Here is a 63,780-nt window from a genome sequence, read left to right on the forward strand (position 1 = left end):
GGAATCACCCTTACTACCAATACAGGCGATAGCATGTATGCAAAGGAAATTATCGATACGCCAATAGTTACAAGTACATGTTCTATTCATCAAATCAATTGAATGAATAACATCGTGAGTGAAAGAAATATCAAAGCATATATGCAAAGGTGTTAGAATTGGATCCAAATGGACTCGAACCATCACTCTCTCATTTAATGAGTGCTCTTCCATTTTTAGCTTATGGATCCTTTGTAAAACTACGGTTTGTCGAAAAAAAGAACAACAACAACTCGACCCAATGCTCGGAAAGAATCACAAATACAAACAATGTCTCGGTGTAATACCCCTTTGAAACTTGATGCGACCTGAGGGAGGCAAAGATGGTGTTATTCATGTCATTGCACAAAGTGGCATTAGACAAGGTAAAGATATCCTCATAACATCATATGATTTCTCTTGAATATGGCGGCTTCTTGTTTGTAGGAGAAGCATTGTGTCTTCTATTAATCCAAGATAGCAACAAGCTTCACCCAATACCAAATACATGCATTGCATACGGATAGTGAGATACCATTTATTCTAATAATCCTCCAAATCAATCCACATAAATCACAATTACTAAAGAAATTGAGATGAATAATTTTCCCACATTGACCTTATTTATCATATTGTTTACAAAGCCCAACCATAACTTTTTCTTCACATCAGAAACAAAAAAGCATTTGAGTGGAGACTGTCTATCAGATGAATTGGTTGACGAAGAATTTTCAGAAAGAAGCTTCACTCTTTCTCTCGAAATCTCTTGTTAACTACTATTGTCTAAAGAAGTAAATTCTTCATCATACACCATTTTAAAGCTAATAACGTATTCATGGAGCATATTAGCCACTTCCTTAAATCAAAAGAAGTGTTCTAGAATTGAGTTCCAATGCTATTTCATATATAGCTTAAAGTGCAAGTCTTTGCATCAATAAGATTAGGTAATCAGAACCATCTCTAATTGATCTTGTGTTGCAATAAGAGCTCTTGCATCTTTGACATTTCTATCTAGATCTGTTTCACATCAAAACAAACAAGAAAATTTTCATTTCTTTAAGTATTTGAAGCTTAACAAAGCCAAATGTACACTATACCTTAACAAAACCAAGCTTAAAACTCAAAAAATGAAGAACACCAATTCTCATTTACACATTAAATCAAAAGCCCAACATCATAAAAATCTAACCTTTTTTTCTTGCTAAGCCACTAGTGATTCCTTTCTCCATTACCTAAACATGGATAACAAATTTATGTTATCCAAACATTTTCAATTGATCTAAATCACATATCACGATCTCAAACTCAATAAAAAAGCGATTTTTCGAAAACAAGCTACAATAAGAACTAAATAGAGAAGAAAAGGGTAAATTTGGTATTAGAAGAAATTAAAGGAGGTGATCTAATTGGATCAATGACCTTATTCCATAATTTTAACGTGCGGAAACTTTTAATTCACAACTAAAAAAAAGGGGTGGGCTTTAGCCGTAATTCAAAAAGTCAATGGGTTTTAAGCTAATAAAGACTGGAATCAGGGTTTTTACCCCAGTTTTATGAAAAAAAAATGTGTAGTGTATGTTAGTTGTAGCAGCCCCCTTTGAGTGGTAATCTTGGATCCGCTCTTCATGTATAAGATTCCGAAAACTAGATAAATGGTAAGAACTATCGATGTCATAAACTATGACGAATAATGTATCCCTTTTCTTTGGCTATTTACTCAGCAAAATGAAGATGACAAAGGGGAGTGATAAAGGGCAACTAAAAGACTATAAAATTGCTTAATCAAGTGAGCCGAGCAAACATTTTTAGGAGTGGAGATACGTTGCCCAATGTAGTTTAGTAGGTTTATATCTATCTATCCTCAATCTCTCGCCTTCCCTCTCTCTCTCTCCATACAGTATACTAGATTACTAGTTAGTAGATGTATTCAGTCCTTGCATTCAATTACTCAAAAGCATGGACCAAAATATCGCCGATATATCCGATATATCGCCGATATATATCGGTATTTTGGTACACCGACATTGATATTTCCGACATATATCCACCGAATATAGAACTATTTTTTTTCCGAGATATATCGTAATTTCCGATATGAAACTTTTTATCGCCGATATAATCGATATTTCCGATATAATCGATATATATCGGTTGACTTTTTGACCCTTTTAAAATATAAATCCGATATTTCAAATATATTTCCGATATTATATTTCCAATATATCCGATATTTCTGATATTTTAAATAGTTTGGACTGGTTACCAAAAAAATGGATATATCCGAAATATCCGAAATATCCGATATATATCGGTTTTTGAGTACACCGATATATTCATCGATATCGATATTTTGGGCCTTGCTCAAAAGTGCATTGGACATTGAGTGTTGTATAAGAACTCAAGCCAATTCGAAATTGTGGTTTTTATGGGCCCGATAGAAGTAGTCCAAAAGACAAAAAGTTTTACATCGCGGACATCACGCCACGTTAAACTCATTCTCCACCAACTAAAACATTTCCCTCACTCTCAAGTCTCAAGTCTCAACTCAGCTCCTTCCATTTTTCTCAAAAATGGAAGCAGCAGCAACATCACAACTCATAAACTGCACATCATACTTCCCATCTTACCCTCATCATCACCACCACTCTAACAAGAAGAAAAATACTCACCACCTTCCACACTTCCCTTCCAGACAACAACAAAAAAGAAGCCTAGTTGTCTCCGTCGCAACCGAACCAAAACCAGTCGATACCGGCCCCACTCCTTCTAGAACATCATCATCATCAAAACCAGTCAATGGAGTCTCCCTGGTAATTAATATAATCATTTTATTTTTAGTACTCATGTAGTGGACATGAATTATTTTTGTTAAATTATGCAGAAAATTGGGAATGTTTCGCAAGAGATAAAAAGAGTTAGAGCTCAAATGGAAGAGAATGAGGAGCTGGCTATACTTATGAGAGGTCTACGTGGTTCTAATTTAAGAGATGAACAGTTTGCTGATAATAATGTTCAAATGCGTTTAGTTGAGGTTTGTTCTTTCGATTTCTAGTGATATTCTAGTTAGTTCTAAATTTTTACTGAGTTTATTTTGTTTGTGATATAGGTGGAGGAAAGTAGTGAAACTTTGCCATTGGTATATGACCCTGCTATTATTGCTGCCTATTGGGGAAAACGCCCTCGTGCTGTAGCCACACGTGTTGTTCAGTTAACGTCTGTTGCTGGTGGTTTTCTTTCTCGTATTGCTATGGATTTGATAAACAAGAAGGTCAAAGAGGTGAGATTTAATACCATATAAGATACTGCGGGCATTTTCATTTAGTGTCGAGGTGAAATGTGTTGGTCCCAGTTAGTCCATTTGGTAGACTGATTTGTGGTGTTCTTGTATTGTTGTGATCCTTTACTTCATCATTGTCTGTATAAACTATTTATGATGCATCTCGTTACATATTTATATATAATCAGAATGAAGTTGCGCGGGCAATTGAGTTGCGTGAAATTGTGACATCTTTGGGTCCGGCTTACATCAAACTCGGGCAAGCGTTGAGCATTCGGCCAGATATTCTCTCTCATGCAGCAATGAATGAACTGCAAAAGCTCTGTGACAAGGTACAACTTTAATTCTTCGGGTTTTTTAATTACGATAGTTTCATGGGTAATAGTCAGCTGGGGTTCAGTTGTCGGGTGACTTTGCTCTTATGAAGTGTTATTGTTTGGTGGGTTTTCTTTGCTGAAAGTAATTCCTTTAACTGTTTGAAAAGTATTTTTTAAGCTTGCTAGAGGGTTGTTTTCTATTTCATGCTCCTAGATGATAATCTTTGGCTCTTACCAGGGCTGCCATGGAATGATTCAGAAAAAGTGTTACTTGTTTTCCTGACCTTCACCTGGCAAAAAGGGGGATATAAGGGAACTAATGTTCTAACTATTGGAAAATATATATATGTATAAATAAAAGAAAAAGAAACTGGGGATGTGCACACAGCCCTTGTAATTGGAAAATTAGGTCCAGCGGATGCAAGTGAATCACACTTTACGATGATCACAACCAGCCAGTGCAAGTTAATGAAAAAAAATTCTCCACAGTCCATATGCTGATTTCAACCTGTGAACTTCACGACGAAAACCATAACTCCTTTGGTACCATTCTTAAGAATGTGTACAAACAGTAACATGTTCACGTAAAGCACCAAGATAGGCAAATGGGAACAAATATAGGGTAGGACAACCAGGCCTGTTTGACCATTAACAAAGTCATTGATCAAGATTGATGACTAATTAATGGATTTAAAAGAACCAAGTGGATTGTTTTCTTTGGTTGTGGTACCATTCTTTTTAAAAAAAATGCTGAAAATGCTGCAAAAACGTTGAAGGTGTCGAGTGCCAGACTACAAACATATAACTGGAATGCATTCCATTCTTTTTTAATACAGGGGCCCCAAGGTCTTGGGATGAATTCCCACCTTCACTTTTAAAGAAAGGGTTCAAGGATTTAGTTGTTATGATGAATAAAGGTTGTGCCTATCAGAAAATAATATATGTCAGCTCGGAGACCAAACTATACTATTTACTGAGTAATTTTTATTGGAAACTATCATGTTACACTACTACACTAGTGACCACAGCTTGTGCACTCTGCGTTGTGATTTACTCTGTTCATCCCTTTATCATCTAATTGAATTCTATTTGATATATGAAGGTTCCTTCATTTCCAGATGATGTGGCTATGTCGCTTATTAATGAGGAACTTGGTCAGCCTTGGCAGAATATCTATTCTGAACTTACTTCATCTCCCATTGCAGCTGGTATTACTGCACTTTTACTTTCTTTTTTTTTTTTTTGGTACTTAATTTTTATGCTCATCAAGTTGTTCTGATGATGCATGGTTATCGATTTAACAGTCGCCTATTTTAAACTTATCCACAAGTGAACTGAGCTTTTACTATAGGGAGGCTTAAAAGTTAAAACAAGTCTCTGCCCGTTTTACCCCTTCCTCCTCCTGCGCCCACATTCTTCTCCACTCTCTTGAGAGCAACAAATCCTGTGCGAGCGAGTGGTCCCTTTATCAGTCATGGGATGTCGGCATAGTAGTTTGTAAATTCCAGCCGGGTCTGTTCCGGCATGCGACTACCAGCTTATAAATAGTGGCAATTTTACAACCTAGCCAGGTGAGGATGTAACGAGCCTTATTCCTTGACAGCAAAAAATTGAAACAGCCAATAAATATCTTAAAATCACTAAATGCATGAAAAATTCTACTGGAATCACCTCTAATTGTTGGGTTACCCGACTTGCACTATCTTAACAAAACAGTAGATGTCCCCGGTTTTGAGAGAGGGAAAGGGTGCCTTTACGATTTACTCAATTAAGTGCTATTTTTTGTTTATTTTACATTTTTATTCTTAAAAGAAGCCTCTGTTTGTTTAAAGCATGTTGTCTTTGATAAGTATGCAAACAATTCCTGAAAATAATTATCGTGTAATTTATTATGACGACATGTCCTATGCAGCATCTCTAGGCCAGGTGTATAAGGGCCGACTAAAAGAGAACGGGATTTAGTAGCTGTTAAAAGTACAGCCGCCTTATGTGCTTGAAACTGTAACAGTTGATCTATTTATCATTAGGAACCTGGGATTGGTTCTTCGAAAATTTCCTCAGGTAATAACTGATGTTTATTCGCATTCAATTTTCTGTGGAGCTTAGGCATAATCATAGTTTTCTTATATTATTTATTTTTTCCATTTATCAGGTTTCAATTGATGTCGTCGGATTGGTAGATGAATGGGCTGCTCGTTTCTTTGAGGAACTTGATTATATTAATGAGGGTGAAAATGGGACAATATTTGCCGACATGATGAGAGAGGACCTTCCTCAGGTGAACTTAATTATCTTTAAATGCAATACTGGCATTGTGCCTAAGGCGATTTAAAATGCGAACAGCTAGTCAAGTTTGTATAATATATAGGTATTGCTCACATTCATTTGGTTTTGTGTAGATAATGCCAATAAATACTCTCATAGTCATATGTACCATGTCTACATCTTTCATGTTTGATTGCTCTGATTCATTTTGGAAAAATTCAGGTTGTTGTACCAAAAACGTATGGAAAATATACTTCAAGGAAGGTTCTCACAACAGGATGGATAGATGGTGAGAAGCTGTCACAAAGTACTGAAAGTGATGTTGGGGAACTGGTAAATGTTGGAATCATATGTTACCTTAAACAGGTAATCAGAATGTTTCACTCCCTCAAGTCTGGCTATAAATGTTTTTCATTTATTTACTGTTACTTGGCAATAGATTGTTTTTGGATACATCACACGAATTCTTGTATAGTTTTCACTGTTTTGATGTGATCATTGGTGGAGCATCTACTTTTCTACTAGATTCGAGTCACAGATAAATACGGAGAAAAATCATTTATTTAACCCAAATCACATATTATTTAACAAATTGGCTCTCTTTAGGTATATGAATGAAATACATTTTAGATTTTATGAAAAGGGCCCTTTAGTTGGAATTGGTGATGGCTAAGGGTCCGAAGGATCGAGTTGGCAAGTCATATTTGCAAACTGATCCTTTTCTTTTGAATGCAATTCAATGGAATCATGGATTTATATCAGTTCTACACTTTTCATTTAATTGAGTTTCCTTTATTGGACATATCAAATTATCAACATACTCCCTGCTTGCTTGAGTTTTTTATATTTTTGCTTTTGGGTGTACAGTTACTGGACACTGGATTTTTCCATGCTGATCCACATCCTGGAAATTTAATTCGCACTCCAGATGGGAAGCTAGCAATACTTGACTTTGGTAACGTTCCGTTCATTAAGAGTACACGACTACGTAATATGGCAACATCATGTGTGTAAAATCATGTTAAATAACACTATTAGTTAGGCCCCATATGCATTTTGACTTTCAGTCATATTACTGCATACTCAGATATGTATGTTCGATATTTTATTAGTGAATAAGAATGCTGCATGTATCCAGTCCCCATTTGTAAATGACCATGTTAAATGTAATTAATACGTAGTGTGAAGCTTGAGATTTTCGATACATGACATTGTTGCTACAGGTCTTGTGACAAAGTTAACTGATGATCAGAAGTACGGAATGATTGAAGCAATTTCTCACTTAATTCATCGTGACTATGGAGCTATAGTCAAAGACTTTGTCAAGCTTGGTTTCATTCCGGACGGGGTTAATTTAGAGCCAATCTTGCCAGTTCTTGCCAAAGTTTTTGACCAAGCACTTGAAGGTGGTGGAGCAAAGAATTTTAACTTTCAGGAACTCGCAGCAGATTTAGCTCAAATTACATTTGATTATCCGTTTAGAATACCCCCGTATTTTGCTCTGATAATTAGAGCTATTGGTGTACTGGAAGGCATAGCTTTAGTGGGGGATTCCGACTTCGCTCTTGTAGATGAAGCTTATCCAGATATTGCATGTGTGCGGGTTGTTACTAGTACTTCCAAGTTTCAAAGCATCTCTTAAATATTTATGTGGCTCTTATCAGAAGTATTATATTTTTCCTTCCTCGGGCTTCAGTTGTGATTAAACAAATATTGAACTACTTCAAAAAAAAAACAAAAACAAATAAATGAACAAAAATCGAAAGAAGAAACTTCGGATGCATCATGCAGCGCGCCATAACCAGGAATTAACTGACCTCGGATGTGTCTTTAATTATCATTGACTATAAAGAGGTTGGTGTCAGGGAGCCTCTTTTCAGATTACTTGGTAAGACGTTTTCACTGTGCTTGGCGATATAACTCACATGACTACTAATTATCGTCCGCTTATTAAGGGAATGTTGAAGCCTAGAATTGATCAAAAGTGAGGGGGGAAATGTGTACAATATGAGTGCACATTAATGGTATAACTTCTGTGCGTTAGGGTTCGAGGATTTATTGTCACAAATTTTCAATTGGATCGCAACTTTGATACAAAAAAAGATGAAGAAAGAAAATGGAAGTCTACATTGCGGCCATAAAACCTAGCCATCAAGCCCATCATGCATTATAGATTCCATGGTGGATGCTTTTATTCTTTTAATCAGTAACTTTTGAATAATTTTTATAACACTCGTAAAGTTTGTATAATTTATTAGTAAAGCCATTTCTTCTTCATGATAATGCTAGTTTATTCGTGCTAAACATGAAAACTTACCATCCCTTTGAAATTGAATCTTTTCATGCTTGGTGTATTCTGTTCACTGGACGGAACTAGATACTGTGTTTTTTTTTTAAATTTATGATTTTCTCTTGATTGGCGTGCTTTAATTGTCAACCTCTGTTAAAGTTTTTCTTCAAAAGATGCAGAAGTTTATCTCATCTGAAACATGTGAATTGTCTGGATATAAAAAGTTGTATCCTTTTGTTATCCTTAACAGAAAAGCTTGTGTCCAGCTCTTCTTTTGGTTCTCATTGTCTTCTTATATCTACATACCAATATCGATTATCTTCTTATTGGTTACAGAGACTCCTAACGGATGAATCCCCACGTCTGAGGAGTGCCTTGCGTTACACAATATATGGAAGATCTGGGGTTTTTGATGCTGAAAGATTCATCGATGTCATGCAAGCCTTTGAGAATTTCATAACTGCAGCTAGAAGTGGAGGTGGGGAGGACATGAATGGGAATATGGCAGATCTTGGTGCTTTGGACAGTCAAACAGGTTACTCTCTTCCAGGATTTTCATCACCCTTCTCTCAGCCAGACCAGCCAGTCAAAATGAGAGCTGCCTTAGCATTTTTTTGCTGTCGGACAAGGGAATTTTTTCGAGAATTTCTTCTGGATGAGGTACTTCTACAAAAAATTACATGTCCTATCCGAATATCTGTTTAGCATAAAAAAAATAGTGTGGCTATTTTCTTTTGCAGATCTAATACCGTATAGATATTCTGTGCTTTGTCGTTTTCAATAATTATTCTTCAGGTTTACTGTTCATATGTTACCTTAGTACATGCTCATTTTTCTGTTCTATTAATAACTATTTAAAATAATTTGGTCTACTCAAACAGTCTTTTGGACAAAATCTTGTTCTACACGACACTTATATCATGCTCTTCTGAATATCTTTTGGTGTATAGTTGAAAACAAAAATCCTGGTTATTCATTGTTAAATTCTTTGCTTGTTGGGAAGCCTTGCGCTTATCACTTATCTTTCTACTTGTTCTCTGTTCTGGAAGGAGTTCAATCAAATTTAGTATTTACTGTATTGAAATCATGTGGTTATTAAAACGATTAAATTTTGTCTATAGCTTAATTATGGATTAATATTTCAAGGTATTTAGTTTTCACGTCCGAATTAATGAAAATCTCCCTTTTGTTCTGTAAGTTTTACTGTTAGATCCCTATATGAGGGGGGGGGGGGGGGGGGGGTGGGGGGAGCGGTATTTACACCCCAGTTAATGGGATTAGCACCCCTTTTAAAGATTCTCTCGTAATGGCACCGCTCCATTAACAAATAATTCTGCAGTACACACCTTCATTTATAGATACACAAGCACTCAATTTTAAAATGCTAGACAACTACCGTGAATACTTAGATTTCACGGTGGTGATTGGCCGCAAGGTTTCAGTTCTCGCAGGATATGGCTACCGTGGGTAAGCAAAACAATTTTAAAAAATCTCAAAATTTCTCGCGGCAGAGAGTTACTGTGAGGGTTTGGTTCTCGTGGCAGGGAGTTATTGTGAAAATTTGGTTGTCGCGGCAGAGAGTTATTATTGAGAATTTGGTTCTTCGCGGCACTTTGTTGCCGTAACTCTTTACACGGGGTGCTTAAGCTGGGACATACTTGGAGTAACCATTATTCCTCTATGCTTTTGCCAAAGGGGTGCCGATCCCATTAAATGGGGTGTAAATACCGCGGCCCGAAATAGAACTGCTCTCTATAGCTTTAATTCATAGTGGGTTTAGCTGAAGCTCACTCTCTATATATTCATTCACAATTTTCATACTTGCATGAGCTGCATATCTGGACAAGAGACGATTTATTTATATATTTAGTTTTTGATGTGTATGGATAAACGGACAGCACAAAATCACATGGATTGTTTCAGAAAACGAGAAGTAGTTATTAATTCATATATTGTTTATAGCTGGAATTTCCATGCGAAATCTAGTAATCCAGGATAATATGCTTGATGACTGAGAACTTGATATTTCTCATCATGTCATATTTATTTCTTTGTTGTCGCAGCTGGAAAGTACATATGGGATCTGTTTGGCCATTTTCTTCTAAATTAACTTGTGTGTTTAAAATGCTTTTAACTGTTGGCTTTGGCATGTAAATCAGATTGTTAAGGGCATTGACGCAGTTTCCAGAGAGCAGATGGTACAGTTAATGGCAGCTTTGGGGATCAGAAATCCGGTTCCGATTTTTAGTATGGTTCCTTCCTTTGGGCCTCTGAAGCCTGCAGCATTCTTACCCACAGTAACAGAGGAGGACAGGATTATACTGAATAATGTTCAAAAAGTTGTTGAGTTTCTAACCACAGGGACTTCAAATTTAAGATCACCAAGTCAGGTAATTTTGCCAAGAAGTTATGCATAGTATTGACATGAGAAGATTAATCTATGAGCAATTAATGACGCGCATGATGCATTTGTGAGTACCGAGTAGTATGAGAATAAATGTATAGTAGTATGAGAATAAATGTATTGAAGGTAAAATGTCCATACTTAGAAAGTTATTATTAGTTCACAAAATGGTCAACAATCTTCCCTGCATGCATTTTCCTTGTTGAGAGATCCTTCAGTCATGGTACAATATAACAAAATGTCAATTGGGGTAGAATATCGGAATTTTGAAAAACCGGTAGTTTTGAAACTATCAACACACAGGCCCTTAAAAATTGATATATTGTGATATTCGGAATACACTGGAGTTTTGGTATCCTGAAAAACATGTACATATTGCAATATTTGGGAATGCTTAAACTTATTACACATCTCTTTTCAGCATGGGAACCAGAAGTTATCTCACTCTCGATTTTATCGAATTCTTACAGGATAGGAATATTGCTCAGATTATCCAAGAGCTTCTTCCTTTAATGCCAAGCATCTCAGTACGAGTACTTCCTGAAGTGCTCAGTCGGTTATCCTCTAGGGTGGCAGCACGTTTGATTCGGGACACATTTTTGTAAATTTTGCCTTGTTACTGAATAGAGGCAAAGGTTTAGTGCAGATTCTGCTAATCTGAAAGCGTAGTATACATTCAGTACAGCATACGTTCCACATTTTCCCATGTAAGGTTGTGCTATTAGATATTTGCAAGCTGTAAATTCTACTTGTACAGGGTTATATCATTTTTTATATATATATATCTTTAGAATAATTGTGTAGCACTGAAGCCTTTTTAAGTAGGTGTTACTGTGTTAGTGTGTTAGCAGAAAGAAATCGTTCTAAGCAATTGTCTTCATGATTAAATCCAGATTTTTGTTTGCACCAGGAAGGGAAACGTAAGCTAACTAGAAAAATGTGCATGGGGTTCGTATGCTGTACACGATTCTTGCATATATAATGGCTTCCGTTTTAATGGCTTTCACTGAAGTTTTCAATTGCGAACAGAGAAGCCTGATTAAGATTTTACCAAAAGGAAAAGAAGAAGAGAAAGATAAAAATAAACGCTCTGGAAAAGAAAAAAAAGAAAAACATGCGCAAACTTCACAGTACAGCAAGCATTTGTTTCCACCAGCCACACTTCCTCATGTCATATAAAGCAATCTAAGCATAGGCATCAGGATTTGCAAGGACATAGGATTCAACAGCCTTGAACGTTCCAGCCATTCCATTCTTGGCGAACTGAATTTCTTCATCAGTGTATTCGACCCCAGGAAGGGTCTTGTACTCGCAGGACACCTTGTACACACATCCTCCATCGCTAGCAGACTCCACCGTAATGTGGTTGCTGGCCCATTCCACTTTCTTACCAAGTTGACCACCTTCTATCAATGTATACTTCAAATTCCTTAGTATATTTGAAGGGCACAACTGCAAAATTGAAATCAGGATCAGTTCTCATTAATCAATGTTATTCGATACCAATTCAATGAAATGGCTTGTGACAGAGTATAGTATAATGTTTCTGGCTTACCATCCGTGAAGTTAGCTTGTTTGATGGTTCCAACTCCTCCATCCCCTTCAAGAATAGCGATACTCTCTATAACTTGTGGCATGAGCTTAGGACCTAAGTTGTGTCCATCAATGATGCCAGCATTGAACAATTTGGTTGCAGAAACTGGGGATGTGAACTCCACGGTAAAGCCAGAGAGAGCCATTTGTTTCTTTGGCTAGAGGATAGTATTATTAGTATATAACAACGGATATGCAGGAAGTGTGAAATGGCTATGTTAAGTTAGTTTGCAAATTGCAAGTGAGTAGAGATAATAAGTATGGTGCTTATTTATAGAGAAATTTGGGCTATAATATTACTTTTGCAAGTTCTAAATAATTAGTTTTTGGTGACCATTATTAATAAATATAATGCATGATCTCTGGACTTCAAAGCAACTACTGTTGTTGAATGTTCATTAGATAATATTATTTCATTTTTTTTTCGATAATAAATTAATTTCATGTTTCACATGTAATCATCGGAATCATACTAGCTTTTTGATACTATATATTTAGGATGGGAGACTCCACATAGGAATTGTTGGGTTGGTGGAACCGTCGAGCTTTGCTCCGGTTGTCCGTATACCACACTCACCACCGAATGCATCGATGAAGAGGGCGATTCGTCCATGTGGCCCTGCCTTCGCTCGGGCAACAGCTACCGATGCCTAAAGAAGAAGCGCTTCAGCGCTCACCTTTGCCGCACTCGGCCCGCCTTTTATTGAAGAGGGCGCCAGGCTCACTCACCTGCCGCGACTTCAGCTCCAGCCTTTAATGAAGGGCGCCAGCCACACCTAAGCGCCCAAGCCTCAAGCTCTCGAATTGCGGCCCCAAGCCCATTTTACTTCCCTTTGTCTATGTACACCTATATAAAGGAAATAGATTAGGGTTTTGAAGGACAACTTTGAGAGATTCATTTCTAGGGTATTGTGGGAGCTCTGTTGAGCTAGGGTTTGAGTGAGGCCTCTTCTTATTGATTCTTGATCTCTTGTAAACTCTCCAATCTTTGTTATAAAGGAAACTCGGCTCTTGTGTGTGGATGTAGGTAACATTTACCGAACCACCTAAATCTTTGTGTCTCTTTGCATTGTTACTTCCATTATTATTGTTTGCTATGAATGTGATGATATTGTAGTGGTTTTGCTTGGTTGAGGTTGTTGTGATAACTACCAAAGTCTTGGGTGAGTGATTTCCTTGGTGTGATCTCCAAGTTGAAATCATTTGGGATAGAAAGTAGCTAGATTGAGGTGTGACCTTCTAGTGAAATCTCCCAACAAGTGGTATCGGAGCATAGGTGACTGTGTCAGAGCTACATTAGGGTGTTTGAGGAAATTCCTCTGAGAGGTTCTCCACCGTAGGTTTTTGATTCAGTAAAGTTATGACGACCGAAAAGGAAAGCTACAAGATAGAGAAGTTTGTGGAACAAACTTCGCTATTGAAGATGCAAATCAAATTGAGGATGTTCTCTATCGGAAAGGATTTGATGGAAACATTGATAAGTGAAGCCTCGAGGAGATTCCACAAGATAAATGGGATTTGCAAGATAGAAAGGCCTTGGCCACAATCCGATTGAAGTCTTTCGAAGTCGGTAGCCTTCAATATTAAAAACGAGAAGGCGAAGTCTCTCATGGAGGCACTTACTACGATGTATGAACAACCCTCGCATGAAACAAAGTCTATTTGATCACCAAGTCGTTTTAGTATGAAAATGTTGGAGGGACCTCCTTCAGGATCACCTAAATGAATTCAACCAAACTAAGGACCAATTGGAGTCGGTTGAGATTACATTTAGTGATGAGGTGCTAGCTTTGGCGATACTTGGACAATTGCCTCCAAGTTGGAGTGCGACTATGGCGGCTATTAGTGGCTCTGCGGGAATGACCAAGTTGAAGTTTGAGCACGTTGTTAGTATGGTACTGACTGAGGAAATCCGGAGACAGGATTGTCCGTCATCTTGGGGGATCAACTTCGTGGTCGGCATCGAAAGTTAATCGAAAGTAGGGAAGAAAGTCAAACAGGAGTCGTAGTAAGAAAAAGTGGAGGGGGAGATCGAAATCTCAAGCCTCCCAATTGCAAAGCGTTGAACACAAACCTCGAGACATAAGTGAAGTGGTGTGCTATAATTGTGGTAGGCCCGGCCCACTATAGCCCCAATTGCCCGGCACCAAGAAACAACAACAACATTAATAAGAACAAGAAAAAGAATCAAGAAGCTAATGTTGTTGAGATGGTAGATGACGCTTTGATATGTTCGATGGAGCACAAGAAGGAGTCTTGGGTACTTGATTCCGCGATCTTTCCATGCTACCTCACATCGAGTTCCTTGAGAACTACACGAAGGTGACCTTGGAACGGTCTTTTCGGTGATGACCAACCTTGTGACATTGTCGGCAAGGGTGATGTGCATATCAAGATGAATGGCTCGTCATGGTTATTGAGGGACGCCGGACATGTTCGGATTCGAGGAAGAATTTGATTTTACGTGGGGCAATTGGCAAGTGAAGGATTTGTTACGCTTTACTTGGTGATACTTGGAAAGTCTCGGCGGTTCATTGATTGTTGCAAATGGTAAGAAAGATGGTACTCTCTACATGACGCGCATGGTTGTGAGTCGATTGTCGCGGGTACATGGCAAAGAGGATCCAATGTTTGGCACCGCAGACTTGGTCACATGAGTGAGAAAGGAATGAAAATCCTTCACTCTTACCGTAAACTCCCAAAGTTCTGATCGACCTGAAATTGACTTCGCGGAGAACCGTGGTATTTGGAAAGCGTGTCGGGTGAGTTTTCGTGAGAATGGGTCGACTCAAAGCTAGAAGGCTTGAGTTGATACATAGAGATGTCCGGGGCGGCTAATGTCTCTTCACTTGGCGGAAAGTCATATTTTGTGACTTTCATTGATGACCATACTAGGAAAGTGTGGGTCTATTTCTTGAGACACAAGTCGAAGTATTTGAAGTGTTCAAGACTTGGAAGGCCATGGTTGAGAATGAGACAAGCTTGAAAGTAAAGAAGTCGAGATCCGACAACGCGGGAGTATGAGGATTCGGGGTTTAAGAAATCGCGGTCTTCGACAATGGCATCAAGATGGAAAAGACTTTGCCGGGGACACCTCGCCAGAATGGGGTTGCAGAGCGGATGAATAGAACATCGACGAGAGAGAGCTAGGTGTATCGTATTACATCAGCAAGCTTGCCCAAGCAGTTCTGGGCAGAAAGTGTTAGCACAGCAGCTTACCTGATCAATAGAGGACCATCAGTGCCTTTGGATTTTAAGATTCCAGAGGAAGTGTGGAGCGGGAAGGATGTGAACCTTTCCCATTTGAAGGTGTTTGGTTGTGTGTCCTATGTTCACATTAGTGACCAAGCTAGAAGCAAGCTTGATGCTAAGTCACTAAAGTGCACCTTCATCGGCTATGGCGGTGATGATTTTGGGTATCGCTTTTGGGATGATCAAAATCGGAAAATCATTCGTAGTAGAGATGTTGTGTTTAATGAAAAGGTGATGTACAAGGACAGAGATGAAGCACAAACCAAGGAATCGGTACGCAGAGCGCCCGCAGTATGTTGAGTTGGAAGACTTTGATGTAAGTCGTGGTATAGTGGGAGCCCCACCCGAGGATGACGGTAGTAGTGACTCGAGAGAATAATGAGGATACTACACCACGAGTCCATCTCCACCTCGCGGCCCCAAAGGAAGACATCCAGCCACATGTACCGAAGTTCTAGATATCCGCCTCCACCTATGTGAATTACTTGCTACTTCATCGATGGTGGCGAGCCCCAATGCTATGATGAAGCATTGGAGGTGAGTGATGCAAGCAAGTGGGAGCTTGCTATGCAAGATGAGATGAAGTCCCTCATCTCCGTGGCACGTGGGAGTTAGCCAAACTACCCATGGGCAAGAAGGCTCTACAGAACAAATGGGTGTATAGAGTCAAAGAGGAACATGATGGTTCCCAGAGATACAAGGCAAGGCTAGTAGTCAAGGGTTTTCAGCAGAAAAGCGTGCATTGACTTCACGAGATATTCTCCCGGTGGTGAAACCGAATACTATTCGGTCGGTGTGTTGAGTATTATTGCGAAAGAAGATTCAGATCTTGAAAGCGGTTGGATGTTAAAACCGCCTTCCTCCATGGTGACCTAGTTGAGGAAATTTATATGCAAAGAACCGGAGGGTTTCATCAAGAAGCGGTAAAGAGAATATGGTATGCAGGGCTCGAAAAGAGCTTGTATGGTTTGAAACAAGCCCCTAGGCAAAGGGTACAGGAAGTTTGATAACTTCATGCAAGGAAATGGCTACTATAAGTGCAACGCCGACCATTGTTGCTACTTCAAGAGGTTCGACTCGCCTACATCATCCCGTTGCTATATGTTGATGATATGTTAGTATGAAGTTCGATATGTCGAAATTGGGAGATTGAAAGAGAAGTTAGCAAGTGAGTTCTCTATGAAGGATTTGGGTGCGTGAAACAGATTCTAGGGATGAGGATCGAAGAGATAGGCGTAAAGGTATTCGGAGTTGTCTCAGTCGAGTATATTGAGAAGGTATTGAAGAGGTTCAAGATGGGTAGTGCGAAACCGGTTTGCACACCTTTGGCGATCCACTTCAAGTTGTCCAAGGAACACTCTCCCAAGATCGTTGAGGAAAGAAACTTCATGGCTAAGGTACCATACCGCCATTGGAAGTCTTATGTATGCCATGGTTTGCACACGTCCGGATATAGCCCAAGCAAATTGGGAGCCGCCGGAGATTTATGTCTAATCTCGGCAAGCAACATTGGGAAGCCGTGAAGTGGATATTGAGATATCCGAGAGGTACTACAGAGAAATGCCTATGTTATGGAAGGGTGTTGTGAACCCGCAAGGGTATGTGGATGCCGACTTTGCAGGTGAGGTAGATCGCAAGAAGCACCATCGGGTTATGTCTTTACAAGAGGTGGTGCTACCGCAGATGAAGTTGGATTTCGCCATTAAGATTGTTGCTTTGTCTACCACGTAAGGCAGTATGGGGCGCTTCTGAGAGGCAAGCAAAGAGATGATCCGGGTTCTGTGGATTGATGGAAGAGCTTGGGATGAAGCAAGAGAGAAGTGTGTTACACGGTGATAGTCGAGTGCTATACATCTTGCCAAGAATTCGCTTTTCATTCTAGGACCAAGCACATTGGTCTCCGGTATCATTTTATCCGATCCGGTTGGAGGATGAGGTTTCGCACTTGAGAAGATCCAAGGGGAGTGAGAATCCGGCGGATATGTTGACCAAGGCCGCGCTCATCGAAGTTGAAGTTGTGTTCAACCCGAGCGGGTCTTCTTGCTTGAAGACCATGATGAATGAGCCGAAAGTGTTTCTTTAGTTTTGGATTTGGATTGAGTTGTTACAATTGAGATGTGATGTGCATGAAGAATCTCGGAAGGTTCCAAGTGGGAGATTGTTGGGTTGGTGGAACCGCCGAGCTTTGCTCGGTTGTCCGTGATACCACACTCACCCCGGCATCGATGAAGAGGCGCGACCGCTGGGCCGTCCATGGGGCGCCTTCCGGGCAACAAATACTGATGCCTAAATGCCTAAAGAAGAAGCCGCCACCTAAGCGCCGCGACTCAGGGCTCCAAGCTTTATTGAAGAGGGCCGCCAGCTCACCTAAAGCGCCGACTCGCTCCGGCCTCCAAATTTTAATGAATACGCACACCTACACCCGCCGGCCAAGCTCCGTAATTGCGGCCCAAGCCCATTTTACTTCCCCTTTGTCTATGTACACCTATATAAAGGAAATAGATTAGGGTTTTGAAGGACAACTTTGAGAGATTCATTTCTAGGGTATTGTGGGAGCTCTGTTGAGCTAGGGTTTGAGTGAGGCCTCTTCTTATTGATTCTTGATCTCTTGTAAACTCTCCAATCTTTGTTATAAAGGAAACTCGGCTCTTGTGTGTGGATGTAGGTAACATTTACCGAACCACCTAAATCTTTGTGTCTCTTTGCATTGTTACTTCCATTATTATTGTTGCTATGAATTGTGATGATATTGTAGTGGTTTTGCTTGGTTGAGGTTGTTGTGATAACTACCAAAGTCTTGGGTGGGTGATTTCCTTGGTGTGATCTCCAAGTTGAAATCATTTGGGATAGAAAGTAGCTAGATTGAGGTGTGACCTTCTAGTGAAATCTCCCAACAGGAATGACTTTGTCAATAGTTTACATTAATTAATGTGTCTTATATGCCTCGGAAATCAGGTAGCTTATTTCTCATCCAATATATTATAGAAGTTAAGCTGCGAAATTCTTAGACAGTGTTTCATAATATTATGCTAAATATTCATCGGATCTCCCATTTTTGAATGATCTTTCAATTTAGTGAGTATACTATACAAACATATTCGATCAAGTCTTTCACATAGCGAAAAAAAAAAACAGAGATGATGCAGGCATATATACAGACATGCGTGGATCAAGACATTTGATTATTTAAGGTAATCTCAAGTGATTCGGTTATTATTTGAACCGGCTTAATTAATATAGTAGTTACAGACTAATTCTTAATCCATCTTTTGTAAGTTGTCCGATCTTTCATATCTCGCTGCTTCCAGGTAACACCTTGATGAGTGCTTGGCCACAACTATATGTGCCATGCAGTATTACTCAAGAAACGAGATACAAATCTGCCAACTCAAACAACTAGTAGGCAGTGGACGAGGGAAATCGAGGACAGGGGATCCATATGGGCCAAGTAAGATTGCAAGCACACTTGGTAAGCAAGTAAGCAATTGATCTTTATGGAAAAATAATACTGAAGAAATGCTGATGCTAGTTAGGGTACGTGTGTGCGTGGAGATTGAAGCAATGAAGGAGCTTCCTTATACTCCGCAAATAGATGTTTAATTAGCCATGCTACCGCATAAAATGTAAACACATATCACAGTACAATCCTACAATCGAGGGTGATAAAGGTGAGTGGTGAGCCTAAAAGCAAATGGTAGAGGAAGTGATCTGATTGGACAGTTTAAAGAAAAGGAGCACAAAGAAGGCAACATTCAACGTGAATGTAATTCCCTACCTCGCAACACTCACAGAAATATTAAACAGATTTCTACTACAAGTGTTTCATGTACTAGACTGCAAAAAGCCCTAAATCAGCTAACGATAGATATGCTATCTTATCAACTGTTGGAGGGCAATGGCTTCGCCACCATCAACACCAAAGGCTTCCAAGCAAACTAGCCTATTATAGCATTGATGGAAAACATAATGCAAGGTGCAAATGAGATTAAACTCTCAAATAAAACAGAGGGAACCATGGCTTGCTATCTATTGCATTTATGAAAGTTTGAACAAGAGTGACAATACAATGACAAGGGGAACCTTGGAGATAGTGTTGGATTATATTTAATTTAACTCTCTTTATGAATTTGATGAGATTGTAGACGTTATCAGTGCTTATCGAATTTAATTTAACTCTCTTTACAGGCCAAGGTTAATTGAACAAAGTATTCCCCGCCAACAACAAGGAGCCACAACAAAGGTGAGGGCCTTGTCTAAGTGCGTGGATTAAAGCTTATGCAAAGAATGATGGACCATGCATTTCTAGCATATAAGCATAGATGCAAGGTGCAATTCATTGCTTGATCATTATGTGAAGGAAGTTTGCTCCATTGTGGCCCTTCCAAGGACTATTTTTCGTTTAAATGCATGTGACATTATATATTACTAAATCATTGCATAGAAAATTATTTAATCTGTATCTAAAGTTACCAAGAAGTTGTAGTCTTATCATGCTTTTCTACAAAATAAGGGAATGAGGACGTCGTTTAGATGAGATTGTGAGCTCAAGAGTTCAGCTCAATCATCCGTTACTTATGATGTTGTGAATGAAACCCTAGTAGTATTAAATAGTTCAATCCATCAGTGAGGTCCTGTTTTTATAATTGATCTCATTTAGTCCCTTCACGGAAATTTCGGAGCCGGTATTATATATAGATATATGAATACAGATGTTGAGATTTGAGTTACTAAAAGTGTTTGGTTAACATTAAAAGAAGCTGCAGCTAAGGCTATCGAGGAATGGGGACAGCCAAAATCCAAGATCACTCACGTTGTCTTTTGCAGCTTAAATGGTGTTGACATGCCCGGGGCAGATTACCAGCTTACAAAACTACTTGGCCTTGAGCCAACTGTCAAGCGATTCATGTTTTATGCACAAGGTTGCTTCAGAGGAGCCATGCTGCTACCTGGCTGAAAATAATAGGGGTGCACGTGTGCTCGTTGTTTCCTCTGAAATCACTTCAATATCTAACTTTACATGTCCAAGTGAGCATACCCGTATGGATAGTCTTGTAGGGCAAGCAATTCTAGGGGATGGTGCAGCAGGGGTCATATATAGTTGGAGCAGACCCTATTAGTGGGCATCGAACATCCCTTATCCGAGCTTGTCTCAGCTTCCCAAACCATTCTCCCAGGTAGCGATGATGCTATTCTTGGACAAATGAGAGAAGAAGAGGGCATGACTCTTTACCTCCAAAAAGATACAGTGCCGGAGATGATTGGAGATAATATCAAGAAGAGCGTTGAAGAGGCATTTGGGCCTCTGGGCATTTCTGATTGGAACTCGTTATTTTGGATGGTTCATCCCGGTGGGAGTGCAGTTGTAGAACAGGTCAAGGATAAGTTAAACCTTAAACCTGGAAAATTAACAGCAAGCCGACAAGTTATGTATGATTATGGCAATATGTCAAGCGCAACTGTACTATTTGTAATTGATTAAATGAGGCAAGGCCAAAAATTTCGATATCGGTTAATATATCAGTGTATCCAAAAACCGAGATATATCGGATATATTGGATATATCGGTTTTTTTGTGACCAGTCCAAACTATTTAAAATATCGGAAATATCGGATATATAATATCGGAAATATATTGGAAATATCGGATTTATATTTAAAAATGGTCAAAAAGTCAACTGATATATATCGATTATATCGGAAATATCGATTATATCGGCAATATAAAGTTTCATATCGGAAATTCCGATATATCTTGGAAAAAAAGGGGTTCAATATTCAGTGGATATATGTCGGAAATATCGATATCGGTGTACCAATTTATTGAGATATATCAGTGAGATATCGGATATCTCGGCGATATTTTGGGCCATGAAATGAGGAAGAAATCAGCAGAAGAGAGACACAAAACTGCAGGGGAGGGACTAGAATGGGGTGCGCTCATTGGGTTTGGACCTGGCATTACAGTTGAGACTTTGGTGCTCCACAACTGCGTGCAGTGAGTGCGTCAATACTCAATAGTATCACTTCCTCTCATTTTTAAGGACTATATCATTAGTCGAGTTAAGGACTTCATCATACGTCCAGTACAAAAGTACTTATACATATGCCGATATGCGAGTCAATAGTACTCAATAACTTGAGTGCTCAACCTCACTAGTCTTGTTTTGACTAATGGGACCTGTATATAAATGTATAATCTGGATAGGTATTTCGTCTTCATAATATATAAATAGCCATATTTGTAATATTATTTGTGGCGCACATTTTTGTAAGTTTGGCCGTGCTGCAGAACTACAGTACTTAATACAGAGGCAAAAGGAACTGTGCATATATATATATTGTAAAGGTGCGTTCTGGTTTTCCTTTACACACAAGATTAAGAGAAGAAGGAGATTGGATATTGATAAGACCGAGTTCGTTGATAAGCGAACTGCCTACGTATCTTCTCTCGATCCTAGGGGGAGAGAAGAATTAGGTTTGACGTAGTTCATGTAGATGGTATTTATAGTCGTTGAGTATGAAGATATGTGAGACACGTGTGCTGACATGTACAGATGTATGGTTGAGATCAAGGATGAGTGTTGGGTTGGCTTTGGTAGGAATTCTGTAATGATAGAGATAAGTAGCTGTGGTTAGTAGCTTGCGGCAGTGGTTTGTAAAAGTACACCTTTGGTAATAATTGCATATGGATAAGAGATGATGTCATAAGTCGAGGCGTTCTGCGTGAGATCGTCTCTTTGACCTGCGTTATCCTAGAGCGAGTTGAAGTAGACCACCTATATGAAGCGAGCTGCTTATGAAGCGAGCTTTGAGAACGATGATATGAGCTCGATGTGGTATTTCTGTTTATGCTGGACACGTGTCTAATATTCATTAGATGTGAATATTACTCCCTATATATATATATATATATATATATATATGTGGCTCATCAAATTCCAGATTTGGCCATGTAAGGAAGTGCTATAAGAGAAACGGAATGTGTAAATTCCACGGTCTAATGTGCAAGATTGTAAGCACAAGGTGTTTGTGTTTAATTTGAGATTTTCGTCAGCACCAAAAAGAAATAATTAAGCTAACTAGGAAAAAGTGTGTACTGTGCAGTGAGCTTAGAGAAGTTTGAATCAATAAACATATCGCGGACAATAATCCTTTCTCTCTACTCGGTACAAACAAAAGATCACCGAACAATTCTTGAACAAATCCAATAATATTGGCCTTTGAGGGGGTAAACCATTAAACTGTGGTCCACTACCTGGTAATTTAACTCCAAAATCATGCTAAAGATGATTAATCCACTTTAACTTTTAAGTTTACTAGTGGAGGAGCAGTGTTTTAGCTCCATTATTCCATCTTAAACGCGCACAACAGAAATTACCGCATCATATCCATAGGATTTTTGCTTCCAGTTCGGATGGCATTCACAGTTTTAATTAAAAAGAGCAGTCTTATTAAATTACAAATTCACACAATAATTTTGCCGAATGGAAAAGAAGAAAAGGATAAAAAGGAAAACAAAACAAGCATAACAGCATGCTGCATTCATTTCCACCAGCCACACTTCCTCATGTCATATGCAGCATCATTATAGTGAGCAACTGTGGACGAAGTTGGATCTAAGCATAAGCATCAGGATTTGCAAGGACATAGGATTCAACAGCCTTGAACATTCCAGCAATTCCGTTCTTGGCGAACTGAATTTCTTCATCAGTGAATTCGACCCCAGGAAGGGTCTTGTACTCGGAAGACACCTTGTACACACATCCTCCATCGCTAGCAGACTCCACCGTAATGTGGTTGCTGGCCCATTCCACTTTCTTGCCAAGTTGACCACCTTCTATCAATGTAGATTTGTATTCCAAATTCTCTTTGTCTAGGATGTCAACGCGCTCCTTAGTATATTTGAAGGGCACAACTGCAAAATTGAACTCAAGATCAGTTCGCATTAATCAATGTTATTCGATACCAATTCAAAAAATGCTCGTGAAGAGCCAATTGTAAAAATCTTATTAATGAATTGGCTTGTGACAGAGTATAGTATAATGTTTCTGGCTTACCATCCGTGAAGTTGGCTTGTTTGATGGTTCCAACTCCTCCATCCCCTTCAAGGATAGCGATACTCTCTATAACTTGTGGCATGAGCTTAGGACCTAAGTTGTGTCCATCAATGATGCCAGCATTGAACAATTTGGTTGCAGAAACTGGGGATGTGAACTCCACGGTAAAGCCAGAGAGAGCCATTTGTTTCTTTGGCTAGAGGATAGTATATAACAACGGATACGCAGGAAGTGTGAAATGGCTATGTTAAGTTAGTTTGCAAATTTCAAGTGAGTAGAGATAATAAGTATGGTGCTTATTTATAGAGAAATTTGGGCTATAATATTACTTTTGCAAGTTCTAAATAATTAGTTTTGGGTGAGCATTCTTAATAAATATAATGCATGATCTCTGGACTTCAAAGCAACTACTGTTGTTGAATGTTCATTAGATAATATTATTTCATGTTTCGCATGTAATCATCGGAATCATACTTTGATACTATATATTTAGGATGGAGACTCGACATAGGAATGACTTTGTCAATAGTTTACATTAATTAATGTGTCTTATATGCCTCGGAAATCAGGTAGCTTATTTCTCATCCAATATATTATAGAAGTTAAGCTGCGAAATTCTTAGACAGTGTTTCATAATATTATGCTAAATATTCATCGGATCTCCCATTTTTGAATGATCTTTCAATTTAGTGAGTATACTATACAAACATATTCGATCAAGTCTTTCACATAGCGAAAAAAAAAACAGAGATGATGCAGGCATATATACAGACATGCGTGGATCATGACATTTGATTATTTAAGGTAATCTCATGTGATTCGGTTATTATTTGAACCGGCTTAATTAGTATAATAGTTACAGACTAATTCTTAATCCATCTTTTGTAAGTTGTCCGATCTTTCATATCTACCTTCCAGGTAACACCTTGAGTGCTTGGCCACAACTACATGTGCCATGCAGTATTATTCTAGAAACGAGATACCAATCTGTCAACTCAAATTAACAACTAGTAGCAGTGGACGAGGGAAATCGAGGACAGGGGATCCATATGGGCCGAGTAAGATTGCAAGCACACTTGGTAAGCAAGTAAGCAACTTGATCTTTGTGGAAAAACATGCAATACTGAAGAAATGCTGATGCTAGTTAGGGTACATGTGCGTGGAGATTGAAGCAATGAAGGAGCTTCCATATACTCCGCAAATAGATGTTTAATTAGCCATGCTACGGCAAAATGTAAACACATATCACATTACAATCCTACAATCGAGGGTGATAAATGCGAGTGGTGAGCACCTAAAAGCAAATGGCAGATTGGCAAAGGAATAGGGATAGAGTCAGGATTCTAAACGAGGGAGTGAGAGATTATGTGCACACCCACCCCACCAAAAAAAATATAAAGTATGCAATTTATTTTTATTTTTATTTATTTATTTATTTTTTGTCAGAAGGTCTAAACAAACAATAAATATCAACAAAATTATGCATTTATTTCATCAATTTACAAAACTAGAGTCCGTTAACTACTAAGAATTTAATATTGACTGACAAAGTTAACTACTTACGCACTTAAGCCATTAATTGATACTACTATGTTTATATATATCTACATAATCTAGTCCACAAGTTAACTTCTTATAATACTATAAATCTATATAACCTTATTATCATGTAGAGAAAACTATAAAAGATTAACATTAAAAGTAAAAAATTACATTGTTTTGTTTTGTTTTTTGTTTTTTTTAAATGGAAATTTTATTGATAATGATAACGAGTTTTACAAATAATTACCACTACAATCAAATATCTTCCAACTCTTATATCATAGCCGAATATGATCAAATCACATAAAATCATAGGTTTACCACCAAATAGAACAAAACAACCAAACTTGTCTCTCTTATGATAAAAAAGAATCTTTCAGCTCCTCTACCGCGCGATCAGCAAAGCAATCGAAATATGAAAACTGGTCAAATTCTTCTTCAAATTCATCACAAAACGTCTTTAAACAGCGGAACAAACATTTAGACATTTCAACTCAACCAGATCTCATAATATGACAATTTAAAAATAATTTATTGACTTTTACTGAATCATCATTAAACGAACCATATGGCCGTGAACATCTAGAATCACAACCAGCCACAATCGTCAGAACAATAGACGGTGCACATAATTGTGCACTCCTGAGATTAGAAAAACTTCACTACCACATATTGTTAACTTCCTATAATATTATAAGTCTATATAACCCTACTATTATGTGGAAAAAACTATAAAAGATTAACATTGAAAGTAAATAATTATTTTTTATTATTTTTTTTTGTAAGTGAATTTTTTTTATTGATAATGATAATGAGTTTTACAAATAATTAGGACAAACGCGCAATAAACTACGCTGCAAGTCCATTATGAATTTGTTTTTTGTTTTTTGTGTTTTTTGTTTTTTGTGTTTTTTTTTTTGTTTAAAAATTGAGAGTAAAAGAAAAGAAGAAGAGCTTATAGGTTTGTTATGGGTGATTAGAATTATAAAGACTGACCGGTTGGGCTATTTGTTTTAGTCTCATTAACCTATCAAAACTTCAAAGACACATTTGTACATTTTTAATGGTTTTGGACTCAAAATAAATGAGAAATGATAATTTTGTAAGGGCAAAAAGAGAAGTAAAAAAACGTTTGTTTATTGAAATGTTTTTTATTAGTTTTTTTTTTCATAATATTTTTTTTTGTTGATTATATTCTCATTGTGAAAATTTTGGGAGTGTGGAAGTTTGCTAAAAAAAATTGGAGGTGCAAGTCTTTATAATTTGAAGATTTTTTTAGACAATTAGTTATGTGGTAGTAGAGATTTTTTAATATTACGGGTGCGATTGCCCCACACTCACCCCAAATATTCTATCTATGTAGAGGAAAGCGATCTAATTGGACAGTTTAAAGAAAAGGAACACAAAGAAGGCAACATTGAACGTGAATGTAATTCCCTATCTCGCAACACTCACAGAAATATTAAAGAGACCGAGATTTCTACTACAAATGCTTCACTAGTATGCAAAAAATCCTAAATCAACTAACAATAGATATGCTATCTTTATCAACGGTTGGAGTGGGGTTGGGCAATGGTTTCGCCAGTCGCCACCATCAACGACACCAAAAGCTTCCAAGCAAACTAGCCTATTATAGCATTGATGGAAAACATAATGCAAGGTGCAAATGAGATTAGCTCTCAAATAAAACAGAGGGAACCATAACTTGCTATAACTTGCTATAACTTGCTATCTATTGCATTTATGAAAGTTTGAACAAGAGTGACAATACAATGACAAGGGGAACCTTGGAAATAGTGTTGGATTATCTTCAATTGAACTCTCTTAATGAATTTGATGAGATTGTAGACTATATCAGTGTTGATCGAAAAGAGTTTACAGGCCAAGGTTAATTGAACAAAGTATTCTCCGCAACGACAAGGAGCCAAAACAAAGGTGAGGGCCTTGTCTAAGTGCGTGGATTAAAGCTTATGCAAAGAATGATGGACCATGCATCTCTACACTATATGATAGCCGGTTTTTCCGGAACTAACTTTCAAACAGGCAAATTTTAATCTCTCTATTTATCTAATTGAGAAGTAGAACCCCTTTTTAATTAGCCCCCACTGTTTTTATTCCACACAATTGAAGACTGAACAACTGATGTGTAGCTCAGTTTGCATACTTGTATAAGCATAGATGCAAGGTGCAATTCATTGCTTGATCATTATGTAAAGGAAGTTTGCTCCATCGTGGCCCTTCCGAGGACTATTTTTCGTTTAAATGCATATGTGATCTAGCGTCTACATTATATATTACTAAATCATTGCATAGAAAATTATTTAATCTGTATCTAAAGTTACCAAGAAGTTGTAGTCTTATCATGCTTTTCTACAAAATAAGGGAGTGAGGACGTCGTTTAGATGAGATTGTGCTCAAGAGTTCAGCTCAATCATCCGTTACTTATGACGTAGTGAATGAAACCCTATCTAGTAGTATTGAATAGTTCAATCTATCAGTGACCTGTTATATATAGATTTATGAATACAGATGTTGAGATTTGAGTTACTAAAAGTGTTTGGTTCTCATTATAACTTAGAAAAGTAAAAAAAATTGAAAATCCCTAATTTAAGAAGGTTGAATTGAGGAAAATCTAGTACTGAAGATTCTTGCTAGTTTGCTAATTGCAGGTAAAGGTTAGGCAATAAGGCTATCGAGGAATGGGGACAGCCAAAATCCAAGATCAGTCACGTTGTCTTTTGCAGCTTAAATGGTGTTGACGTTGACATGGCCGGGGCAGATTACGAGCTTACAAAACTACTTGGCCTTGAGCCAACTGTCAAGTGATTCATGTTTTATGCACTAGGTTGCTTCGGAGGAGCCATGCTGCTACCTGGCTGAAAATAATTGGGGTGCAGGTGTGCTCCTTGTTTCTTCTGAAATCACTTCAATATCTAACTGTACATGTCCAAGTGAGCATACCCGTATGGATAGTCTTGTAGAGTTGTAGGGCAAGCAATTCAAGGGGATGGTGCAGCAGCGGTCATAGTTGGAGCAGACCCTATTAGTGGCATCGAACATCCCTTATTCGAGCTTGTCTCAGCTTCCCAAACCATTCTCCCAGGTAGCGATGGTGCTATTCTTGGACACATGAGAGAAGAAGAGGGCATGACTCTTTACCTCCAAAAAGATACAGTGCTGGAGATGATTGGAGATAATATCAAGAAGAGCGTTGAAGAGGCATTTGGGCCTCTGGACATTTCTGATTGGAACTCGTTATTTTGGATCAGTTCATCCCGGTGGGCGTGCAGTTGTAGAACAGGTCGAGGATAAGTTAAACCTTAAACCTGGAAAATTAACAGCAAGCCGACAAGTTATGTATGATTATGGCAATATGTCAAGCGCAACTGTACTATATGTAATTGATGAAATGAGGAAGAAATCAGCAGAAGAGAGACACAAAACTACAGGGGAGGGACTAGAATGGGGTGCGCTCATTGGATTTGAACTTTGGATCTGGCATTACAGTTGAGACTTTGGTGCTCCACAGCTGCGTGCTGTGAGTGCGTTAATAGTATCACTTCCTCTCATTTTTAAGGACTATATATATCATTAGTCGAGTTAAGGACTTCATCGTACGTCCAGTACAAAAGTACTTATACATATGCGAGTCAATATTATTCAATAACTTGAGTGCTCAACGTAACCTCACTAGTCTTGTTTTGACTAATGGGGCCTGTGTAGAGAAAAATGTGTTTTCTCTTTCACGTAAGGCACGCCCCGCACTCACTTTTGCTTGGACAAGGGCGCATCCCACGCTCATGCCTTGGTCGACCTCCAGACAATAATTGGCCAGCGCATCCACCAGATTGCAAAGAAGGATTTATTTGTTTTGGAAGTTTTTGGAAACAGTATAAAAACAAGTTTTTTCTGTAAAAACTTAACCTAACCAAAACCAAGAAAGAGAGAGATTGTAAGAGAGCAATTCTTTGTGAGTTGAGTATTCATTCTGTGTGAGTGAATTGAGAGTTCTTATAATTTGTTACTCTGAACATCTAGTAAAGCTTGGAACTTGTAGTGTGGACGTAGGCAAGTTGCCGAACCACGATATATCTTTGTCTTGTGATGTCTTCTTCTTTTGCATTATTATCTTTATTTTATATACTTGTTATTTGATATTGAGAAGTGTTGGGATATTGCTTGAAGGGTGTTGAAGTCAGGGGCACGTCTCAACAGAATGGAATGGCAGAGAGGATGAATAGAACATTGCTTGAAAGAGCGAGATGTTTGTTGTCTAATGCTAGTCTAGGCAAAGCGTATTGGGCAGATGCAGTGTCCATGGCGTGTTACCTGTACAATAAGTCACCAGTTCCAGCTATAGATTGCAAGACACCTTATGAGGTGTGGTAAGGTAATCCTGCTGATTATAGTATTTTGCGAGTGTTTGGATTGACTGCTTATTACTATGTAAGGGAAAGCAAGCTAGATCCTAGAGCTAAAACTGCCATATTCTTAGGCTTTGCAAATGGGGTCAAGGGATACAGATTGTGGTGTCTGGAAGACCACAAGTTCCTGGTCAACAGAGATGTTACCTTTGATGAGACTTCCGTGTTATCTTTCAGTAAGCCGAAAAAAGCTGGGCAGAATGGTGAGTCTATAGAAGTTCAAGCTACTGAGTTTGAGTTGTCTGATGCAGCAGATGACTGGTTAGTTCCTGATGAGGTACCAAATCATGGAACCACGCAACAACAGGAAGAAGAGCATGAGCATCCTTAACTTGTATTGGCTGACCCTAGGCCAAAGAGATAAGTTAAAGAAGTGCACAAGTATGAGCACGATAAGCAGGTGAAACACTATGGTCAGGTGGATTTAGTGACATATGCATTGAACATTGAAGATGATGAGCCAGATAGTTTCAAGGAAGCTGTTAGAAATGCTTATTACAGAGAATGATTGGTTGTTATGCAAGAAGAGATGGAATCTCTTGATAAAAATCACACATGAGACCTAGTTATTTTGTCAAAGGGCAAAAAGGACTATCGTGATATAAATGGGTGTTGAGGAAAGAAAGAGGTCCTTCCGAGTCCGGACTGATCTCGGGTACAAGGTAAGAGTGGTAGCAAAAGAGTTTCTCACGAGGAAGGAAAGAGTCGAACTTCTGATGAGGTATTTTCCTCGGTGGTCAAACATACTTCCATTCGTGTGTTATTGAGTTTAGTTGCTCACCGACTTGGAGTTAGAGCAACTTGATGTTAAAACCGCTTTCTTGCATGGGGACTTGGAGGAAGATATCTTTATGGGGACAACCCGAGGGTTTTGTTGTTGCTAAGAAAAAGATCATCATGTGTGCAAATTGAATCGGTCCATCAGATGCTGACATGAGTACACCAGTAAGTATGATTCTTTGTGTCTACTTTAAGTAAGCTTCATGGTAATGATTTCATCTATCTCCTGCTTTATGTGGATGACATGCTTATTGCTTCCAAAAGTATGGTGGAGATAGACAAGTTGAAATCTCTCAACTTAGCTCGAGTTTGAGATGAAAGACTTAGGTGGAGCGAAGATAATCTTGGGTATGGAGATTGTGAGAGATAGGAAGAAGTGACGGATAGTTGTATCTGGAAGAAATACCTTCGAGAAAGTAATTTTCGTTTTGGTATGGAGAATGCAAAGTTGGTTTCTACACCTTTGGTGGGCATTTTAGGCTTTCACTAAGTTCTCTCCTAGTTAGATGGAGGAACAAAACATATAACTCATGTTCCTTATGCTAGTCGCGCAGCCGGGCGGTTTGATGTATGCTATGGTGTGCACACGCCCGGACATTTCCTGAGGCCGATTAGTGTTTGTAGCGGTATATGGCTAATCCTGGAAAGTAGCATTGGGAGGCAGGGAAATGGGTTTTGAGGTAATTGAAGGGTACTTTGGATGTAGAATTAGCTTATGGTAGAGGCACTTGCTATGTTAGTGGGTATGTGGATTCAGATTATGCAGATGATTTAGATAGACGACGATCGACTATTGGTTATAGGCTATGTTATAGGCTACAGTTGTTCTATCTACTATTGAGACAGAGTATATGGCAGTGGCAGAGGCAGAGAAAGAGGTAGTATGGCTTCGAGGTCTTCTGGATGATATGGGTATTGAGCAGAATAGTGTTGATTTGTATTGTGATAGTCAGAGTGCTATTCATTTGGCGAAGAACCAGGTTCATCATGCTCGGACCAAGTATATTGATGTTCGTTATCCCTTTGTACGGGATGTCGTTGAGGATGGTGATGTAGCACTTGAGAAAGTGGACACCCATGACAATCCTGCTGATATGCTGACAAAGGTTGTCACCGGAGTTAAGTTCCAACACTGTTTGGACTTGCTCCAAATCCTACATGTTTGAAGGAGCCTTTTGTGGGCATGGCCGCCCGGGGCTTGGGATCGCAAGTCTTCCGGGTGGATATGTTCCTTTGGATGTGTTCTTCTTTGGATGTGTTTAGCTTCGGTTTTATGTGTTAAAACCTCACCGAGGTGGAGAATATAGAGAAAAATGTGTTTTTCTCTTTCACGATATCAAGGCGCCCGCCCTCACTTTTGCTCGAACAAGGCTCCCATGCCATGCCTTGGTCGACCTCTGGCGATTAGCGGCGCCCGCCCTCTCCGGCCGCCCATCATGATTATTAAAAGAGGATTTTTGTTTTGAAGTTTTTGGAAACAATATAAAAACAATTTTTTTCTGTAAAAACTTAATCTAACCAAAACTAAGAAAGAGAGAGATTGTAAGAGAGCAATTCTTTGTGAGTTGAGTGTTCATTCTATGTGAGTGAATTGAGAGCTCTTGTAATCTGTTACTCCGGACATCTAGCAAAGCTTGGAACTCACAGTGTGGACGTAGGTAAGTTGCCGAACTACGATATATCTTTGTCTTGTGGTGTGTTCTTCTTTTGCATTATTATGTTTACTTTATATGTTTGTTATTTGATATTGAGAAGTGTTGGGATATTGCTTGGAGGGTGTTGAAGTCTTGTCTAGTGAGAATGATCAATCCTTATGTAAAATTGGTCTATTTGTTATGGATAATGTTGTTTCCGCATTGTACTATTCACAATATCCTGTATATAAATGTATAATCTGGATAGGTAAGTCCGTCTTCATAATATATAAATAGCGATATGTTTGTAATATTATTTGTGGTGCACATTTTTGTAAGTTTGGCCTTCCTGCAGAACTACAGTACATAATATATACAGAGGCAAAAGGAACTGTGCATATATATATATATATATGTGTGGCTCATCAATTTCCAGATTTGGCCATGTAAGGAAGTGCTATAAGAGAAACGGAATGTGTAAATTCCAAGGTTTAATGTGCAAGATTGTAAGCACAAGGCGTTTGTGTTTAATTAAAGATTTTCGTCAGCCCCATAAAGAAATAATTAAGCTAACTAGGAAAAAGTGTGTACTGTGCAGTGAGCTTAGAGAAGTTTGAATCAATAAACATAGAATTTCATAAACATATCGCGGACAATAATCCTTTCTCTCTACTCGGTACAAACAAAAGATCACCGAACAATTCTTGATCAAATCCAATAATATTGGCCTTTGAGGGGTTAAACCATTAAACTGTGGTCCACTACCTGGTAATTTAACTCCAAGATCATGCTAAAGATGATTTATCCACTTTAACTTAAGTTTAGTAGTGGAGGCAGCAGTGTTTTAGTTCCATTATTCCATCTTAAACGCGCACATACAGAAATTACCGCATCATATCCGTAGGATTTTTGCTTCCAGTTCGGATGGCATTCACAGTTTTAATTAAACGGAGAAGTCTTATTAAATTACAAATTCACACAAGGATTTTGTCGAATGGAAAAGAAGAAGAAAAAGATAAAAAGGAAAACAAAACAAGCATAACAGCATGCTGCATTCATTTCCACCAGCCACACTTCCTCATGTCATATGCAACATCATTATAGTGAGCAACTGTGGACGAAGTTGTATCTAAGCATAAGCATCAGGATTTGCAAGGACATAGGATTCAACAGCCTTGAACATTCCAGCCATTCAGTTCTTGGCGAACTGAATTTCTTCATCAGTGATTTCGACCCCAGGAAGGGTCTTGTACTCGGAAGACACCTTGTACACACATCCTCCATCGCTAGCGGACTCCAACGTAATGTGGTTGCTGGCCCATTCCACTTTCTTGCCAAGTTGACCACCTTTCTATCAATGTATATTTGTATTCCAAATTCTCTTTGTCTAGGATGTCAACGCGCTCCTTAGCATATTTGATGGGCATTGCTGCAAAATTGAAATCAAGATCAGTTCGCATTAATGAATGTTATTCGATACCAATTCAAAATGCTCGTGAAGAGCCTATTGTAAAAATCTTATTAATGAAATGGCTTGTGACAGAGTACAGTATAATGTTTCTGCTTACCATCCGTGAAGTTAAATTGCTGGATGGTTCCAACTCCTCCATCCCCTTCAAGAATAACGAAACTCTCTATAACTTGTGGCATGAACTTAGGACCTAAGTTGCGTCCATCAATGATGCCAGCATTGAACAACTTGGTTGCAGAAACTGGGGATGTGAACTCCACGGTAAAGCCAGAGAGAGCCATTTGTTTCTTTGGCTAGAGGACAGTTAAATGAGAATGAATATGGGAATGGTGAAATAAATGGCTTAGTTAAGTTGGTTTGCGAATTGCAAGTGAGTAGAGATGATACGAATGGTGCCTATTTATAGAGAAATTTGGGCTATAATATTACTTTTTGTAAGTTCTAAAAAATTAGTTTTGTGATCATTCTTGATGGATAAATATACTCCATGATCTATGGACTTCAAAGCAACTAGTGTTGAATATTCATTAAATAATACTTAGTAAATGGGCACATCCGTTGCATGTGCTAGACAAAATCTCTGCAAACAATACTGTCCGAAGTACTTCACACTTTCAGTCACAAATTATCGAAAAATACTAAAATAGGGGAAGAAGATTGCTAGTAATTCTATGGTTTTGGTTGAAATTTATTTATTTATTTTTCCTTTAAATTGTACAATCATAACAAACAAAGTCAGATAAATGTGGTCAGAGTTTGTGATGTAATGACAATTTATAATTAAACTTGGAAGGAATTTCAAAGAAAACAGAAATAATGAAATTAAGAAATTTGACTTCGAAAGGTAACATAATATTTTTGAACCAAATCAAAACTTGTTACAAAGTGGAATTTATAGGCTGAAGAATATAAAAATGTTATTAAATATAAACTTAGTAGGAAAATATATAGACATTAATGAGTGTTTATGCTGCAACGAAAGATAGAGCTTTACCGACAACAACCTCCTCACCAACAAATACATCCTCAAATTGCATTTGTAACTCAGTTTCTGTCATAGATATGTTCTATATCCTTGGACGTTAAAGTATCACATCAGTCTAGTATTCCCTACAAAAAAAACAAAAGAAAGAAATCAACCCCGACACTAATGTGATGTTTACAATTAGATGACCTGTAAGTAGAGGCCGAATTTATGACACAATGACTTGAATTGAAAAAAAATATTACATGTTCTCCCTGTTCTCCCAAATGATGAATATAAACTTCCACACTATGATGCGGCTCACCCAACAATTTGGGATGCTTCTAAGCAATATCCTCCCACTCGAAGATGTCAAACGGGCAATGTAAGAAGTAGCAAGTGTCTTGTGCTTCAATTCAAATGCAACACCTTCCACCAAACATTTTTGGTGTGTTCACTGCAAAGAGAAAATGTGAATAAGGTCATACTGTAAAACAGGAAAATCTCATTCCGCTCTTAGTATGTATTTTTTAAGCCACATTTCTGATCTTCATGTTGCGCATGCACATCTGGTTTAAGTTGTATCTTTATCACCTTTCTAACGGAAAAAAAAAACTCAATCACTCGTTTCCATCTTAAATTTAAACCTGAAAATGCATAGCTATTTTGACAATCATATCCTATGAACTTATTTACTCTACAACACTTTTTGTATAGTTTAACTACTTAATTTAATAAATCCTTACATCGGAACTTGAATATATGTCCAACTGTTGAATTCCGAGACAACAACAACAATGGTTGGACCAACTTTTTTGCCGCGTGACTGCGGCTTTGAAAAAAAAGCAGTTTAGAACCGCGGGGTTAAAGAGACGAAAATTATTATACTAAGTTACTAACAATCACACCACCTCTAAGAAAATTGATACTTAACATGGTAAATTTCTTTCAATCTTTCATCACTGCAAACAAATGTCAAGTGGTACGACCTGCACATAGATAGGACTAAAAAACATTAAAAATTCTCAATAGACAGATAGGAAATATAATATTGTGCCCAACCTCATCTTGTTCATAAGTGAAAGCAACAGGCTGTCCAAAGTATATTGTCACACTTTCAATTCAAGAATTATCGAAAAATACTAAAAACCGGGGGAGGAAGATTGCTAGTATTTCTATGATTTTGGCTGAAATTAACATAGCTAAAATTGTGTACACCACATCATATCAATTTGTGATGTGTAGACCACCACTCGTTCCAATTGATTGGCGTACAAACGCTATCATTGGATTTATAGATAAAATCAAATAAAATAATCGATAAACAATCAAAATCAATATCAACATATTAAAAATTTGAAAGTCCTGTTCAATTCAAGTCTTCTTGTGCAATTTACTTGCGCAACTTTTTCTAAGTATGGGGGTACAAATATGGAACTCCTTACCATCACCATTTTTTATAAGTTGACACCTTATTCATATTGTTGCCCTTGGCTTTCCCAAGTAATCAAACTCAACATATGATAGTAGTTGAGTGGGCCTAAGTGCACAGAATGCCAAGTACACTATTTGAGTTAAGTTCATAGACTTCACAAAAATTGAGAAGACTAGTTTTCTACCAACATCATCCACCTACTCATGTCTTTTAGAAATGCATGCTTCTTCCAGCAATGTTGGTTCTGCTATGAACCTATGAAGCTGTATATAATTCGAAGGCAAATGTAGGATTATGACCAAGTCTAAACACATATACTTCCCTCTTAACAGTCTTAGCTAATAAGAAATTTGTTGATGCAGCTGACTATAATGCAAATCCAGTTAAATGAGTGTTGAAAATATGTACCTAGCTATTTAAGCTCTTAGAAGTTCCACACTACTTGAACTATACATACCATTCTTTTGAAGCCACCATACATTTAATTTCCATACATACCATTCTTTTGAAGCCACTATCTGCATCTGTTTTATTCTAAAGTAGTACTTCTAACTGATAGTAGTAACAGTAGGTAATCTCTCATTTTCCTACTTTCTCTATAGATCCATACTGGACATATATAGTATAGGTATTTTACTAAAGTGGCATGATAGCAATCGCAAATGTTTCAAGAGTGCCTTGGCTCAAAATAAAAAGAGATCTATTAACATTTCAAGGTTTGTATGGATAGAGTTTTTTGTTTTGCTAAACAGTAATGATTGATATAGCAAAAGAATAAGTGTTGCAATGAGTGGGACATGGAAAATGCTCAAGGAAGCAGGGGATGCATTATATCAGGTCATTCCCTGTTGCATTCTAAAGAAATAAAGTTTGACACATTCAACTCAATTTGAAAGAGTACTATGCTAGTTCAGGAGAACCTATAGAATGTGCAGTACGTCTTGGTTTTCGAGTCTTGTTAGGAATGTAGGCCTGCTGCTCCACCTTTGTGTTTTTCTGTTGTTCAACATCACACCCTTCCTATGGATATAGAGAGGCGAGCATGCATACTCCTCACCTGCAAAGGTAAATGCAAATCAAGAAAGATGCGAATCTAAGCGGGTAAAACAAAGCGAGAGACTCAATCTGAGATGGAACATTATCGGGAATAACCCGGTGCGGTTATGGTCATATGGAGGGAGCTGTTAGAAACTCGAAGGTGAATTATGCGTAAGCCTACTACGGGTTAAGAGGGTATAAAGTCCGTGTTGTACCGGGAGATTCAAGCTATACTTCAAGTTCTTAAAGGGGTATTATGCAAAATGAAAAAGAAATTAAAGCGATTGTGGCCTTTGTTAAGAGGGTATAAAGTATGTGTTGTACCAGGAGATTGAAGCTACACTTCAAGTTCTTAAAGGGTATTATGCAACAAAGAAAAGAAATTAAAGCGATTGTGGCCACCGACTTCTTATAAGTACTCAAATTCTAACAGAACTACGCAAAACCACCTTGGTATCGCTGAATCTCACCAAGGCGGTGTAAGTTCCATTCTGTTCTTGTTCTAGAGCTGAAAACATTTGAAATGGTTTGGAATCGCAATCTAAATCAGAAAGCAATCACCCCTATTGTTCCTAAAAAGAGATGTCCATATGCCTATATATGTGGCAAATATTCAGTTCCAAAGACGTCAATTTTTCGTCTAGTAACTATAACATAATGCCAAGCTATGGCTTAACTTATATATTCTTTTATTTAAAGAAAGACCATCAGCCCTTTTTTGATAAGTTGGCCTTATTCATGTTGCTGCCTTGGCTTTCCCAAGTAATCAAACTCAACATATGATAGTAGATGAGTGGGCCTAAGTGCACAAAATGCCAAGTACACTATTTGAGTTAAGTTCATAGACTTCACAAAAATGGAGAAGACTGGTTTTCTACCAACATCATCCACCTACTCATGTCTTTTAGAAATGCATGCTTCTTTCGGCAATGTTGGTTCAGCTATGAACCTATGAAGTTGTATATAATTCAAAGGCAAATGCAGGTTTATGACCAAGTCTAAACACACATACTTCCCTCTTAACAGGTTTAAGTGGGAACTCTTAATAAGAAATTTGTTGATGCAGCTGCCAAATTTTTACTTGAGATGAAGTCTAGAGGTTATATTTGTGATGTCAGTGCCAGCGATGTCGTAATGATCAATAATACCAGGTTTAATTTAACATGCATGTTCATCAAACCATTGTTGACACCCTATGAAAACGAAAACTTGAAGCTGCAGAAAGGCAAAAAAGAAAGTAAAAAATCAAATCTCTCGATGAATTTGTTGCTAAAAACTAAACAATATGTAGTGAAAGCTATCAAACTGGGATGCTTATCGATGCAACTGGAAAAAACAACTCACACTCATAATTGCACATGCATTGAGAGATGAGTTATTCTTTACCAAAAACTAAAAAATACTTGAAACCAGGGCTCTCCTTATGTCACTCATTACGACACTCAATCAAATAATGAGCGACACTTCTTCACAAAGAAAAAATTTCCAACCTATAAATAGAAAACTGACAAAATCTATTAATACGTAACAACGTAGAGTATAACACGATGAAAATGATCACGACTGTTACATGTTTGCACTACCACTCAATTCAAAAGTAGGAACAACCAACCATAAATATGAAACTGGAAGGAATTATTCCAAGAGAAGAGATTGGAGACAGATTGGAAATAGCAAATAACAAATAACAATACTTCAGAAGATCAAACTTAAATTTTGAAGGTGATTAAATGAAAGGATTGGTAATAGAAACACGTACCTATGATTGTTGTTCTCATTTTCACCGTTGGCTCCAAAATCTTGGCCCTGTTTTCCACATAACGCGTCCACAAATCTTGGCAGGAAAATCAGTTTAAAAGAAATACGAATGACTTCATGTGCTAGTAAACAAAATGAAAGTATGATAGTAGTATATAATGATTTCTTGCACCATAGTGCTATACTCCATTGTTCTTCACCACGTTTTGCTTCACACACTTTAGGAGAAAAGTTGCATCCAATGATAGATAATGGAAAACCCAAAAAGAGATTAATGGCGAAAGTTCAGAGTGTTGTTGTATAACTTTTTTTTTGAGAAGAAGAGGAACGGGTTTTAATTGGGAATATCGGCCAAACAAAGTGCGACTGTTCCGTGAAGTTCATTTTTTTAAGTCTATCCAAAATTTAGGAACAGTCAGAACAAAAATTCTGAAAGCATATCCAAAATTTGTAGCATAAATAAAAACTCGTTGAACTAACCTTATTCAACCTCTTCCATTGAAGTTGCACAATAGTGATTCCGTTGAACATAATAATAAAGGTAGATTAAATGAACCAACATAAATAATTGGAGCCTTGATTAAAGCAAAGAATAAAATAGAAAGAAAGGGAAGTTCGATTATGATAAGTGATTAAGGGCATTAAAAATAAAACGAAAATAAAATCCCACCCGAATTTGAAACAAAAGTGCCTTAAACCAATTTCACATGTTATAATGGGTGGTGGAGATTCATTATTTTGGTACCTAAGAAGATGAACAATTAGAAGAATAAGGCGAACAAATTTGGTTAAGCATTTGTTTTTTATTTGTGGTAAAGTGCCTGAAGTGGTGTGTCTGTTTTAAATTACCAATTTCCCCTTCGAATGTAAAGTGTAGAAAATTTCGTGGGTGAAAATTTTGGGCACCCTTTCGAACCAAAAGATTGGATTAAAACCAAAAATACGGGAACTAATAAACGGCGGCAAGTTTTCCCATTATATATAAGATAAGATTATTTCATGCTTCACATGTATGGTATCATCGGAATCATGCTTTGATACTATATGCTATATATTCCGAATTGAATGATTTCACAGTCGAATGACTTGGTCAGTAGTTTACATTAACATAACTTATATATGCCTATTTCTAGTGTATTAGACTAGTGTTTCATAAGATTATTCATTGGATCTTCCATTTTTCAGAAATTAGAATGATCTTTTAATTTATAAATAAGCATAAACATATGTGCTATTTTGCTTTTGGGCCACTTTTTAATTGGATAATTTGCAGTTGGTCACCAATTGATCGTTTATTTGCGTTTGGGCCAAAATTAACGGTTACCCATCCATATTTTATATATTGACATATTTACCCTTAGGACTAAACTCTAATTTACAGTTAAACTTTAGGGCCAAACCCTAATTTTGAGACAAGACTTGGGCATTTAATAAAATGCCTAAATTTGTTCTAATTTCGATTGTATGCTCTAATTATGATGCATCTTTCATGTAATTGATAATTGACCCTAAATACAATAACCAACTCTAAATTGACATAAAATTAGCTACTAATTGGGGTACAATTTTATGTTTTTGGTACCATTAAACAATAATTTTAGAGTGTTAATATTCTCCTTGTTACGTCTATAAACTCACCCTTAAAAAATTATATTATCTATTATACCCCTCTATTCTTTCACCTCTCCCATTAGCATAAGTTCACCACAGCCTCCTTGAAAGTTAAAACTCTCTAATTGGATAAACTGGCCACTCAAATATCCACTCAATCTCTTTTACAAACATTTATTATATTCTAATTTATACCTAATGATAGTAATCGAATCAGCAATAGATTGTTCAACCCCATGACTAACACTGGTAATAAATCGTACGAGGTGTTATGCAATCGGTCATCTTTATATAGATATAAGAATCTTGTTCAAATTTAGGCTTGAGATAGTCCAATTTGAACAATATCTTACAATTATTTTAGTATAAAAGCTAATAAAAAGCAAACACCTTCTAACCTCTAAGTATAGCAATTGAATTATGACAATCTCAAATGTGTTCATAATAATATTCATGAAGTTTCGTTTTGCTCCTACTACAAAAAAAATTTGTATAATGATCGAGACTATTTAATTCGTACAATTATGCAAAAATTAATAATATGTATTTTGTTTTTCTTCTACCCTTCACTTTTGGGTCGTATTTGCGTGTGTATGTTAATTAACTTTTTTTTTTTTCGATAATTTTTTTAATTAACTTGGCTTAGATGCATGATGTAAGTTGGTTAAGTTGTGGTCACAAAAAGATTCTTATATATATGGCCATTAAATCAAATCTTAGATTTTGTGTGTTTGACTATTACTTAGAATTTTTAGTATTTGGTCATACTATTAATAGTAATATTTGCGTTTGGTCCACAAGTAAGTCACATGTATGGCATGCGCAAGGCATTTTATCCATTTTTAGGAAATTATAGATGGAACAAGACGGTCAACCCAAAGTCAACTGTCAATTTTAGCCCAAACGCAAATAAATTATCAATTGGTAACCAACTGCAAATTATTCAATTAAAAAGTGGCCCAAAAGCTAAATAGCCCTAAACATATTCAATTTTTTCCCATAGTTTTACAACTAGATCAATGATGGCAATATGGCATACGTATTTACTAAGATACTGTGCACATGCATGACTCATGACAATTGATTATTTAAGGTAATCTCATGCGATTCCGTTATTTAAAATCCACTTACTAAAATAGTTACAGACTAATTAATTCTTACTCCATCTTTTGTAAGTTATCAGATCTATCGTATCTTGCTTCCACTAACAGCTTGAATGTTTGCCCACAACTATATGTGCCATGCAGTATTATTCTAGAAACAAGCTACGAATCTGCCAACTCAAACAACTAGTAGGCAGTGGACGAGGGAAATCGAGGACATACAGGGGATCCATATGAGCCAAGTAAGATTGCAATCATACATGGTAAGCAAGTAAGCAATTGATCTTTATGGAAAAATAGTACTGAAGAAATGCTGATGCTAGTTAGTGTACGTGTGCGTGGAGATTGAAGCAATGAAGGAGCTTCCTTATACTCCGCAAATAGATGTTTAATTAGCCATGCTACCGCAAAATGTAAACACATATCACAGTACAATCCTGCAATCGAGGGTGATAAAGGTGAGTGGTGAGCACCTAAAAGCAAATGGCAGAGGAAGTGATCTGATTGGACAGTTTAAAGAAAAGGAGCACAAAGAAGGCAACATTCAACGTGAATGTAATTCCCTAACTCGCAACACTCACAGAAATATTAAACAGATTTCTACTACAAGTGTTTCATGTACTAGTCTGCAAAAAGCCCTAAATCAGCTAACGATAGATATGCTATCTTATTAACTGTTGGAGGGCAATGGCTTCGCCACCATCAACACCAAAGGCTTCCAAGCAAACTAGCCTATTATAGCATTGATGGAAAACATAATGCAAGGTGCAAATGAGATTAAACTCTCAAATAAAACAGAGGAACCATGGCTTGCTATCTATTGCATTTATGAAAGTTTGAACAAGAGTGACAATACAATGACAAGGGGAACCTTGGAGATAGTGTTGGATTATATTTAATTTAACTCTCTTTATGAATTTGATGAGATTGTAGACGTAATCAGTGCTGATCGAAAAGAGTTTACAGGCCAAGGTTAATTGAACAAAGTATTCCCCGCCAACAACAAGGAGCCACAACAAAGGTGAGGGCCTTGTCTAAGTGCGTGGATTAAAGCTTATGCAAAGAATGATGGGCCATGCATTTCTAGCATATAAGCATAGATGCAAGGTGCAATTCATTGCTTGATCATTATGTAAAGGAAGTTTGCTCCATCGTGACCCTTCCAAGGACTTTTTTTCGTTTAAATGCATGTGACATTATATATTACTAAATCATTGCATAGAAAATTATTTAATCTGTATCTAAAGTTACCAAGAAGTTGTAGTCTTATCATGCTTTTCTGCAAAATAAGGGAATGAGGACGTCGTTTAGATGAGATTGTGAGCTCAAGAGTTGAGCTCAATCATCCGTTACTTATGATGTAGTGAATGAAACCCTAGTAGTATTAAATAGTTCAATCCATCAGTGAGGTCCTGTTTTTATAATTGATCTCATTTAGTCCCCTTCACGGAAATTTCGTTTGGAGCCGGTATCCTTAGATATATATTATAGCTATATTTTTTTGTTCTATTTTTCAAGGCAATATTTTGTAAATTCTAATACTAATTACGAAAAAAAAAAAAAAATCCAAAAGTTTCCATTTAGATCCTGGTGCCGATATTTAAAAATATCAAGATATTTCGGCTGGGGTTTAGGGTTTTTACTTGATAGAAATTATGAGTGAAGGAACCGAAGAAGATTAGAGGTCGACCTTGATCATTTCACTTTCTCCACATTGGGTAAGTTTCTACAAAAAAAACTAAACTACTCTTTACATTTAATCAGTTCTGTTAAAATGTTGCAACGTTTAGTTGTACTTGATAGTAGAATTAACACTACGAATGTTGTTTTAGATTTAAGACCCACCCTGATAACAACAACCCAACTGACTAGATTCATTTCTAGTATCGTCTCAAGACTGAATTTCACAGAAGAGTACCTCATCAACTCGTGTGGGTTATCCCCAGAATCAGCTCTCAAAGCTTCCAAAAAATTTGTTCTCAACGAATCCAAAACAGCTAAACCTGACTCAGTTATCTCTCTCTTCAAATCCTACGGTTTCACTGATAGCCACATTTCAAAAGTCATCGCTTACCACACTCAATTTCTCCTAGCCTCTCCCGAGAAAACCTTGAAGCCTAAGCTTGAATATTTCAAAAGCATTGGCATTTCAGGACCCAATCTTGGTAAACTACTCTCCAAGGACGTATATTTCTTGAGAAGAAGCTTAGAGAATTCTATCATCCCTTCCATCAATTTCCTTAGAAGCCTTGCCCCGACAGATGATGGCATCGCCATTATTCTTCAACGGTTAAAGTGGTTCACTAATTTAAAGGACAGAATGGGAGAAAACGTAGCCCTCCTGCAAGATCATGGTATGCCGAAATCTTTGATCTCAAAATTGATTATCAAGAACCCTCGAGCTCTATTTCTTTCACCCAACAAGCTTAACACAATTATATTAGAACTCAAGAACATGGGGTTTAGTCCTTCAAGTAATGTATTCGTTAGTGGATTACATGTGCTTGTGGCGATGAAGAAGTCTATATGGGACTCGAAATTGGAGGCTTATAAGAGTTTTGGTTGGTCAGAAGATGAGGTTCTTTCCATGTTCAAGAAGAACCCCTTCGTAATGGCGGTTTCAGTGAAGAAGATGAATTTAGCAGTGAATTTCTTCATGAATAACTTGAATTGGACTAGAGATGACATTGCCAAGAACACACGGTGCTATTAATTTAAGCTTGGAAAAGAGAGTCTTTCCAAGATGTTATGTTCTTCAAATGCTGATCTCAAAGGGTCTAATACATTATAATGGTATAGGTCGGGCATTAAGAGAAGCAGAAGATGTGTTTTTGGCAAAGTATGTGATCAAGTTTCAGCACAAGGAACCCAAACTCTTTGAGGAGTACCAAATTAAGTTGGGTACTCAAGGTTCAAATATTTCTTCCAAGGATGGATCTAAGAATGTGAAATTGTAGAATGTAATATAGGTAATTGTTCAGGTCAATGGTAACTGGTTGGTTACATAAACACGTGGTTTCTACGAGACTGCAATTTCCTTAGCTTTGCCAATGGAGGCTCATCGACTTGTCAGAGGTGTTCTTGTCTCATTTTTCTAAAAGTACGCCCTCGCTGTTTAACTATGTGGATCTTGGTCTAAATGTAAGTTTTATAATTTAATCACCTCTAAGTATGTCTTTTAAGTTTACCATTCTGTGTTTTGTCTGTCAGCTTGTTGGTATATTGCAATACCGTACATGGAAAAGGCCAGATGATCTCTCTGATGCTGTAAATTAAGGTTTTCAGTAGGTGGTCTCTCCTACCACTCTACATCATAATGCAGTTAAAAAGAGTTTACATGTTTTCCTCAAAGCCCCTTCATCAATCTGGTGTGATAATGTAAGTGCATTCTCCCTAGTATCTAATCCCAATTTTCTACTGGAATCAAATATGTGCCTCTTTGTAACAAACATAACATAGTTGTAACTGCTGAAGCAGTTGATTTTTCCAGTTGTAATAGATGGCATTAGAGTTAGTTGTAGTGTCTAGTTGTCACTAGAGTTAGATGTATTGCCTGATGACCTGTAAACAATATATTGACCTGTATTGTAGGATCACTTCACTTCAGTGATTACAATTCATTTCTTCAGTTCTGTTTCACTGTGAAAGTTATTGTGAACTGCATTGGTCGAGCATTAATAGGAGCCGAAGATGTTGTCTTGGTGATATTTTTTTATCATGTATCATGATGAGGTAATTCAACATTAAAGTGAGTACTGACATATTTTCAAGTTGGATCCAAGGACTGGTGTAAGTATAATTTTAAGTTTATATTACTTGGTTAGGAGACCGGTTCTTCAATATGTTACTACTGTACAACAATGTATGTTATCAAAGTATGTTATCAAGTTTCGTGACGAGGAACCTAGACTATTTGAGGAGTATCAAAGTAAGTTGGGTACTCAAGGTTCGAAGTCTTCGTCTAAAGATGGATCTAAGATTAAGGAATTATAGGTTAGAAGGTTCTATCTCTTCCTGTCAGCTTGTGTGTATATATTTTAGTATCTTAGGATTTTGTTTATCAGTTTTGTCTTTCATTGACGTTGCTAGGGGTCTCATTTTCGAGCCCTATTGCAATACTATGTATTATATACGTTATAACCTGTTTAACCACACATCATTCAAAAGCTTATATGATAGTCAAATTTCACACGAAAGCCAAGTAGTTCATATATTTTGATCATTCAATGTTCTTTTTGTCTATGAACAATCATAATTAAATTATATGTTATCTACACTATTTGTTGGTTTACAAAGCAAAATCAAAGGGTTGTTGATTACATTTTTAAATACACACTGGAGCTTTTGTTGGTCAGGACTCAGGACCACTTTTGTAAAAACGATCTTTAGCTATAAACTCTTTTTGGTGGAGCCAGGAAATTTATCCAGGAGGGGCCTAGTGCAAAACAGTTGGGTCTGACTATTTTTTTAAGAGATTATTTGGTTAGCATACTGTCTTAATTTGCAATGTCATCATGTTAGTAATAATGCAGCAGGGTTGAAATGGTCATGATGTTGTTATGTTAGTACTATTATGTTTTTTTTGTCATAAGTTCAGGGGGAGGGAGCCACTCCATGTAGCTCCACCACTGTTTCAATGATTGCAATTCAGTTCTTAAGTTCCGTTTCACTGTGAAAGTCATTGAGAACAGCGTTGGTTGAGCATTAATAGCAGCCGAAGAGGTGGTCTTGGAAATATTTTTGACCATGTATCAAGAGGAGGTGGTATTATATATAGATATTTGAATACAGATGTTGAGATTTGAGTTACTAAACGTGTTTGGTTAACATTAGAACTTAGAAAAGTAAAAAAATTGAAAATCCCTAATTTAAGAAGGTTGAATTGAGGAAAATTTAGTACTGAAGATTCTTACTAGTTTGCTAATTGCAGGTAAAGGTTCACTAATCAAGAAGCGTTACATGTACATGAATGAAGACATTCTCGGGAAGAACCCTAGTATGTGTGTTTACAATGCACCTTCATTGAATGCTAGTCAAAAGTTGGTTGTGGACGAGATACCAAAACTAGGCAAAGAAGCTGCAGCTAAGGCTATCGAGGAATGGGGACAGCCAAAATCCAAGATCACTCACGTTGTCTTTTGCAGCTTAAATGGTGTTGACATACCCGGGGGAGATTACCAGCTTACAAAACTACTTGGCCTTGAGCCAACTGTCAAGCGATTCATGTTTTATGCACAAGGTTGCTTCAGAGGAGCCATGCTCGGGAAGAACCCTAGTATGTGTGTTTACAATGCACCTTCATTGAATGCTAGTCAAAAGTTGGTCGTGGATGAGATACCAAAACTAGGCCAAGAAGCTGCAGCTAAGGTTATCGAGGAATGGGGACAGCCAAAATCCAAGATCACTCACGTTGTCTTTTGCAACTTAAATGGTGTTGACATGCCCGGGGAAGATTACCAGCTTACAAAACTACTTGGCCTTGAGCCAACTGTCAAGCGATTCATGTTTTATGCACTTTCCTCTGAAATCACTTCAATATCTAACTTTACATGTCCAAGTGAGCATACCCGTATGGATAGTCTTGTAGGGCAAGCAATTCTAGTGGATGGTGCAGCAGGGGTCATATATAGTTGGAGCAGACCCTATTAGTGGCATCGAACATCCATTATCCGAGCTTGTCTCAGCTTCCCAAACCATTCTCCCAGCTAGCAATGATGCTATTCTTGGACACATGAGAGAAGAAGAGGGCATGACTCTTTACCTCCAAAAAGATACAGTGCCGGAGATGACTGGAGATAATATCAAGAAGAGCGTTGAAGAGGCATTTGGGCCTCTGGGCATTTCTGATTGGAACTCGTTATTTTGGATGGTTCATCCCGGTGGGCGTGCAGTTGTAGAACAGGTCAAGGATAAGTTAAACCTTAAACCTGGAAAATTAACGGCAAGCCGACAAGTTATGCATGATTATGGCAATATGTCAAGCGCAACTGTACTATTTGTAATTGATTAAATAAGGAAGAAATCAGCAGAAGAGAGACACAAAACTGCAGGGGAGGGACTAGAATGGGGTGCGCTCATTGGGTTTGGACCTGGCATTACAGTTGAGACTTTGGTGCTCCACAGCTGCGTGCAGTGAGTGCGTCAATACTCAATTATATCACTTCCTCTCATTTTTAAGGACTATATCATTAGTCGAGTTAAGGACTTCATCATACGTCCAGTACAAAAGTACTTATACATATGCCGATATGCGAGTCAATAGTAATCAATAACTTGAGTGCTGGATAGGTATTTCGTCTTCATAATATATAAAGAGCTGGTCTTCAGTATTATCGATGCGCAAAGTAATATGGGCTGTTGGATTATTTGCCGTCCAATACACATTTTTGGCATGAGTGGCCCAGGCCGTGCGTATGGCAGAACTAGAGGGTAGATTTAGCCATATATAAATAGCCATATTTGTAATATTATTTGTGCATATTTTTGTAAGTTTGGCCGTATGCAGAACTACAGTACATAATAAAATGTGCATATATATATATATATATATATATATGTGGCTCATCAAATTCCAGATTTGGCCATGTAAGGAAGTGCTATAAGAGAAACGGAATGTGTAAATTCCACGGTTTAATGTGCAAGATTGTAAGCACAAGGTGTTTGTGTTTAATTTGAGATTTTCGTCAGCACCAGAAAGAAATAATCAAGCTAACTAGGAAAAAGTGTGTACTGTGCAGTGAGCTTAGAGAAGTTTGAATCAATAAACATATCGCGGACAATAATCCTTTCTCTCTACTCGGTACAAACAAAAGATTAAACTGTGGTTCACTACCTGGTAATTTAACTCCAAAATCATGCTAAAGATGATTAATCCACTTTAACTTTTAAGTTTACTAGTAGAGGCAGCAGTGTTTTAGCTTCATTATTCCATCTTAAACGCGCACAACAGAAATTACCGCATCATATCCATAGGATTTTTGCTTCCAGTTCGGATGGCATTCACAGTTTTAATTAAACGGAGCAGTCTTATTAAATTACAAATTCACACAAGAATTTTGCCGAATGGAAAAGAAGAAGAAAAGGATAAAAAGGAAAACAAAACAACCATAACAGCATGCTGCATTCATTTCCACCAGCCACACTTCCTCATGTCATATGCAGCATCATTATAGTGAGCAACTGTGGACGAAGTTGGATCTAAGCATAAGCATCAGGATTTGCAAGGACAAAGGATTCAACAGCCTTGAACATTCCAGCAATTCCGTTCTTGGCGAACTGAATTTCTTCATCAGTGATTTCGACCCCAGGAAGGGTCTTGTACTCGGAAGACACCTTGTACACACATCCTCCATCGCTAGCAGACTCCACCGTAATGTGGTTGCTGGCCCATTCCACTTTCTTGCCAAGTTGACCACCTTCTATCAATGTAGATTTGTATTCCAAATTCTCTTTGTCTAGGATGTCAACGCGCTCCTTAGTATATTTGAAGGGCACAACTGCAAAATTGAACTCAAGATCAGTTCGCATTAATCAATGTTATTCGATACCAATTCAAAATGCTCATGAAGAGCCAATTGTAAAAATCTTATTAATGAAATGGCTTGTGACAGAGTATAGTATAATGTTTCTGGCTTACCATCCGTGAAGTTAGCTTGTTTGATGGTTCCAACTCCTCCATCCCCTTCAAGAATAGCGATACTCTCTATAACTTGTGGCATGAGCTTAGGACCTAAGTTGTGTCCATCAATGATGCCAGCATTGAACAACTTGGTTGCAGAAACTGGGGATGTGAACTCCACGGTAAAGCCAGAGAGAGCCATTTGTTTCTTTGGCTAGAGGACAGTTAAATGAGAATGAATATGGGAATGGTGAAATAAATGGCTTAGTTAAGTTGGTTTGCGAATTGCAAGTGAGTAGAGATGATACGAATGGTGCCTATTTATAGAGAAATTTGGGCTATAATATTACTTTTTGTAAGTTCAAAATAATTAGTTTTGTGATCATTCTTGATCGATAAATATAATCCATGATCTCTGGACTTCAAAGCAACTAGTGTTGAATATTCATTAAATAATATTATTTCATGCTTCACATGTATGGTATCATCGGAATCATGCTTTGATACTATATGCTATATATTCCGAATTGAATGATTTCACAGTCGAATGACTTGGTCAGTAGTTTACATTAACATAACTTATATATATATGCCTATTTCTATCCAATATGCATTACAGAGAAATTCTTAGACTGGTGTTTCATAAGATTATTCATCGGATCTTCCATTTTTCAGAAATCAAAATGATCTTTTAATTTATAAATAAGCATAAGCATATTCAAGTTTTTTAAATAGTTTTACAACTAGATCGATGATGGCGTACGTATATACTAATATACTATAAACATGCATGACTCATGACAAATTGACAATTGATTATTTAAGGTAATCTCATGCGATTCCGTTATTTAAAATCCACTTACTAAAATAGTTACAGACTAATTCTTAGTCCATATTTTGTAAGTTATCAGATCTATCGTATCTCGCTTCCAGCTAACAGCTTGAATGTTTGGCCACAACTGTATGTGCCATGCAGTATTATTCTAGAAACGAGCTACGAATCTGCCAACTCAAACAACTAGTAGGCAGTGGACGAGGGAAATCGAGGACAGGGGATCCATATGGGCCAAGTAAGATAGCAAACACACTTGGTAAGCAACTTGATCTTTATGGAAAAACATGCATACTGATGATGCTAGTTAGGGTATGTGTGCGCGGAGATTGAAGCAATGAAGGAGCTTCTATATACTCCGCAAATAGATGTTTAATTAGCCATGCTACGGCAAAATGTAAACACATATCACAGTACAATCCTGCAATCGAGGGTGATAAAGGTGAGTGGTGAGCACCTAAAAGCAAATGGCAGATTGACAGAGGAAGCGATCTGATCAGACAGTTTAAAGAAAAGGAGCACAAAGAAGGCAACATTCAACGTGAATGTAATTCCTTACCACGCAACACTCACAGAAATAGTAAACAGAAAACGTTGCCTTACCATTGAGGCATTGAGACTGTTCTGCTGAGTGATTCAACTAGGGGTGGAACTCGGGCGGGTTGGGTCAGGTTGAAGCCTAATCCGAGCCAAACCTGAGTTTCAAATGTTTCAACCTAAGTCCGGGACCAAGTCCTAGTTGGTCTTTAAATTTTCAATCCAAGCCCAACTCAGATTAGTCGGGTTGGGCAAATTTCTCTGGTTTCAATGTTAAACAGTGAAGAACTCAATACATTTTCATTGTTAAATAAATAAATTAAAAGATAAATAACACTGAAATTCAATATTCTAACTAAATCAAAGGGATTTGATTATTTGAAAGAGAAACTAACATGATTGATTCAATTATTCTCTCTAAACTTAATATTCTCAACCTTATTTTTCACAAGAATAAATCCTTATAAAGAAACAATATAACGTAATAGAAGGAATGAAATATATAATACATATATATTGAGAAACAGGCTCGGGTTTTTCGGTTATTTGATATTCTAACCTGAACCTAACCCAAAATTGAGTCGGGTTTTGATTTTATAAGACCAAGCCCAGACCATGGAAATGTTAGCCCAAAACCAACAAAAATTGGGTCTTAACCCATCGGGTTTTGACTAATCCGACCCAAGTTCCACCCTAGATTCAAGTGCGTTGTCTTACTTTTTCAGTTATTTCTTGCATAATTCAGAAACCTGTTTTTTCTATTGAATAAAAAAGGCCAAGATGTGTGGGGTTAAATTTAGCCCAAATTCAGTAGCAAAACTCTACAGCCCCACCAAAATTATTTGGGCCAAGTATGGTCGTGCTCAAGAGAACCAATTACTCCGCGGTAATACCGTATAGTCGTAGACCATTTCTGACTTCCAAGTCCAGACTCCAGAGTCATAACCCATTACATTTATGATTTATCGAATCCGATCCCCACAAAAACGTCCAATTATGTTAGATGAAACAATCTCTACACTATTAGATTGCCAACATAGATTCGAACAATGTATTTTTAATCTTCAAGTAATTGGGCTGAGAGCCCAATTTTCCCAAATATTTTCACTTTAAGTCCAGTTCAATTTTAATTTCGCCCGATAAGTCTAATGCAAATTTAAATTTAAATTTTCATATGAAAAAATAATTATGTAAATTTATATTTTCATATGCAAATTTAAATTTACATAGGACTTATGGCAAAATTAAAATTGAAAATGTGTTCTTAAGCTGAAATTATAAAAAAAAAATGATGATGTCGGTCCAATTTAAGACTTATGGCAAAATGAAAAATCAAAGTAGACTTATTGCAAAATTATTATTGGGTTTTGTCCTTGGGCCATAATCTCTGTTTAATCTTCCTATTTTCATTTTTTTAGTAACACCTCCCTACATATTTATAAACACCTGAGTTTCGATAATTTGGGATTGTATAAATTCACGGGATTAAGATTTTTCAAGTCTCTCATATGATTTTTTCAAACAAATTCGCATGATTAGTACTATTTCACAAGAACAGCTGCGTAGCACGGGTCGCCATACTAGTATCCAATCAACGCACCAGTTACAAATCATTCAATTTGATCAAATTTTGAACAAATATGATCAATCCCAACCCCTTTCTTTTTACTCTTTCGCTTCAAATCTTCTATGATAAATAAGCCCCAAGATATCATCACCAGCCCAAAGGGGTTATCGAATAAAGATTGGCTTACACGAAACTTGGCCCAAACGCTTTAGTCATCATCAGGTCAGGTTCTTAACGGGCCACGTAGTTCCATCATTCTTTGAAGACATGCGCAATGCGCTTTCACAAATCCATTTTTGGTGCACAAATGAATTGCGTCATTTGTTACCCGCCCACCCACACTTGCGTACAAAACCATAATCGTGTACAAAACAAAACCATAGACATCACCTCTCAAAGAGATCCATCATACCCTTCATATATTCATGTGCTTATTAACAACAACAACAGCCAAGCGTGTCACAATGAGCAACATACAATTTATCAAGTTTGAATTGGGAGCTACAAAACATATATATGGTACCATACTATCAACCAGCCATCGAGTGGGTGAAGTACGTACATGTGAGACTATTACCGCATTACCGTTTGGTTCAACACGTGATTTTCATCCACCACCTTAATTCTCATATATATAAACCACACTACGTACACAGCCTCTATTCATCAACTCATCTTTGTTTGTTTCTATCTTTCTTTGTATAAACAACATTGAGATCAATCTCACTGCTTTATCAATTAACGGAGAAAAAATGGTGAGTATTGATGAAATCCGTAGGGCTCAAAGAGCTGATGGTCCAGCCACAGTGATGGCAATTGGAACAGCTACTCCACCAAATTGTGTTGATCAAAGTACTTATGCTGATTACTACTTTAGGATCACTAAGAGTGAGCACAAAACAGAACTTAAAGAGAAGTTCAAGCGCATGTGTAAGAATCTTTTTGCCTGTATTTTCTTGTTCTTGTTTATTGTTGCTGAGTTGCATGAATAGTATAGTCAGCCCTTTAAATTAAAACACCATATCCATGGTTCCAATTTTGGAAGTGAACTTGATTCCAAGCATAGCAAAAAAATGAAAGAATTTACGCGCAGACCCTCCCAACAGTACATGCAAGCTTGATGTATTAATACAGATTATATAGTTTAATTTAACATTTCAGTTAACAATACTAGGTAATTAATTAAAATTCTTTCCATGGTACTGTGTTGTAAATTGCAGGTGAAAAATCAATGATCAAGAGGCGTTACATGTACTTGACGGAAGACATTCTAAAGGAAAGTCCTAATTTGTGCGCTTTTCAAGCACCCTCATTGGATGCTCGGCAAGACATAGTTGTGGTAGAGGTGCCAAAACTAGGCAAAGAAGCTGCAACAAGGGCTATCAAGGAATGGGGACAACCAAAATCCAAGATTACACACCTTGTCTTTTGCACCACTAGTGGTGTTGACATGCCTGGAGCAGACTACCAGCTCACCAAACTCCTTGGCCTCCGCCCATCAGTCAAGCGCTTCATGATGTACCAACAAGGTTGCTTTGCAGGTGGTACGGTTCTTCGCCTTGCAAAAGACCTTGCTGAGAACAACAGAGGTGCACGCGTACTAGTTGTTTGCTCTGAGATCACAGCTGTTACCTTCCGAGGCCCAAGTGACAGCCATCTTGATAGTCTTGTAGGCCAAGCACTCTTTGGTGATGGTGCAGCCGCAATGATAATTGGAGCTGACCCTATCATTGGAGTCGAAAAACCATTGTTCGAGTTGGTGTCAGCTGCCCAAACCCTTCTCCCAAATAGCGAAGGTGCTATTGATGGACACCTCAGAGAGGAGGGTTTAACTTTTCACCTCCTGAAGGATGTGCCTGGGCTCATTTCAAAGCATATTGAAAAGAGCCTTGAAGAGGCATTTGCACCTCTAGGCATTTCCGATTGGAACTCACTGTTTTGGATTGCTCACCCTGGTGGGCCAGCAATCCTAGACCAGGTCGAGGATAAACTAAACCTTGAACCTAAAAAGTTGTGTGCAACCAGGCAAGTGTTGAGTGAATATGGTAACATGTCGAGCGCATGTGTAATTTTCATAATGGATGAGATGAGAAAGAAATCAGTCCAAGAAGGATTCAAGACTACGGGGGAGGGACTAGAATGGGGCGTTCTCTTCGGATTTGGTCCAGGTCTAACGGTCGAGACTGTGGTGCTCCATAGTGTACTTACATGAGATTGGTTCAGAGCTGGCTTGTTCTAGTTTCTGAATTTTTTCTAAAGGTGATTGCCAAATTACCAATTATATATATATAGGTGGGAAGGATTGTATTTCCATTTAGATGTGTGGATTTTGTAAGGACTGAAACTTGTTACACTCTTTACTAATATGTAAGCTTGAAGAAAAATGATTGTGGGGAGCGAGACCTTTGTATGTAACTATGTATCCATTTATTTCGACAAATGGTACTTTCAATTCCTATTGTAACCATCCCTATTGTTATAAACTTATATCTTCTTAAACTACTCATAGCCAGAAATAAGGCTATTGTTTTTGTTTAATTTCTTTGCACCCAGATCTTGTAGAACTAGCGCTGTTATTCCATTATCTCAGGTTCAATTTAATGCTCGATTCTGCTTAAAGGGTTACTCATGTTGTTCAATTCCTAAGGCGCTTAGAGCATCATCAACGCACTGCTAATTAAAAATCGGTTCTAATGTGACACGTAGCAATTTTTTTTTGCAATTTGGGTCACAACGCGCTGGTAAAACCACATTTCATTCCATCCCAGCAATTGTTAAATTCACAATCAAAATACTCACAATTATAATAGCGGGACAACTTTTTGGTCAAGTTTTCTCGTTTCACTATTTTCGCTATGGGCACCTCCCATTTTGTGTTGGGCAGACCCAAAAAAAAAACATTTTATTATAAAATTGCCATTGACCTAAAAATCACAATTTGTATTGGGCACCCCCAACTAAATCAATGTAACCAGTTGCCGACCTGTTTGGATATTAAAGTTCCAAAAAACCAAATGAATTTTGCCAAGTTTTTGTCCCAAACGATGTGGCCACATCGAGAAATTTACTCCCAAACGATCTGATGGGATTATTCCAGAGCCAAAATTCCAGCTGAATCAATTTTTTGGTCTCAAACAATCTCACCTCATCGGGAAAGTCAGTTCCAAACCTGTATGGATCTATGAGTTGGTTACGGGACCGGCTGTAGCCCCTTACTTTGCTCAAAACCCAAAAGTACGGTGGTAACTGTTCAAAAAAAAAAAAAAAAAAAAAGAGTAGTGAGAATTAGTGTTAGTAGCCCCCCCTATTGTTGAATCCTGCATCCGCCCCTGTTCCAAACGACCTGGATATATCGTTCTAGAGCCAAAATTCCAGCAGGTTTGTTTCAAATGACATGTCCATATTGATCAACATTTGTTACAAACGACCTGGACATATCGATTATCCTTTGTTCCAAACGACCCACCCACACCGCTAGAATAATTCCCGTGTTCATCTATTTGTGCCTAATATTGGGTTAATGGACTCAAAATTCAACACAGTTTACGCTAATTAAAAATTACAAATTGTGAGATTGATTAAAACTTTATAAATTCAATTAACAATATTTAATTGAACAATATAATCGATTAAAATTGATGAATTATTGACCAAATTACATCGACTCAATGTATATCTTAGTAAGTTTAGGGTTTTGATATATGTATTCAACACAGTTTACGCTAATTGAACATTACAAATTGTGAAATTGATTAAAATTTTATAAATTCAATTAACAATACTTAATTGAACAATAATCGATTAAAACGGATGAATTATCGACCAAATTACATCAACTCAGTGTATATCTCAGTACGTTTAGGGTTTTGACATATGTCTTATAAGTTTATAACATATCAACACAACCAATCAAGATAAAAAAATCGTAATTTTATTTGAAAAATTAAAATCATAACAAGTCTTGCATGTGGACTTGTCAATTATGAGATGGATCGGCACGAAATACATGTATGACCAACTTAGGGTTTACATAAACAAATTGATTGAGAATAATTGTAATCAAAGCAAATCTAATCTAATATTATTTTTTTAAAATCTAAACTTGTTATTTTCCATTTTATCATTAAAAACTACTTGCACCAGATTTAGGGTTTAGGGTTTATGAAGAAGTGTTTTCGTACGAAAAATTCGTATCCAAATCAAAATTTTGAACATATTTCATAGAATAACTATATTCAAATAAAAAATATTTAAATCATAATAATTTTGAATTTTCTAAAATTATTTGAAAATTTGCACAAATATCAATTCATTTGTTTAAAAGTATAAAATTTTCAAGTATATCTCTGGAACGATGTGATGGGGTCGTTTGGACTTACTGTCTCTCGATATGGTCACATCGTTTGGAACTAAAGCCCATCGATGTGGTGAGATCGTTTGGTGCTGAAGTCCCTCGATGTGAGGAGATCGTTTGCGACTAAAAAAATGATGTTGCTGGAATTTTAGTTCTGGAACAATATGGTCAGGTTGTTTAGAAGTGAATTCTCCGATGTGGTGAGATCGTTCGAGACAAAAAAATTGATGCTACTGAAATTTTAGCTCTGGAACGATCCCATCAAATCATTGGGCAGTGGATTTCTCGATGTGGCCACATCGTTTGGGACAATTTTTATTATTTTTTTTTTGGTAGGTAAGCGAGGTTTTTAGAGAGGTCCCCTACCCCTTTTCATAAAAAAGAAACAATACTCGTCATAAGCTTGTTACAATCTCACATATTCTATGCCTATAGCATCCTCGTATACAATTTTCCTAATGTCCTCAGAAAATGAACTAGGGATAATATCGACATTACACACATTTGGGACATTATCGGCTAAGGCATCAGCTAATTTATTTGCTTCTCTATACCCATGCTGTATAGTAAACATTTCCAAATGCCCAATCAAAAGAGTAATATTCGTGATCAGCTTTCTTGCTTGCCACGGGTATTTTCCTGTGCTCCTGGGTTTCATGAATGAGATTACATTTGTGGAGTCAGTTCGTGCTTCTATTCTCCTTATGCCTTGGCTTGTTGCCATTTCCAGTCCCTTCTCCACGCCTTGCAGTTCAATTAAAGCAATGGTTCCATACTCAGACTTCCCTCTTCTTGCCGCATTCACTTCTCGATCCCTTTGTTCTAATCATTGCAGCCCAACCTCCCACATCTCCTTGAAGTGTCCCATTCGTATTCAAGACATGCGTGTTATCTTCTTCCCCTTGCTCCCATCTGCACTTTTTCTCCACTCGCACCTTCTCTGCAATATTCATATTCCAGACGCTGCTTATGTATTGCATCTCACTACCCGCTTCCATAGTGATTCTCAGTGATTGCAACTTAATCCTTGCATCATTAAAAATCATTGTCACGACCTGTTCTGCTGTGCTCTGTTTATTCTCGAAAATCCTGCTATTTCGCTCCCTCCAAATCCAATAGATCATGCCATTCCATACTAATTTTATTGCATTTTTTTTAACTCCCTTTCCTTTCGTTGTTTGTATAATCCGCTTCAGCTCTTCCCTCCATGTAGCTGCTCTTCCCCTGCTATATCCAATTCTTTGTAACAGCACAACCCATATGAATTGGCCGTACTAACACTCAAAAAACAAGTGTTGTTCAGTTTCTACCTCACGCCAGCATAAAATACAAATGTCTGAGTGTACCTTGCCCCATTCTCTGAGTTTGCTGAGAGTTTTTAATGCTCCTTGCAGAGCCATTCAACTGATAAAAGAATGTCTCAGGATCCTGTTTGAGTACCATACCAGTTGACTCCATTTTGGTTTTTCTTTGGTGTTTCTGACATGGTGATAAGTGTCCTTCATGCTATAATTCCCTTGCATCGAAACTGACCAAATCAACTTGTCTTCTCCTCCTGTTATTTCCACAACCTCCTCCATTTGCAACACTATGTCAGCCAAGTGTCTCTTAATATTATGTGGGATCACCCGCTCGCCATTCTCTATGACTTGTGAAACTTTCGATTTTAGATTACAAGTGGAGTTGTAAAGTAACACTTGTGGAAAAAACTTCCTCAGAATTCCTGCTGGATGCCAAGGGTCGAGCCAAAATCTTGTATTTTGCCCATCACCAATTTGATGCACCACAATCATCTTTCCTTCTTTCCTGTTGTTTAGTATTCCCCTCCAACTCCATGAACAATTCCTTGGTACAGCCATATGCCAGAAATCCTTCCTCTTGATAAGATTTTTCTGTACCCATTGAACCCATAGCGTTTTCTTGTTACTAACAACATTCCAGAGATGTCTTAGGTTCGCTGCTTCATTAACTGATGCTATGTCTCTTACTCCCAATCCACCTTCTTCATAAGGGTAACAGACCCTCTCCCAAGATATCAAAGCATGAGATGTAACACAGTCAGGTCCAGTCCACAGAAAGTTCCTACACAGTCTATTGATCTTCTCAATGATATGATACTTTTCGGAAGCATAAAACATGATGCCCAATACATGCTAACATTATTCAAAACTGCCTTAATCAGCTGTAATCTTTTGACATAAGATAATGATTTACCTTTCCATGACTGAATTCTGATAGCCACTTTAGACAGCAGAGGGGCACAATCAGTTGTTGTTAGTCTTGTTGTTATAAGGGGCAGTCCAAGATACTTCACAGGAAGATTGCCTTTCGAAAACTGAATGATACTTTGGATGTCCTCACATGTATTGTCCTCCAGACCTGCAAAGAAAAAAGAGCTCTTTTCTATATTCACTTCCAATCTAGTACACTTCTTAAAGTTCTCCAGAGTACTTCTCAAAGATCCTGTTGTTCCAATATCCCCATGCATGAATGCTATAAGATCGTCCGCAAAAGATAGATGGGTGATGACCGGATTGTGACATCTGTAGTGAAGCTTGAATGATCCATCTCGCACATTTTGCATCATTAGTTCATGGAACAAGTCCATTACTAGCACAAATAGATATGGGGACATGGGGTCTCCCTGCCTGATACCTCTCTTACTCTTGAAATAGCCATAAGGAGCTCCTTTTATCATTATGGAGAAGATTGGAGGTTTCAATGCATAGCTTGATCCAAGCAATGAATTTAGCTAGTACTCCAATTCTTTGTAGAGAAAATAAAACTGCTTCCCATCTGAGAGTCATATGCTTCCTTAGGTCAATTTTTGTCGCACATCTTGCATTGGTGGTCCTCCCTTTCTGTGGTAATTATGCAGAAGTTCATGTGATAAGAGAATGTTATCCTGAATGTTTCTTCTGGGAATGAAGGCTGATTGATCATCTGCAACTACAATAGGCATGAACTCTTTCATCCTATTTGTTAGTATCTTTGTAATACACTTATATATGACACCACAACAAGCAATGTGTCTGTAATCTCCTAATGATGTTGGTCTTTCATTTTTTGGTATTAAAGTAATACATGTAGAGTTAACTTCTTGCAGCATCCTACCAGATATAAAGAAATTTCTAATAGCTTTAATGAAGTCCTCACCAATGATTTTCCAAGTTGCCTTGTAGAACAGAGCTGAATATTCATCGCTTTCCGGAGCTTTATCACTGCATATGTTCGATAGCGCCTGTATGATTTCATTTTTGAGATATCAGCACTGAGTGACCTTTTCATTTGATCCGATATGTGTGACTTTGGTGGCAATTCATTGAACACAGAAAAATCTAGGCATGGCAGCTAATCCGGAGCATAAAGGGCCTTATAGAAATTTGCACATTCTGCTCCAATTTCATTAATATCATCAATCAAATTCCCATTCCTATCTGCTATGCAAGTTATTCTATTCGTTACTCTCCTTGCTTGAACAGTTCTGAAAAAGTAGCTTGTGTTATTGTCTCCCAGCACTATTGTCTGATCTCTTGATTTCTGGCGATGAAAATTCTTTTCTGATTTTGTTGCTTGGACATAGTGTGCAAAAGCCCTTTTTTCCGATCTGATGATATTAGCATTGAGTGGGTCAGTTTGTAATGTTGTTTGCAGAACATCCAGTTCTCGCTTAGTTTCCACAACCCTTGTGTTGACATTTCCAACCTTCTCTTTATTCCAGTCTATCAGAGCTGCTTTCACATGTTTGAGTTTCTTCATGAAGATATACATCGCATTCCCCACTACTGTCTCTGCCCATGCTTTTTCTACAACTTGCATAAAGCCCTCTTCCTTGACCCAAAAGTTAAAGAACTTGAACCCCTTTCGCTTCTGATTTCTCTACTTGACTGAATACACTACCATGGCAGAGTGATCTGATGTTGCTCCTGGGTTTTGAAACTCAGCCTCATAATCACCAAACTCCCGAATCCATTCATCATTTCCCATAACTCTATCCAACTTACTGCATATTCTATTTCCTTGTTGTCTATTAGACCAAGTCATAAAGTTCCCTCTGTACTTTATATCAACCAAACTTGCACTTATAACACAGTTTAACAAATCAACGAAATAATGGAAGGGCCTCACATCAGTTCCTCCCACTCTCTCTTGAGAGTTCAAGATCGAGTTATAGTCTCTTAGCAGAATCCATGGCTTTTTAATGGTACATGATTGATCAATGATCTTGCTCCACAAGCTTCTTCTCCTTATATTGTCAGTGCTGGCATATATGATTGTAACTACGAACTCCTTACCAGTGATAGTAATTACCTCCATGGTAATGCATTGCTCATCTACTTGCACATTTGACACCGTACACCTTGTAGGATCCCAGTAGACCCAAATCCTCCCAAGTTCGCTGAACAAGTAATTATTTACACTCTGCCATTGATAGCAACATTTATTAACAATCCCCCCCCATCCATCTTATTTTGCTTCACCCTCGTTTCAATCAAACCCATAAGACTTAGTTCATATTTGCGAATCAAATCCTTAACTTCCACTTACTTAAACGCTTGGTTGAAGCCTCGTATATTCCAGCAGCCTAAATTTATCATTTAAAGGGGTGGGTATGTGTTAAGGAACCACCTTTGGTACCCTCTTTTACTGACATCTTTGCTGCAGAAGTTGTGCCTTTGTTTCCATCAGTTTTTTTCCCCGTGTTAGTTTCATTTTCAGTTGCTGCACTTCTTTCATTTGCTTATGAGTTCTTTATGAGTTGCGTGAATCGGTTGCCATCCTGCTGCAGCCTTTGTAATCGATTATGAACATTCTCTGCCATGTATGCCTTGCTCTTGTGCTCCGTAGTTCCACTAACACTTTCGCTTCCTTTTGCTTCAGTGAGTTTTCCCTTTGCTCTGCAAGAATGCTTTCGACTTGGTGACTCCCACCCTTCATCATCCACTGTTACTACTTCCTGCACTTCTTGCCCTCTACTAGTTTCTGCTTTCATATTTTATTTTTGTTTACCCATGCCCTCGACTGCCTTGCTTGCATCCTCAACATTTTCTTTCTTTATCGTGACTTCTGACTCGTTATCTATCATATCGTCTGACATGTTCTTCAATGCAGCTTCTGACATGCTCTTATGTTCTGTGCTGCCCATTTCCGCAGTTTTTCTTCCTGTGTTTTGCCCCTCACTTTTTTTTTTTTTTTCAGCCACACTCGTTTTGTGGCCACCTCTGTCTGTGGCTTCTTTGGGCAGCTATGGTCCGTGTGTCCAAACACCTTGCACATGCTGCAGCATGGAGGTTTCCAATTGTACTCGAACGCAACCTTGTATACTCTCCTCTGATCAAGTACCACTGGGATGTCCTCTAGATACGAACAGTCTGTGTCAATTTCTATGCACACCCTTGCATACGCAGTTCTCGTCATGTTCTCTGTAAGACGATCAGTGAACATTGGGACCCTAATGGCACTCCCCACTTGGCTGAATCCATTCTTATTCCACATCTCCATAGGCAAACCTTTGACAATCACCCATATTGGGATTGTTTTTAACTCTCTCGTTTCAACTTCGACAAAAATCTTCCAAGGCCTTACCACAAACAACTTACTTGCAATGTGGAACGATCAAAGATCCAACACTGATTTGCGATCGTCTTCCTTCTCAAATTGGAACGTATATATTGTGTCCCCATATGGCTTCATTTCAAAGTTCTTTAGTCTCCATGCTCTGCTAACAATCTCCTTAACATAATTATAGTTTAGTCTCTTCCCCACAAATGAGCCAACGACCAAATTCTCGAATTTTTTATTAAATGCCGAAAATTGTGAGCTTTTGACGTGAATTACTGGTTTTCCATTGACTATTGTAGGTGGTACATAGCTCAACTCTTCCTTTCCAGCAGCCCCTTTTCCTATCACTTCAGCCCATGTACTTTTGCTTGCGGCTTCCTTACTCTACATTTTATCCTCTGTCCCAACATCCTCTGCTGTGATATTCTCACTCACCGGTTGCTCTGCCAAACTCTTTCCCTGTATTGTATCCCTTTCTGATGTGTTCTCCTCTCCTTCTCTGTTCAGGATATTTTCAAGTGTTTCTTCTTTTATCTTTCTCCCTTTCAAGCCACTGTCATCTGACACTTCCTCTTCCAAAGCTTTTACCTTTGTTCTAGTCAGTTCCGAACCCATCCGTTCGACTTGTTTGGTTTCCCCATCACTCCCCTCGGTAGCTACTCGCTTAAATATGAAATCTCCATCTTCCCTGACTCCATCGATTCTTGCTACCCCTCGTACTTCTCCTTCCTTGTTAACTGAACAATTCGCATCTCTGTGCTCTCCAGAATCTTGGACTTCTTTAAGCGCATCCAACGCGGTTTCGGGCCTCTCTCAGTAATGATTCTTTTTTGTTTGAGTTGGAGTGAGCCTCTCCAGTGACTCTTCATGCACACTACGTGCTTTCAAGTTCACTCCATACTCCTCCAGTATTTTTTTCCTGTACCTCTCAACAGACCACTCACCATACTTTGCTCTCATCTCCTTCTCAAAGTTGTCCACCTCGAGATCGGAGTCATTTGATGAGTTTTCCTCAGCACTCCCAGTTGATGTGTTAGGTTTCACGGCTGCTAGAACCCTAATCTTTTTTGGTTTTTACATGTTTTCCTAATATTTTTTGTTAAATTACTCTATTACCCCTAAGGTTAAAAATCACCCCTTAAAGGTCACCATTAATAAATAACAAGCTTTTTTTCCACGCTTATCTCGGGGGGACAAAAACTTAGCAAAACTCATTTGGTTTTTTGGGACTTTCATATCCAAACAAAATCATATCCCTATCAAATCCAAAACAACCAATAAAGATTAAGACAAATCTAAAACAACCAATAAAGATTAAGACAAATGTGAAGACATCCGTTTAACTTAAAAATACATCAAGATCCACAATTACATATATCAAATCTCATAATACATTAGACACCAAATACATTAAATCCAAAACAACAAATTTCCTATCTAAGATGTATCAGTAATGTGATATTGTCCACCAAAGGACTTGCACTGGGTCAAATTGTATGCATTCATGAACTCATCCCGTGCTTTCTCTGGAATCGCAGTCCCACCAAATTGAAGTTCCCTTTTAAGCAAGCGAATAGTTTCATCGATGATGGGGTGTTGCCAAAATTAAAATGAAAAACTACATTAGTATATGCATTTCCAAAAGACCGGAAAAAAAAAAAAAAAAAACTAAAGTTCGAATATTAACTCACCAGATTATGATATGGACAACTCTGTAGGGAGAAGTAAATAGGAAGATCATGGTTAATCATTCAAATATGAGTTTGCTTTTCGTATTGTGTGTACCCTACACTATATTTCCAGTCCAAAGTGTACTCGGATCATGGACCGGGTGTGGGACTAGCGGCGGATCAGTCTAGTGGCTATCCAAATAAACACTTTTGGATCATTCGGTCTTCTAATCCGTCATAGTTCAGAACATGTCCAGGGCCCATCCGGGTGGCCCAAGTTCATGGATCCAATCCGTTCGAATGATTTTGATCCAGTAACCCGATCCGCAGAGGCGAAAAATCCTAGTGCAATCCGATAAGATCTTGCATAAGGATATGAGGAAATCTTGGGGAATGATCATATTTTA

At 37.7% G+C, this 63,780-nt stretch overlaps 6 protein-coding genes and 3 pseudogenes across 7 annotated transcripts; 5 read left to right on the top strand and 4 right to left on the bottom strand.

The window, feature by feature from the left end:
• Positions 1–2,525: 2,525 nt before the first annotated feature.
• On the top strand, positions 2,526–11,367 carry LOC147500377 (Protein kinase superfamily protein). The gene is given in 13 exon segments (XM_086562038.1): positions 2,526–2,828; positions 2,900–3,049; positions 3,125–3,295; positions 3,484–3,627; positions 4,715–4,820; positions 5,525–5,673; positions 5,765–5,890; positions 6,100–6,243; positions 6,745–6,832; positions 7,101–7,474; positions 8,504–8,827; positions 10,327–10,557; positions 11,042–11,367. Coding segments are annotated over 13 exon segments (2,382 nt in total). The 5' UTR covers positions 2,526–2,588; the 3' UTR covers positions 11,177–11,367.
• LOC147500378 (pathogenesis-related protein 1-like) lies at positions 11,168–12,305 on the bottom strand. The gene is made up of 2 exons (XM_086562037.1): positions 12,127–12,305; positions 11,168–12,023 (listed from the first exon to the last, which is right to left on the bottom strand). The coding sequence occupies exons 1-2, from the start codon at positions 12,166–12,168 to the stop codon at positions 11,757–11,759; spliced, it is 309 nt and encodes a 102-aa protein (XP_086418163.1). The 5' UTR covers positions 12,169–12,305; the 3' UTR covers positions 11,168–11,756.
• A 4,671-nt stretch (positions 12,306–16,976) lies between these two features.
• On the top strand, positions 16,977–20,895 carry LOC147500379 (chalcone synthase pseudogene; annotated as a pseudogene).
• A 1,934-nt stretch (positions 20,896–22,829) lies between these two features.
• On the bottom strand, positions 22,830–23,746 carry LOC147500380 (major pollen allergen Bet v 1-D/H-like). The gene is made up of 2 exons (XM_086559324.1): positions 23,474–23,746; positions 22,830–23,331 (listed from the first exon to the last, which is right to left on the bottom strand). Exons 1-2 carry the CDS (start codon positions 23,655–23,657, stop codon positions 23,033–23,035), a joined length of 483 nt encoding a protein of 160 aa, XP_086415450.1. The 5' UTR covers positions 23,658–23,746; the 3' UTR covers positions 22,830–23,032.
• A 3,041-nt stretch (positions 23,747–26,787) lies between these two features.
• On the top strand, positions 26,788–28,557 carry LOC147500381 (polyketide synthase 1 pseudogene; annotated as a pseudogene).
• Positions 28,558–44,186: 15,629 nt separating this feature from the next.
• LOC147500382 (chalcone synthase-like) lies at positions 44,187–47,514 on the top strand (annotated as a pseudogene). The gene is made up of 3 exons (XR_015196322.1): positions 44,187–44,333; positions 44,444–44,611; positions 46,150–47,514. The product of XR_015196322.1 is annotated as a chalcone synthase-like (transcript).
• A 710-nt stretch (positions 47,515–48,224) lies between these two features.
• LOC147500383 (major pollen allergen Bet v 1-D/H-like) lies at positions 48,225–49,141 on the bottom strand. The gene is made up of 2 exons (XM_086559330.1): positions 48,870–49,141; positions 48,225–48,729 (listed from the first exon to the last, which is right to left on the bottom strand). The coding sequence occupies exons 1-2, from the start codon at positions 49,051–49,053 to the stop codon at positions 48,431–48,433; spliced, it is 483 nt and encodes a 160-aa protein (XP_086415456.1). The 5' UTR covers positions 49,054–49,141; the 3' UTR covers positions 48,225–48,430.
• Positions 49,142–52,435: 3,294 nt separating this feature from the next.
• Positions 52,436–54,286, top strand: LOC147500384 (chalcone synthase 2). The gene is made up of 2 exons (XM_086562039.1): positions 52,436–52,717; positions 53,008–54,286. The coding sequence occupies exons 1-2, from the start codon at positions 52,540–52,542 to the stop codon at positions 53,997–53,999; spliced, it is 1,170 nt and encodes a 389-aa protein (XP_086418165.1). The 5' UTR covers positions 52,436–52,539; the 3' UTR covers positions 54,000–54,286.
• Positions 54,287–56,917: 2,631 nt separating this feature from the next.
• On the bottom strand, positions 56,918–58,839 carry LOC147500385 (uncharacterized). The gene is made up of 3 exons (XM_086563639.1): positions 58,300–58,839; positions 57,587–58,258; positions 56,918–57,415 (listed from the first exon to the last, which is right to left on the bottom strand). The coding sequence occupies exons 1-3, from the start codon at positions 58,837–58,839 to the stop codon at positions 56,918–56,920; spliced, it is 1,710 nt and encodes a 569-aa protein (XP_086419765.1).
• Positions 58,840–63,780: the final 4,941 nt, after the last annotated feature.

This window comes from Coptis chinensis, chromosome 5 (assembly GCF_015680905.1).
Source record: "Coptis chinensis isolate HL-2020 chromosome 5, ASM1568090v1, whole genome shotgun sequence".
Classification (NCBI taxonomy): domain Eukaryota; kingdom Viridiplantae; phylum Streptophyta; class Magnoliopsida; order Ranunculales; family Ranunculaceae; genus Coptis; species Coptis chinensis.

Bases quoted from the DNA above. Each gene is read 5' to 3' on its own strand.
- LOC147500383 (XM_086559330.1), bottom strand. From the start codon at position 49,053: ATGGCTCTCTCTGGCTTTACCGTGGAGTTCACATCCCCAGTTTCTGCA. The intron at 48,730-48,869 runs GTAAGCCAGAAA...TCAATTTTGCAG, and splicing joins ACAAGCTAACTTCACGGATG to TTGTGCCCTTCAAATATACT.
- LOC147500380 (XM_086559324.1), bottom strand. From the start codon at position 23,657: ATGGCTCTCTCTGGCTTTACCGTGGAGTTCACATCCCCAGTTTCTGCA. The intron at 23,332-23,473 runs GTAAGCCAGAAA...TCAATTTTGCAG, and splicing joins ACAAGCCAACTTCACGGATG to TTGTGCCCTTCAAATATACT.
- LOC147500384 (XM_086562039.1), top strand. From the start codon at position 52,540: ATGGTGAGTATTGATGAAATCCGTAGGGCTCAAAGAGCTGATGGTCCA. The intron at 52,718-53,007 runs GTAAGAATCTTT...TGTAAATTGCAG, and splicing joins AGAGAAGTTCAAGCGCATGT to GTGAAAAATCAATGATCAAG.
- LOC147500378 (XM_086562037.1), bottom strand. From the start codon at position 12,168: ATGGAGGAGTTGGAACCATCAAACAAGCTAACTTCACGGATG. The intron at 12,024-12,126 runs GTAAGCCAGAAA...TCAATTTTGCAG, and splicing joins ACAAGCTAACTTCACGGATG to TTGTGCCCTTCAAATATACT.
- LOC147500385 (XM_086563639.1), bottom strand. From the start codon at position 58,839: ATGATAAAAGGAGCTCCTTATGGCTATTTCAAGAGTAAGAGAGGTATC. The intron at 58,259-58,299 runs GTTAGCATGTAT...GCTTCCGAAAAG, and splicing joins TTAAGGCAGTTTTGAATAAT to TATCATATCATTGAGAAGAT. The intron at 57,416-57,586 runs GTATGGTACTCA...TTTGAGTGTTAG, and splicing joins AACCAAAATGGAGTCAACTG to TACGGCCAATTCATATGGGT.